The following is a 72,089-nucleotide window of genomic DNA, read 5'->3' on the forward strand; positions in this document are numbered from 1 at the left end:
CATACAGTAGTGTCCCCCACACTGCCCCCACACAGTAGTGTCCCCCACACTGCCCCCCACACAGTAGTGTCCCCCACGCTGCCCCCACACTGCCCCCATACAGTAGTGTCCCCCACACTTCCCCCGTACAGTAGTGTCCCCCACACAGTAGTGTCCCCCACACAGTAGTGTCCCCCACGCTGCCCCCACACAGTAGTGTCCCCCACACTGCCCCTATACAATAGTGTCCCCCACACTGCCCCCATACAGTAGTGTCCCACACACAGTAGTGCCCCCCACACAGTAGTGTCCCCCACACTGCCCGCACACAGTAGTGTCCCCCACACTGCCCCCACACAGTAGTGACCCCCCACACTGCCCCCCACACAGTAGTGTCCCCCACGCTGCCCCCCACACAGTAGTGTCCCCCATGCTCCCCCCAACACAGTAGTGTTCCCCACGCTGCCCCCCACACAGTAGTTTCCTTAACGCTGCCCCCACACAGTAGTGTCCCGCACGCTGCCCCCACACAGTAGTGTCCCCCACAATGCCCCTCACACAGTAGTGTCCCCCACGCTGCCCTCACACAGTAGTGCCCCCACACAGTAGTGTCCCCCACGCTGCCCCCCACACAATAGTGTCCCCCACGCTGTCCCCCACACAGTAGTGTTCCCCACGCTGCCCCCACACAGTAGTGTCCCCCACACTGCCCTCACACAGTAGCGCCCCCACACAGTAGTGCCCCATACACAGTAGTGTCCCCCACACAGTAGTGTCCCCCACACTGCCCCCCACACAGTAGTGTCTCCATCGCTGCCTCCACACAGTAGTGTCCCCCACACCATACAGTAGTGTCCCCCACACTGCCCCGATACAGTAGTGTCCCCCACACAGTAGTGTCCCCCACACAGTAGTGCCCCCCACACAGTAGTGTCCCCCACGCTGCCCCCCACACAGTAGTGTCCCCCACACTGCCCCCACACAGTAGTGTCCCCCACGCTGCCCCCCACACAGTAGTGTCCCCCACGCTGCCCCCACACAGTAGTGTCCCCCACACAGTAGTGTCCCCCACACTGCCCCCCACACAGTAGTGTCCCCACGCTGCCCCCACACAGTAGTGTCCCCCACGCTGCCCCCACACAGTAGTGTCCCCCACACTGCCCCCCACACAGTAGTGTCCCCCACACTGCCCCTACACAGTAGTGTCCCCCACACTGCCCCCACACAGTAATGTCCCCCACACAGTAATGTCCCCCACACTTCCCCCCACACAGTAGTGTCCCCCACGCTGCCCCCCCACAGTAGTGTCCCCCACACTTCCCCCCACACAGTAGTGTCCCCCACATTGTCCATATAGTAATTTTTCCCCCACATAGTAATCCCTCCCATAATAATTTGCCCCCCACTGTGCCACACAGTATCCCACCAATACCTCCTGTGTGCACCCCCCTCATGTCCCCCAGAGTTGGCACATAAAATAAAATAAAAAAATTTGCCCACACACAATATCCCACCATATTTTCCCCCCACACATCCACTGTCCTGTGTGCACCCCGGGCCCCTCATGTCCCCCAAAGTTGGCACATAAAAGAAAATAAATAAATAAAAAATAAATAAAAGCGAAATACTTACTTGCGCTTGTTGGCAGAGTCCCGTCACTGTGCTGCTGAGTCCCTGCACAGGCGCGCGCGATGGCGTCATCACGCGCGCCTGCACCGGGATTTTACTACCGCATAGGCTTCAGACCTACTATGCCTAAAGCCTATGGCGGTGATTGGCGGCGGGGCAGGGAACTATGCGCTCCGCTCCCTGCCCCGCTGCAGTATGTGGGTGTCAGCGCTTCAGTAATGAGCTCTTCCATCTGTAGCGCTCATTGCTTCTGGGCCTGCTGGCACCCCTGTGAGAGCCGGCACAAACCCCATTCACTTGCATCTTAAAAAATGCCCCACGGAAATACAATAAGTGGCCTGTAACTTATTTTGGGTGGAGTAGCCCCATAGTCATGTAATTCTCAAGACCATCTGGTCTGAGGCAGAAACACCTCAGATTTAACTCCAACGTATGAACATTACCATTACCTAAATATCACAAACTTAAAAACTGTGCGAATGAAAAAAATCCTACATTCCCATTACTTTGTTCATCATACAAGTCTCTAAAATACCAGAACTTCACTTTAATATTATATGAAATGCATCCTACTGTACGCAGTTTTTCCTCTTCTATGCTGCAGGTATTTACCCATAAGCAAAATACTCTTATTCAAGAGTATTTACATCTAGTAAAGTTTGATACAATGAAAAACACAATGTATACCATACAAGTTCATACAATTAATGAACCACCATGAAAACCAATGGCTTGATATTTACAAATTATTTTGTGCGTATTTTATCTTGTCTTACATCTTTTGATACACACCTATAGTAGTTAGGAGTCAGTAACATTTCTAATGCTTCATGTCTATTTTCTATGAAGAGCTAATAAACAGACCAAACGTTGAGACGTTGGATATTGATTGCGTATATGTATGCTGTATGCAAATGATCTGTAAGCTCATGCCACCATTGACTACAATGGTATTAACAAATCAATTAATTTATTGAACCAGGATGTAAAATGGGAGGACTGCAGTCAGTCCTCAACATTCAGGCAGATTATGCAGCTCCTAAAGGGCCCCAGCTCTGTGTAGCCCCATTACTATATTTTAATGGGTGGGAAGAATACCACAGGGAGTATATAATTCTTATTTTGTTGTTATTATTTATTTATTTATTTTCATTTTTCACATATGAGGGAAAAACATTTTTAACTCCCCTTAGGGGTCTTGAACATATGATCGTCTGATGGCGTCTCCCTATAGACTGCAATGAATTACCATTGCCACCTATGGGAGATTCATCTTTTTCCTGTCACAGGCACGCCTCCACAGAAATATCTCTATGGCAGGCCTTGGATGCTTCAGAAGGCTGCCACAGCAACTGAGCAGCTCCCTCAATCTCAGTGCAGGATAACTATTCAGGCCTCAGGGGCACAGCGCTGCCAGGGTTTCACCGTTGAGATACCATAGAATCTGAGGGGTTAAATGTACGCGATCTGTATTATTGCCGATCAGGTACATTGCTTCCGGGTGTCTGCTGTGAAAAATAGTAGGCAATTGGCATATGGGAGCTTTCAGCTGATTGTTACGAATAAGTAACGAAAAACCGCGCATACGGAGGTTGGTACCGCCCCCGATAAAACATAAGAACTGTAACCAAGTCAACCGAAGAAGCTGTAGATCACGTGGTTCCTCTGACGTCCTAAGTACGGGACACGCTGGTGACACGTGATACGCCTGCAACACGTGGGATACCAAGCGGAAAGTCTGAAGGAGTCTCTAGATCACTGCAACGGCATCTTGGAGATACACTACTGGCAGCCACACGGCATTGACCAAAAGAAGTTGGGTGAGTGCACAGACTTGTGGTGGGATGCTGCCACAGTCAGAAATAGAAAACTGGACAACAAGCAGTGAGTACATTATAACGCACGAAAACCCACTAGTGCACCATAAGACCGCGATTGTGGATTTAATTATCTATCAGTGAGCTATAATATTGAGACTTTTGAAACTGAAGTGCAATAACGGGACATCCTTTAGGTTTATGGAATATTTTTTATGAATTTTAAACTGTTTGAATCTATGAATATTACCTCCTTTTGAAAAATGCAAGTAATTTCCATGAATTTTCAGGCACTATAATAGAAATAAGTGAGAATATAATCTGAATGTGTATAGTATTTGTCATATTGCATTTTCCATATTGATTGATTTTGAATAAATGTGTTGTATCTGCTATGTAGTATACCTGATATATAGCACCAGATATTGAGTGCCCACTATATATACTATACAATTGGCATAGCGCCCGCTTAGCTTCTGGACTTCCGCCGTATATGTATGATGGTAGTCCTTAAGGGGTTAAAACAAGCTTTTTGTTACCATTGTCTACCAGGTGTTTACCCCTAGCTATATGTACAAATTTTAAAACTTAAAAGGAGCCCAATGAAATCCCAGAGTCAGGGGCGTACATAGAAATCATTGGGCCCCATAGCAAGAATCTTAATGGGGCCCCACTAACTCCGTCCACTGGCCCATCCCACCACCTGCCCTGGCTTCTCCCCTGCCATACCCCCAGCAGTTGCAGCCGTGTAGACATTAGGAGCTACTTTCACACTTGCGTTTCTATTTTCCGGTATTGAGATCCGTCATAGGGTCTCAATACCGGGAAAAAACCCGCTTTTGATTGTCCCCATTCATTGTCTGAGGGCACTGTCCACTATAAGCAGCACACAGGGGGTGCTATGGTGGTGCTGGCATAATAGTATACCAGTGCCACCACAGCCCCCCTTGCCTTATGAACTGTCAGAACCTCCTAATGCATACCTCAGCTGCTGCAGAACATATAAAGCTTCGTTCACATCTGTGTTGGGGCCTCATTCGTGGATCAGGTCATAAATGCTGGACACAATTTTATAGCCTGGAAGATGGAAACCTGACAGATCTCATCATAGTCAGCGGGATCCGTCAGGTGTTGTCGTCCATGAAGTGCCAGATCCGGAACTGCAGTGATTTTCGTTGTTGTGCTCCTATGACGGTAGAACAGCGACCGTCACCAGCACAGAAGTGAACAAGTAATACACACCTCAGCTGCTGCAGAACATTATAGAAACATAGAAACATAGAAACATAGAATGTGTCGGCAGATAAGAACCATTTGGCCCATCTAGTCTGCCCAATATACTGAATACTATGGATAGCCCCCGGCCCTATCTTATATGAAGGATGGCCTTATGCCTATCCCATGCATGCTTAAACCCCTTCACTGTATTTGCAGCTACCACTTCTGCAGGAAGGCTATTCCATGCATCCACTACTCTCTCAGTAAAGTAATACTTCCTTATATTACTTTTAAACCTTTGCCCCTCTAATTTAAAACTGTGTCCTCTTTCTCAATGTAATTTAAGGGACAAGGGAACTACAAGTCTCATCATCACCAGATTATTATTGGAAATTAGGGAGCAACACAGGGAGAGGTGAAAGTGGAGAGAACTACAATTTCCAGCATGTCCAGGCTGTTATGATCAGATACAAGTAGATATTACACAGAGTATAAAGCCGGGTTCATATCACCGTTTAGTTTTCAGTTCTTCTGATCCGTCAGATAAACAGAAAAATAAAGGAAAAAAAAATGATCCTGTATTTCAAGCATCAGTTCTGCACATTTGGCATCTGTTTATGCCATTTCTGTCGGAGATCCGTTATTTTAGACAGAAAAAAGTCCTGCATGCAAAAAGGAAAACTAAACTGTGATGAGAATCCAGCCTAAGAAAAGAGAACTACAACTCTCAGCATGTCCAGATTATAGGACATCATCTAGTTGTACCAGGTAAGAGCTTTAAAAAGAAATAACTATAACCCCCAGTATGGCCAGACTTATTATGGGTCATCAGTATACATTCCAAAGAGAGGGTACAAGAGGAGAGAACTACAACTCCCAGCATTACCAGCCTGTACTAGGGCATACATTTAAATTACATTGAGAAACATATAATACGACAAAACTACAACTCCCAGCTTTTCTAGGATGTTATGTTATCCCAGAACACCACTAACCTCTCCTTCAGGCACCACATAGAAGCTCTGCCCCCTCACAGTGATATGCCACAGGTCTTTCACCAGTCCTCTGCACTGGTCACATGATGATGACATCACCAAAGGTCCTTTAGACTTCTGCTGCTCTGCTATTCATTGGCTTCCTGCACTGGTCACATGGTTGATGACATCACCAAAGGTCCTTCTCCACCTCTTACTTTCTCAGGTAGCCATACAAGTGTAATTAGTGGGCGGGCCTATCCTCCACTGCGGGCCCCCTTCCCCCAGGGGCCCCATAGCAGCTGCGTGGTCTGCCTCTATTGGAGGTACGCCACTGCCCAGAGTGTCATACACAACTTTTCAGGGCAATTTAAGAACTTTTGATTTCGGTCAAATTTATTCATAACCAAATTTCAAGAAATTCACTCATCTCTAATTATGACCATTGGGATTTAAAGGGATTGGCCATCTTTTGGGTGGGTTTTGGCAAACACCCTTCCCAGAGGACAGACCTGCAAAAGGGAGGCCTACTTACATGCTCACCTTGCTTCAGGTTAATTGGTCATGTGACGCAAGGAGAACAGGTCACCGCTGCGGCCAGTGATTGGCTGCAGCAGCGTTACATCAGAGAATGACAGCAGGGAACCTGAACTAGGCAGTGGAGGCCGGGGAGCGAAGGAGCAGGGACCCAGCAATGGGGGCAAGTAAGCACGCTTCCTTTTTTCAGATGTTAAAGTCACCTACTGTACAGCTACTTCAAAGAAATATTTGATTCTCTTCCTTTAGTTTTGATTATTCCAGTCATGTGAAATAATAATATATTTTATTAATATTATCATCAATAACAAAAAATAAAGTTCTTTGTATTATGTGGTAAAATATTATGTGGCATGTAAAGATCACTCAGTAGACACGTGGCCATGAAATAGAATACCGTATACCTTGGAGGATTGTCATTAAATGATCTTTAATGACTCGCTAACCATAACCATTCTATATTATGTTGTCACATTAGTCAGAAGCTTCAGTTAATAAAAAAGGAAATAATTTCACACATTTATACCCCGATTGATTTCCATGTGAAAAAGCATGATGTTTATATACCACTTATCTTGCTGAGTTGTCATGTAGATGGAACAGTTGCTTTGTCGATCGTTTTTGTGCTACTTAGAGAGAATTACGTTTTTAAATAGAGACCTGAGAAGTTTTGAACAAGCACCACAGAAGAAAAGGTTTCCTCTTAAAGCCTTAATGAAGTGGCGAATTCTTCCTCCAACATCAACGTAGTCTTGTGTAGTTTGTTTTCACTGTGCTTAATCACTGACCAAAGCTTCAGTGCGGACCGCCAGTTCCCAATAAACCATAAAAGGCAGATCAGAAGCCATTGTTCTTTTCATAGGGCTTAGCGTACAACAGCTGAATAAACCTGTTCAGTCAGAACAGTCTGAGGAGTTTCCTACAATCGGATGGTCAAGCCCTGGATAGAGCAGGAAAGACTAAATTAGACCTACAGATATTATATTTTTATTTCCTTGCAGCTGGAATTCAGGTTCTACATTTACAAAAGGGGAAATAAAAATATTACATTATGCAGAAGAAGATAGTTATTGCAAGTATATTTATGATTCAATTATATACATTTTGGTAATAGATATTAAAATAATAATGGCAGTTGTTGAGGATTTAGCTATAGGGGATGCAGTCATAGTTTGTAGCCTGGGCCTGGTTTTGGGCCTGTCACATATTTTGTATTTGAGCCCAGAATCTTTAAAGGGTTGTCCCATTAGGGCTTTTAGAACATATCCACAGGATATACAGTATCCCAGACAGACCTGGGGTTATTTGCAATAGTTTGTTATATTATACATGATATTCTTTTATGCAATTTTCTGCTGTGTACTTTAGCAGCGGAGGTATAGTTGACAATGGCTAGCAGGAACAGAGCTAACCACCATGTTCCTAACCTCTTGGTAGGAGTGGGCTGGTCCTACTTCCTGCCAGGAGGGAGAGTTCAGACAGAAAGGAGATAGGAAGAACATGCGAGAGCTCCTTCTCCAAGGGACCATATCCAGTTATCCTGTGAGACCTCCACTCCAGGAAGACTGTCATGGTCAAGAACAAAGCTTGCAAAAAACTTTAGTGTGCTTAGAAAGCATAGTTATCAGGAAAACCATAGCATTTCAGATCCTACTGTAGATGAGGGAGCATGACTTAGACACCCATCACCTAGACCTCTTCAAGTTCAGTCTAACACCAGGCCCGTATCACATTGTGGACACCTACTGTATATCCACAAGTGCCTGCAGGTGCCATTTAATTACCACCCAACCAGCCACCATACCTCATCACCTGACAGAGACTGCACCTACTACTGCTGGTTATACAACGTTATATTTTGCGCTAAGTAAAGAGAGACTTTTAAAAAATTTTACTTCTGGCCTGCCTTATCAAACCACTTTTCCACTGCACTGATCCCCAGGAAATAACGACCGGAGGGAGTATACTGTGACACAACACCTTATCAGGGCCACTACCACTCTCCTTCTCTGCACCGGTTCCTCAGGGGCTCACTGCAGATATATGATAAATGTCCAATAGGTACCGGGCCCACCTTAGGGATATGCTGCTATCTCAAGAGCGGGGCCTCATTACGTGCCATGAAGAATATGGAAGAGGCCATGCTTGCACTGCTTCCTCCATTTACTCCATTTACTGCTATTGGACTTCCAAAAATAGGCAAGGGTACTTACTTGGCTATTTTCAGAAGTCCCACAGCAGTGAATGGAGAAATTCACGCATGGGCGTCCTTTCTATTTCCATTAGGTGCAACAGGGCTATGTTCTTCACATAGGAGAAAGTCCCAGAGGTCAAAGTGACACTTTGGAACATTTATGTTTAAATTGAACAACCTCTTTAAATTACAATGCATTCGGAAAGTCTTCAGGCCCATTCAGTTTTTCCACATTTTTTTTATGTCTGTGAAGGTTCTCATTTATCCAGGTCATGGTATATCTGTAAAGAATAAATCAAGGCAACTGGACTTACTGTAGATTTCTTGAAAACGTTTTACTCGTTCTTCCAACGAGCTTTCTCAATTCTGAATGACTGTACAAGATTCTCTGGGAATAAATATGTAACTGAATCAACATCTGGTAATTATACCCAGCAAGGGGTCAGAGGTCATTATACACAGCATGGGGTCAAATGTGTTGATTCCATTATCCTAATTGGAGTCAGTAGGTGACAATGACCTCCCAGAAAAAGGTGTCAAGACAGCATTGTATGTGGCAGACAATAGATGTCTAACCCCCCCGCCTCTATTCAAGCCTGGCTTCTCCATTTTTACGTAGATGGCCTCCTTCACACCTAGTTTGTACCAATCGGCCTCCTTATCCAAAAAGACGTACTTTTTTTTTTGTTTAATTTCTCTTTATTTTCATTTCGTAAAAAAACATATTTATTCCAAACATAACAAGTCAACAATCTCCATTTTATCAACCGCAACTCATTTTGCTATGCATAAAAAAGAAAATTATTTTTTCCTTTTACCCTCCCACCACCCATATGGGGGGGGAGAGGCAGGATGTATATAAAAAAAAAAATAATAATAATAATCTTAGTCAATCCAACCCTAAAGTAACCAGTTTTTCCAAAGTACATCAATTTTTTTTGCTTTTTTATTATGGCCCTCCATCGCCCATTCTTCCTTAATCAGGTTATCAACTGCTTTTCTCCACTGTCCCACTGTCGGAGGATCTACCCCTACCCATTTCTTAAGTATAAGAAGTCTAGCTTGAAATAACACTTTACAGAGAACCACACGTGTATCTCTGTTTAAGTTCAGATGTTCAGTTGCCCCTAATATACAAATCACAGGATCTTCAGATATTTGGACCTTCAAAATTAGATGTACAGTCTCTATTATTTCTCTCCAATAGCTAAACAGTCTTGGGCATCTCCAAAAGCAATGTATTAAGTCGGCATTCTCTCTCCCACATTTTGTATTTATCCGAGGCTCTCACACCCATTATTTTCAACATCCGTGGGGATCGATGCAGCCTATGGACTACAAAAAACTGTGAAATCTTATGTGAGCCCCTATTAGAGACCCCCGAATAGCTTCTGAGGGCATCTTTCCATTTATCTTCCGTAAAAGATTGAAGTTCATTCTCCCATTTTTTTCTGGCGAGTATTATAATCCGTTTCTTTTTGCCCTCCATCAATATCCTATATCTTTTTGCGGTTATTCCTCCTCTTTCGCCCTCATTAGTAAATTTGTGTATTATATCTGATTTTTCTATTCTATATTTGTCATCCTGCACAACTGTTCGCAGCGCATTCCTAAGCTGAAAATATTTATACATATCTTTTTGGGGAATCCCAAACTCTCTAACCATTGTATTAAAATCTTTCAGTTTACCCTGTTCAAATATCTGGCTAAGGTATTTCATCCCTTTTTTCTCCCAGTCTATATAGATCTTAATCGTTTGCAATACCTTAGGTTTATATTTTTCCAGATGGGTGTGTAGTACAAAAACCCTTTAATCTCTAATATTTTTTAAATCTCCACCCATATGTAATCCAGTAAATTTAATATTCTATTTCCTGTGCTCTTTTTCCCCAGTGTACCTGATTCCAACACCTCTAAGTGATTCCATTCCTCTTTCCACCCCAATCTATTTATAACCTGTCTACCCACTAAACCATTTAAAGTACCTTTTATATGACCATATTGTGATATTAAATAATAAAAGAACCAATTCGGAACAGCTAATCCCCCCTCTCTTACTGGGAGCTGAAGCACTTCTTTCTTTATCCTGGGGATAGCACCTTTCCAGAGAAAATCCCCCATTAAACTATCCAGTAACTTAAAAATACTCTGCGATAACCTCAATGGGGCGTTTTGGAGGACGTAGAGTATTTTGGGGAGAAAAATCATTTTTATTAGATTTACTCGGCCCTGTATTGACATTGGTAATCTCCGCCAAATGTGTACTTTGGTCCTAAGTTCTTTTAGTAAGGGGAGTACATTTAATTTTTCGTATTCTGCTATATTTCCAGAGATTTGTATACCTAAGTATTTAAAATTCTCGTGTTTCTCTAGCACATGCACCCTTAAATCTCCCTGTGGTTGTGCATCGCCTAACATCAACAAATGTGACTTCCCCCAATTAATATTTAATCCCGAAAAGGAACCATACTTATCTATTATATCAATAACTCTATTAAACTGATCTCCAGTATTGTGCATAAATAATAAAATATCATCCGCGTACATTAATAGTTTTTCTTCTCCACCCTCGTATTGAAAACCTTTAATCTCCCTGTAATTTCTTATTATACATGCCAGGGGCTCAATCGCAATAGCGAATAGTAATGGTGAGAGAGGGCATCCCTGCCTAGAGCCCCGATAAAGGGCAAGGGGCAGGGACAAGCTCCCATCCACCATCACTCTAGCCCTAGGATTATAATATATTACCTGAATCCAATTTATAAATCCCTCCCCTATACCAATCCTTTTTAATACTGCCCATAAGTACTCCCATTCAATACAGTCAAATGCCTTTTGGGCGTCGAGTGAAAGTACCGCTTTGTCCCTCGATTCTAATCTTTTGGCTTCGATATTTAGGAACAACCTTCTTATGTTTGAATATATCGTTCTCCCAGGTACTTGACTGTCTTCAAAGGTGTGACCTGTTTCTTTTAAATGTAAGTACACGGCTGAATCTTGACCAGAGGTTTTGGCTCTTCTATGCTGAGCCATACGCTGATGTAGTTGTTGTTTTGTTTCGCCGATATACACCTTTTTCTGGGAGGTCAGTATCACCTACTGACTCCAATTAGGATAATGGAATCAATGCCTTTGACCCCGTTCTGGGTATAATGACCTCTGACCCCTTGCTGGATATAATTACCAGATATTGATTCAGTTACATATTTATTCCCAGAGAATCTTGTACAGTCACTCAGAATTGAGAAGCCTCGTTGGAAGAACGAGTGAAACGCTTTCAAGAAATCTACAGTACGTCCAGTTGCCTTGACACATATTTTTTTATATTGTGGCTTTGTGGTTATATAAAAAAATTAAATTTTTCTCAATCATTCTGCACTCTATACCCCATAATGACAAATTGAAAACAGAATATTCAAAATGTTTGCTAATTAATTGACAAGGAAAAACTAAAAGATTTCAGTGACATAAGTATTCAGACCCTTTGCTCAGGACTTAGTTAAAGCACCTTTGGCAGCGATTACAGTCTCTAGTCTTCTTAGGCATGATGCCACAAGGTTTGCACACCTGCCATTCTTCTTTGCAGATCCTCTCAAGCTCTGTCAGGTTGGATGAGAAACATTGGTGAACAGCCAATTTCATCTCTCTCCAGAGATGTCTGATTGGGTTCAAGTCTTGGCCCTGGCTGGGCCACTGAAGGATATTCACAGAGTTGTCCCTAAGCCACTTCTGTGTCTTGTTGGAAGGTGAACCTCAGGTCCAGTCTGCGTCCCAGAGCACTATGTATCAGGTTTTCATTAAGAATATCTCTGTACTTTGCTCAATTCAGCTTTCCCTCAACTCTTACCAGTCTCCCTGTCTCAGCTGCTGAAAAACACCCCACAGCATAATGCTGCCAACACCATGCTTCACTCTAGGGATGGTATTTGGCCGGTAAAGAGCAGTATCTGATTTCTTCCAGACATGATGCTTGGAATTGAGGCCAAACAGTTCGATCTTTAGGTGCTTTTTTGCAAACTCTAGGCAGGCTTTTGTGTGTCTTTTACTGAGGAAAGGCTTCTTTTGGCCACTCTGCCATAAAGCCCATATTGGTGAAGTGCTTGAGTGATGGTTGGCCTTCTTGAAGTCTCTAACATCGGCACACAGAATCTTTGGACCATTAGGCTCTTGGTTACCTCTTTTACCAAGGCCCTTTTCCCCTGATTACTTAGTTTGGTGGAGTGGCCAGTTCTAGGAATAGTCTTGGTTGTTCCAAACTTCTTCCATTTAAGAATTATGGAAGCCACTGTGCTATTGGGAATTTTCAGTGCAGCTGTAATGTTTCATATCCCTTTCTGGATCTGTGCTTCCACACAATCCTGTCTCTGGGCTCTACAGGCTCCACTTTGATTCTCATTGCTTGGATTTTTCTCGGATATGTATTGTCAGTTGTGAGACTATATATAAACAGGGGTGTGCCTTTCCAAATCATGTCCAATCAACTGAATTTACCACATGTGGACTTCAATCAAGGTGTAGAAACAAGGCAAATGGAAGGTCCCCAGAACTAAATTGATAGTCTCATAGCAAAGGGCCTGAATACTTATGACCATGCAAAACTGTAGTTTTTCCTTTTTAATAAATTAGCAAAAATGTCTAAAATTCTTTTTTTACTTTCCCAGTATGGTTTATTACGTGCAGATTGATAAGGAAAACCTATTTGTTTTTTGTTTGTTTTTTTAGCTCAAGGCTGTAACATAGCAAAATGTGAAAAAATTTAAAGGGCCTCTACATATCATGATTAAAAACATAGGGGGTTATTTAGTAAGACCGGCGTTTTAGACACCAGTCTTAATAAGCCCCTGTGCTGGCTATGGATACGCCGAAGTTATGAAGAGGCACTGGCCTCTACATCACTTTGGCGTATGCAGCACAGGTCTAAATGTAAGACAGCTTCCTTGCTGGGTTACATTTAGACCATTTTCTACACCTAAAACAGACGTAGGAAATAATGCATGAGACAGGCCTGCAGGGCTATCCCCTTACCCGCCCATGCCACGCCAACTTTTTTAGACAAGGTGTGAGTGGGGAAAATTTACAGATTTTTTTTGTGCCGCAATATGCACCAGAACTATGCTTATTTAATAAAGCATATTTTTTATCGTAACTGACCCCCATAACTTTATTTTATTTTCTTTCTCCAAATAAAATGTATTTTCCTCTAATAATACAAAAACTGGTACAGACTGGTAAGTATTTCAGCAGAGGTAGCAATCACCCATGGTAACTAGTTCTAGGACTAGTACTAGGACAGCTCAAGGGTGCCTCCATCACATAAAAATAAACCAGTATTGTAAATGTCCTTGTTATAGATTTAGCATTTTTGCCCAGGAGCCGGTATTCTTTATTGGTGGACAGTATTTCTTCTCTCAAATATGATAATTGTAAATCATTCCTATATATCATAGGCAATATGTTCTATATATGCAGACCAGGCAAACAAACACCTATGATGAGAATTTTAGGTATGATAACAACAGAAATCTATTCATTTAATTATTTTAAAACATATCTAGTTGGATATGTTAAGTATATAGGTATATTCCAACCATACTATGATGTAATAAACAGATGTAGTTGGGAATCTGAACAGAAGCATGGTGGGAGAAGTGAAGAATTTTTAGGGTAAGTATATTACCTAAGAATGTAATTATTTTAAAATATTGACTTCCAAAGCATACATGTTTTTGAGTCAAGAGAAGGATTGATTTGGCCGATTATTGCTGCAAACTACCATGAGCAATGACTGCTGGCAGACATTTGTACATTTAGACATAGGAAATTATTGGTCACTTTGCTCAAGGACCAGGGTGTCAGTTTTTTTTTAAAACTAACTCCCTGTTCGTCCAGTTTAGTCTGCATGTTGATAGTGAAAACAATCTCCCGGGCAAATAATCGGCCCACAATGTAGCCAATTGCTGTCTTATATGTATGACTAAGTTTAGTTTATGTGTGGTGATGCAGAAGAGCCTTGACACTGATAAATCGACATTGATAGTGACCTGGTGTGTGATGCTTTTGGATCAAAAATGTTACACAACGTTAGATAGATAGATAGAATAAGACTTATCACAAATCATTCATAATAAGTATAGTTTTGTATATTCCATTTGGTGTCCAGACACTAATCACAATCATAAGGGGGTGGTGATGATAAAGGTGGGAAACATTTGTTTAAGATTTGTATTCTTCTGGAATACAAATTTTTGGGAAGTTCAAGACAAATTTGATTTGTTTATAATCGATTTGCTTATCTTTACTCATAATATCTATTTTCTGCAAACAACCTAGCAGCTCATGGAAGCTACTATAAGAGTTACAGCAGGAGCTCAAGGCCACCACTGACCTACTTGCCAGTCCCGGGTCTCAGCCTCCCTGTGGCCTATTTTCCACTCTTCTTCCCCTTCCCTGCAGGGCCAGCCGCCAGGGTGGTTCCATTCCTCCACATAGGCTGAAGCCAGCTCGCAGGCTCAGCCTCTCTATCTGATCCATAGGGCGGGCAGAGACACCCTTGCTAGCTCTTTAAGGGCTAGTGTGCACCTACCTTAGTTCTCACTAGCCAATGGCTGGTTACCTGTGGGTACTTAAGGCACTTTCCCGTGGTGGATAGTGCCTGAGTAAAAAGGTCTCTATCCTTTCTGCCTGTGCACCGACCTGTGCCTGTTTACCCATATTGACCCTCCACTGCATGACCTTACCTGTGCCTGTATACCAATGTGGTCCTAAGTTGTCCTGCCCTGAGCTCAGACCTGTTAATTGCACAAACTCCACCTTGTCTGGCCTTGGCCTGTCTCTGACCACAATTGCAGCAAGCCAGTAGCGCAGGGGCAACACGTGAGGTGCACGGTGGACCGATGAGGGGCCAAATAATAACACACAGTTCATCAGTTTACTCACGGTTAGCAGAAAGCCTCCCTGGGCTGGCAGCACAGTGTTGAGGTGGACAGCACGAAATCCTCCGGGGCACGCTCTGTGGTAGGGAAGCATCAGCCAAGATGGTGGTTGAGGTGCCCTTGATGTTAGGGGTGCTTAGGGTGCTTGTTGCGTCTGAGTCCCTTGATGGTTTTTGTCGTGATGCCAGTACCGTTAATGGTGGTACAACCAATAGTGGTAATAATGAGGTAGACAGTGCTAAGATCAACTTTTACTGTTGATGACTTTGGTTGCAGCAGTACAAAAATGCAGTCTCTTGATGTTAACAGAGTTGATTCTGCAAATCCACTGTTTCTAGGCTTTTTAGGTTTGACTTGGAGCTGTTGGTTAGGTGTACCTTGTTCCTGTAGATGTGCTCAGTCCTATTCCTTGTCCTTTCCCTACAAGCTGAACATTTGGACAGGAAAACTCATCTGTCTCTCATAAGTATGGTGTGGCTGCCAGAAGCTATAAATCCTCCACCATGCAAAGGTGTCTGTGGCCCTCAATAATGGCTCTTATCACCGATGATTCCTTAGGAAGCTTGTTTCTATTCCAGGGAGGCAAAATCTCTCCTACTGGTCAGGAATGCAAGTCTATAGTCCGGCCACAGAAGGAAAACGCTCTTCTGCGCCTCACATCTTAGTATCACCTCCTAGCGAAGTTGGCTCCACTCACTAATCTGTGTCATGGAGTCTTCACTCTACATTTTCTCCCACTAATCTAATCTGACTTCCTCAGATCTGCTCTCATCTCTGACATACATTTTTAATCTGCCTAATCTCAAGTCAATCCTGGTCTCAACTGACTAAACTAGGCCTGAACTAGGTATATATAAGACCTAAGCTATATCCCCATCTAGTGGTGGGATGTATAAATTACACCTAATCTGCCTGGTAACAGGGAGTTTACAGATACATTAATACAAAGTACCACAATACAACATAATGCAATTGACAAGGTAAAAAGTGCTTTTGAGCAGTGCCCACACACACGTAGTGGGAGGCTGCACAATCCCTGCAGTAAAGTCCAGATACCTGTACAGGGGTTAAAGGATGAAATCCAGGGGACTGCCAGAATAACGCCTTTAGGATTAGACCAAAGTCAAATCTGTTGATTGGCTCAGTGGTTCCATACCAACTTATGTAGCATAGATAACATATATTAGCCTTTGAATTTAAATAAAACAGTTTGTCATAAACATTATGTGCAAAAACTTATGGACACAGTAGAAACCTTATTCCTATGGGAAATACATGAAGATTTATTACGCTACATTTGATGATAGAGGTTTCCCCACACTTTGCTGTTAGTGGCATAGTGACCTAGTGGCTAGAGGTTTTCCATTTGAGTAGTGAAGGCTCTAGATTATAACTATACCCATCAAGTCAATATAATTGCATGCTGTTTAGCTAACAGCTATCATTTCCAACTTCCCCATCAACATCTACGCTTAGATTGGCCAAGCCTGCATCTTTATTTCAATAGCTTGAAGAGCTAAGAATCGAGCATGCATACCTTCAATATAGTCATGCTGCCCTGATATACATTAGCTCATTGCCCAAAAATGTATCTAATGTATATAAACAGTTTAAAGCTGAGCATATGCATTAGACTAACACCAGTAATGTGGATTAGATGTTTGGCCGACATTCATTCGATAGCTGTTGGGAACATTTCAGCCATGTTCAGTTTCAACATGCCTGATCCTTTGTTCTCAAGGGAGAAAAGCAGCCATCAGAGGTGTCTAGAAGCAGTTTATTTTCCTCTCCCCATTGAGAACACATGCACATTTGGCCAAAGAGCATGCATGTGTATAGGGAGATCAAGAAAAACAGATGTTAGTCAAACAAGGGTTCATTCATGCAATAACTATTGAAGGTGTAGGTCACCTTTGTTTTTGTTTTTTATACTTCAGTGTCCTCCCATACTTCAAAAGTATACTTATAGGTCATTTGGCATGCAGTGAAATGTCCATTTTAGATAGGAAAATTGTGTTCTAAATCCCACTGGGGACAAACAGGGAAATGACATTCTAATTCCCACTGGGGACAGGCACTGGCTTGATTCAGGGCTGTGGAATATGTTGATGTTAGAACATTATCCCGTTTATATCTACTAGGATGGTGTTAAATTCAGAAAATATACATAATGATATGCTCCATTCTCAGTCCAGCAGCATTATATATGAGGCGGCACAGAGAGACAAGAGCTGCAAGCTCAGTCTCCCGCTGATTGTTAAATTGAAGGGGTCACAGCGTCCTACAGAACTTCCAAAATGAATGAAATGTTCTAAATGTAAAATGCATTGCAAACCAGTTGAGTAAAAAATTCATATATTTGAAGCATAGACATTATATAACTTCATGTGCCCATGTACAGTATGGAAAAGGCTATCAAGAAAAATGTTGTAATAATTTGGACCCTTAAAAGGGTTGTCTAGCTTTTTACAAGCCTTTAAATTCTCCCCCCCCCCCCCTCTCTGACAGACCTATGTAGTCAAGCATACTTTCCTGCTCAGCACCGCTTGGGTCTGTCCTTTCCGTCCAACGTTCTCTTAAATATACAGTACTCTGGTCCCCATGTGTAAACTTCAAGCATGGAAGGGGCTTACATGCACTGCAGCAATGAAGATGACTCCAGCAATATGTATACATCTTATACTGATGTCCTTATACATATTAACATGTATCTATCAATATGTCTTGGACATAATGGACACTTAATTTTAAAATCAATGTTTAGAATCTCCCAGTGTCCCTACCAACATATATGAGCTAACACTGGTCTCATCCCAAGCGTTCTATTATGTACGTGTTTGCAACTTTGGTCACAGTCACAGGTTCTATACCTTATCATTTTATTCACAAATAACCTATTAGACCTTTCTGATGGTATGATCTTCATGTGCAATAATAACAACAAAGTGGACAATGCACCATGTTCTGTAAAAATGAAGAGTTATTGTCACAATATGTGTTCCACTTGTTGAGGCAGGTTTAGTGACACACCATGAGGGAGATTTCACAAACTGGTGTAAAGTAGAACTGGCTTAGTTGCCCATAGCCCAAAGGAGCTGTGAAAAATAAAAGGTGGAATCTGATTGGTTGCTATGGGCAACTAAGCCAGTTCTACTTTACACCAGTTTGATAAATCTCCTCCCATGTGTTTAAATGTGTGTACATATAGTGAGTCATTTATTATACTGATATACGGCTATATTAGGTGTATTTCAGGAGCAGAGGGCAGTGCAATGGTTAGTTGTGCAGGTATCTGTGACTTCGCCCAACTCATGCCAGGTCTAAAAATGTTGGTGTGACGTGGGCGGGGAAGGGAAAATGGCATAGAAAATGGTCTAAATGCAAGACAGCTCGGAAGCTGTCTTACATTTAGAACTGGCACTGGATGTACCGAAGTTATGGAGAGGCCTGCACCTCTTCATAACTTTGACGGATCCACCGCCAGCTTAGGGCTTTATTAAGACCGGCATCTAAAATGCCGGCCTTCAAGGGGGCTATCTGAGATTAAAAAATGTCCCCCATATGCCCAGGCCCCTCACACTAAATCTACTTACCTGCTCCTTGCATCGCTCCTGGTCCCCGCACTGCTGCAGCTGCTTCTCCCCATGCGAGGAGGAAAACATCCGGTGTCAGAGGGGAGCAGCCAATGGCGAGTGGTGACGGGGACGAGCCTCCCTAGCATCGCGGGTGACGCTATCATGGTCTGACCCAAGTGGTCATGGAGGGTAGGCTGGAGAACAACCTAAGAAGTCTTGAAGAAGCTGGTGATTTGTTGCCATCGCCGAGGAGTTTAGCACGAGGTAATTAAAAGTGGGTAGAGGACACAGGCTCCCTGAGACTTAGCCACAGTGAGGGAGATTTTGAGAAGGGCGAAGGGTTCTGATGCAGCCACCACTATCAGAAACAACCAGTAAAGGAAAGCAAGTAACTGTTTTGCATTCTGCTCTGTGCCTCCTGCCTTCCTTATGCTGCATGGCATGTACCACTGACATCCCTCACCTTCTGCTCAGTAACTCACCTTGACCAATTTATACATTTTTACAATTTCAACAATATTATAATGGAGATTATTTACAACTGGATTTAATTTATAAAGCTCCACATACATTACAAGTAGAGATGAGCGGAATATTTCGAAAAAATTTGGTTTGATACAAATTTATTTGTAGTGAATCGATTAAAAAAAAACAGCTATTTCCTGGCTGCAGAGAGCCTTTATAGTGGTGTAGAACACTGTGCCTTGCAGTAACACGCATAGGGAGTCTGCTGTGGTAGTGAAACAATACTGTGAGTCAGTATGACATGCAGATGACAGGCGTCGCTCTTAGAATCACTGCACACTTCACTTCACATTTGGGCAGTTCATGGGCCAAAACTGACTAAATAACTCAAGTGTGAACCTTACAGGTCAATGTTAGCGTCAAGAGGAAGCGCACTCCTTTTACACCGTCGGCAGCTAATTCCACATAGATGTCTACAGAACCTGTTCTATTAAACGCTTATACAAGTAGAGCACCCCCGACAGAGTGGAGAGGGTGTCAGCAGTAAGTTTGTGTTGACGTCACTGATTATTTTACCCTTCCTCTGATCCGTCAGAACAATAACCCCCAAAAAACGGATCCTGTCTGTGGAGCATCCGCCTTCACTCGGTCAGCATTTGGTCAGTAATCCTTCAGTATTGCTAAAGCCAAATACTGTGAATGGAATATTTACATGTCTTCTGTGCTTTACACCCACTCCTTCTTCACCAATTCTGATGCAAAATAGGGACCATGTCATGCAGGCCTTACAGCTGCTACACAGACAGGATCCATTGTGCATCTAATTTTTCCTTCCTTCTTCCAGATCAGGAGAAGGGTCAAATAAATAATGATGTCAGCCAGGCCGAAAGGCAAAATAGTGGCCCAGTCATGAAGTGGGGAGGGTGGGAACAGAATGAGAATTCCACAGAGTGGCCCTATGACATAGTGGTGAGGTGGAAGCAGCATGAGGAGACCACAGAGTGGCCCAATGACAGAGTCTGGAGGTGGCAGCAGCAGCATCAGAAGGAGTCCACAGAGTGACACAATGACAGTGTGGAGGTGGCAGCAGCAGCAGGAGGCCACAGAGTGTCACAATGACAGTGTGGAGGTGGCAGCAGCATCAGGAGGCCACAGACTGGCAAGGTGACATAGTGTGACGGTGGCAGCAGCATCAGGAGACCACAGAGTGGCAAGGTGACATAGTGTGGAGGTAGCAGCAGCATCAGGAGACCACAGAGTGGCAGGGTGACATAGTGTGGGGGTAGCAGCAGCATCAGGAGACCACAGACTGGCAGGGTGACATAGTGTGGGGGTAGCAGCAGCATCAGGAGACCACAGACTGGCAGGGTGACATAGTGTGGATGTGGCAGCAGCATCAGAAGACCACAGAGTGGCAATATGACATAGTGTGGAGGCAGCAGCATCTGGAGACCACAGAGTGGCAAGGTGACATAGTGTGGAGGTGGCAGCAGCATCAGGAGACCACAGAGTGGCACGGTGACATAGTGTGGAGGTGGCAGCAGCATCAGGAGACCACAGAGTGACCCAGTGACAGAGTGGGGAGGTGGGTGGCAATACCGGTACCAGTTGAAGATGGTGGGTAAAATAAGGAGCACTTGGCATCAGATGTGTGGCATCAGGCGGGTGGCAGCATCAGAATAGTAGCTGAGGCAGGTAGCCAGAAGAAACCGGTGTATTTCATCAAAGTGTTGGTGTGGCACCATGGATGATCTAGTCTGATGCATCAGGCATTGGTGGGTGGAAATCCTGGCTGATCAACGCCTGATTCATCTTGACAAAGGTCAATCTCTCCACATTTTTGGTGGACAAGCGAGTTCTTCTTGGGGTAACTATTGCCCCCGCCACACTAAACACCCGCTCTGATGCCACACTACTGGCCAGGCAGGACAGCTTTCCCATGGCAAACTCTGCCAGTTGCGGCCACAAATCCAGTTTGGTTGCCCAATAGTCCAGTGGGGTGGATCTTAAATGTGGGGTGGCAGGGTCCAAGTATGCCACCACCTGCTGTTTCAGGTCCTGCTCCAGGTCTAGCTGCTGCTGCTGGTGAGTAGTTGGGTGAAGAAAGCTAGGCGGGTGAAGAAAGCTGCTCATCAGTGACTCTAGACTCAAGTTGCTGCTAATGAAGCTAGAACTGCTCCTACCCCCCCCCCCCCACCCTGCCACAGCAGCCATGGCAGAGGAACGTGAGCGCAAAGGGCCTCCCAGTCAGACCTGCGAGAGGATGGATGACGGCGCAGATAGGGATCGGCCAACTCACTACATAGGATGTCTAAATAGTAGTTCAGTTTGTCCTCCCTCTCAGCGGGTGTAAAAAAGGCCCCCATTTTGGACGGGTAGCAAGGGTCCAACAAGGTGGAGAGCTAGACGTCATCCCTCTGCCGAATGGTGACAATTCGTTTGTCACTACACAAGCAAGTGAGCATGCATCTGGCCTTTGTACAAGTGATTCGGAGGGACTCCCTGTCTCCATCTCCACTGCATACTGCCACGGTGTGTCTGGGTCCTCAGCCTCGTCTTCCTCATCGCCCTGTAGCTCCCCTGGATGCTCCTGCTCCTCCTCTCCTGTCACCTGTGTAGAAAAAACACCCAGTTCGCTACACATTGCTTGTGCTCCAATGTCCTCCTTCTCCTCCAGTTCAGCCTCCACAGGGGATCATGTGGCCGTGAGATCTAGGCACCATGTCTCCGGTCCCCTGACCAGCCAGATTTACCAGCATCTGTTCCAGGACATGAAGCGGTGGAATGACGTTGTTCATCCCGTAGTCCTGGCGACTGACAAATAACATGGTCTCCTCAAAGGACCTGAGCAAACGGCAGGTGTCACGCATGAGCTGCCACTGGCTGACATCAAAGTTACACAGTGGAGTACTCCTGTCCGCTTGGATCATCAAGAAATTGTTTATGGCCTTTCCCTGTTTGTATAGTCGGTCCAACATATGGAGAGTGGAATTCCAACGGGTGAAAACGTTGCATATCAGCCTATGTTGGGGAATGCCGTTCTGCCACTGCAACTCAAGGAGGGTGTGCTTTGCGGTGTACGAGTGGCTGAAGTACATGCAAAGTTTCCTGGCCATTTTTAGGATGTCTTGCAGATGGATGGAAGACTTCAGGAACCACTTGACAACCAGATTGAACACGTGTGCCATGCAGGGCACATGGCTAAGCCCTCCTTGACGCAGCGCCGACGCCATGTTCTTCCTGTTGTTCCGATTTTGAGTTGTTGCGGAGAAAGTCAGGATTCGATTTCTTGATGAAGGACATGGAGCAGTTCCTCCCCTGTGTGACTCAGTTCGCACAGGCAAACGAGGTGCAGAACAGCCTGACACTGCCGTGCCCTGCACATGTAGTATGCTGGACGGGAACTGTGAATTGTCCCTGCAGTGGAGGCTGAGGACACAGTGGAGAATGAGGAGGCACAGGCGGACATTATCGCAGGACCTGGCCAAGTTGCTGGTGCGTCACCTGGCCAAGTTGCTGGTGTGGCTGTGCAGGAACCACATTCACCCAGTGGGCCCAGTGGACATGTATTGTAAATGACCGTAGTTACAGCTCCACACATCAGCGCTACCGTGCACTTGGGGTACTGTGTTTTTGGCAAAGAAATGACGGCTTGGGACTCTCCACCTCAGCTCGGCACAAGCCATCAGTTCTCTGAAAGGTCTAGAGTCCAACACTTGGAAAGGGAGGGACTGCAACACCAGCAACTTGGCCAGGAGCACATTCAGCCTCTGTGCCATTGGATGAGTGCACGCATAGTGTTGTCTCTTGGCAATCGCTTCAGTGATCGATTGCTGACAGAATGACTGACGAGGAGTAGGAGGAGGAGCAGGAGCTTCAGGACCAGCAGATGATGGGAAGGACAGACAGCTCCCTTCGGCTGAGGTGTCGGAGCCTTGACTGCCTGAAATCGGCTACGTGCCCCTGGGTGATGCAGCGGTTGCTGCGGCAGGCTGGACCACCACATTGGAGCCACGGTTCTCCCAGGCCACTTTATGGTGGCGCTGGATATGTTGACACAGGGCCGTGGGCCACGGTACACCTTCTGCCCACAGATTCTACAAATGGCCATGTTCACCTCCTCTGGTGGCTTAACAAAAAACTGCCACACCGCCGAGTAGGTGATTTTACCCCCAACACTACACACTGACTGACTGCTACTGCCGCTGCTTCCGTGAACCCCTGCACCACTACTTCCCGGGCAGGTAGGCTCCTGCGAAGCGGGTGGTCTACCCCGGCCACGTTTGGCTCCCGACCTCCCACTGCTGCCACCCTGCATAATACTTCTCTGGCTGATGGAACAGAAGAGGACAGAGGCAGGTTGAGGACAGGTGAGGGCACAGGGCCTGCTCCCGGGCCATGCCAACTAAGGGTTGTGTCTGAAGAACCCACCAACTCTTGGCTGGGGGTGTCTGATGTCTGATGGGACAAAATGGATGACCGAGTCAACCATTCAAGAACCGCTGGGATGCTGGTCAAGACATGACCGCTAGATGACACCGGGAGCTCAGGCCTCTAGCTGTGACTCCTGCTGCCACGCACTCTTACTCTGCTGCGACTTGTGCCTGCGCCAGAAACATTTAGGCCTCTGCCACTCACCTGGGTGGAGCCTGGTACTTTTCATCTCTGACATAGATCAAATAAATAAATAAAAAAGAAATTAAAACACCCCAAAAAAGTCTGTAATTTTCTCACTTCACCACACAACGGCTAATGAGCCCTTATTTTTCCACTAATACATGCCAAAATTGGCTTTAGAACATATAACTGCAACTCTGAACGGCAAATATATGTATATTATTTTGCCACTAATACTAGTGATGATTGAGCACCAAAGTATTCGGGTGTTCAGCCCGAACACATTGCTATATTCGTGTGCTCGGCTGAGCACCCGAGTTTAATGGAAGTCAATGGGAGACAACCAGGCACCCCCTGCTCTGAAAAGGGGAGGGTGCCTGGTCCATTGGAAAAAGACAGAAAGTGACAGAAACACCACCGAAATGGATCGGAAACAGCATGGGGACGATGTCTGGATGCATCTTTGACTCCCAGGTCGCTGCTGGGAACCATGTTGTCCGAGTTGTACGCCACTTTTACAGACTGGCAAAAATATGCACAAAACCCCCCCAAAAAATCAACTTTACAGAAAAAATTGTTAGCAAACATTCTTTCCAGTATATTCAATTGTATATAAAGTGCAAGTGCTTGAAAAAATTGCAAGCAAGAGGCACTCTGAAACATTGTGGTACAATTGTTCAGGTAGTGGGAGTCCTATACTCATAAAGCCTATGCACTAAGTGAAAGGGCTTCCAAAAATTTCAAGGAACCGGCACTCCAAAACATGTGTATGATGCCCACATAAAGGAGGGCATCATACACACCCTTACCTGTGCCTCGCCGGACTTGTGAAAAAAGATGGCAGCACGCATATGTTCGCGGGCGAACAATGCGAACTGGCCATCACTGCTTTTGATGTTCTTTTCTGCGACTACCATGGTCATCACGGGTAACAGGCAATCAGGGTTCGATGCTGGAGAGGGAGCTTGAGAAAGGGATACCACATCCAAGGGATATCAATGACTGAAATCTGATTGGCTGTTGTTGCCTTGCCCCTTTTGTTTCCCAATTGTGAACCACCCAGAGAGGGTGGATCAATGTCACGGCTGAGGATGGGGGAAATCCTCAGCCGTGTAAAACCAGGTGATGTTATGGCCTACTAGGCCAGGAGAACAGGATAGGGAGCAGGTCACCTCCTAAACGCATCCCTAACCTGACCCTGGCTCCTAGCTACATGAGCCAACCTTGATGGTAGGAGGGCTCATGCTCTGGAACCTAGAAGTCCCTGCTAGCCCTCAAGATGGCCCTAAGCTAGGAGCTGAGTAGACAACCCACTCCTCCTAGGCACGGAGGAGCAGGAGTCTCAACGGCCAAGCTGTTGGGAAAAAGGGGAAACACAAACAGACTAATGGAAATGGCAGGTGAACTCAGTAGCTCAACCAACCTGCCACAGCCTTGCTGACTGGATCCCTGACACAGAGAAACCAGAACCATTAGCTGCACAAACCAACATAGGAAAATCCCAACAGACCATCACCCAGACATGACACATACAGGTAAGCATAAACTTAATAAGACATAAAACCTGAACTTAAACCTATGACCACAGTGGTGGCTCTCACAGAGGAATGGAAAGCACAGGAGGCTACCTCAGCTAGCAAGACTGAAGCAACCTACTGAGCCCTGCTAGAGAGAGGGTATATATAGGCCAAAGTGGCCACACCCAAAGGTTGGACACACCCAGTGACATCACACCCACACTGGGAAGGAAGTTAACCCTTCCAATGCCACAGAAGGGAAACACACATACATAAGGGAAAGTGCACACAATAACATACAACACAGTGCACACAACACACACACCTAACAAAAAGGTTGCTAGGTGTGACCGCATGCCAGGGCAGCAAGCTGCCTAGCAACGCTCAGGCTGCTCTGCTGCTAAACCCCAACACTGGTTGCCCGCGGCAACCACAAGTGAGGCCACAGACAAGCGGCCCTCACCCGTGGTTGAAGACCCATGCAAAACCGCCGGCAACAGCATGCGGTAAGAAGTCACGGTCATGGGCCTGGCCGTGACAATCAAGTTATTAAAGCAGAAGAATCCAAGGAAGGCAGCAGGCGCGCGGCAATTACCCACTCCCGACTCGGGGAGGTAGTGACGATAAATAACAATACACCACTCCTAAGCGGCCCTGTTATTGGAATGAGTAATAAAAAATTACAGGGAATGTCACTGCAGTATTTTGGATGAGGAAACGTTATATAGGAGAGGCCCTGCTGCCGCTTTGTTGACTCTAGATAACTTCTGTCTGATTGCACGTTTGCGTGATGTCCACGATTCATTTTGATATCTTCCTTATCAACTTTCGATGTTCTTTTATGCGCCTAACATAGTGACCACCGGTAATGGGGAATCATTGTTCGATTTCGGAGAGGGAGCCTGATAAACGGCTACGGCTATTACTTCAAAGCAAGGCAGCATGAGTTTCGGGCCTGCAGGTGAGCTGACCTTGCAAAAGATTGTTGGTGAGGGCCTGCAGGTGAGCTGACCCTGTAAAACATTATATGTGAGGGCCTGCAGTTAAGCTGACCTTGTAAAACATTATTTGCGAGGGCCTTCAGGTGAGCTGACGCTCTAAAACATTATATGAGAGTGCCTTCAGGTGAGCTGACGCTCTAAAACATATGCGAGTGCATGCTGTTCAAATGACGCTCTAAAACATTATATGCGAGTGCATGCTGTACAGATTACACTCTAAAACATTATTTTCAAGTGCATGCTGTTCAGCTGTTGTTCAGCTGATGCTCTAAAACATTATTTGTGAGTGCCTTCAGGTGAGCTGACGCTTTAAAACATTATATGCGAGTGCATGCTGTTTAGCTGACCCTATTCAAAAAATTTAGTTGAGGGCCTGCAGTTGAGCTTACCCTATTAAAAAAATTAGAGTGGAGGGAATATATACAATCTGGATGAGGAGGAGGAGGAGGAGAAAACAATATTCAACCATATACTCTTTTTTTGTGGTGGAAAAGGTGCATGGGAATACACTACAGTATATTGAGTACATTATAAATGATAGATTGAAATTGCCTTTATGTTCATCATCAGCTCAGCTGTCCTCTGGTGGAGTTGAGAAGTCAGGGGCAATCCAGGCCTTGTTCATTTTTATCTGAGTCAACCTGTCAGCATTGCCAGTGCACAAGCGGATACGCTTATCTGTTATAATGCCACCAGCAGCACTAAATACACGCTCATACAAAACACTGGCGGCAGGGCAGGCCAGCACCTCCAAGGCGTAGAGCGCAAGTTTGTGCCACGTGCCCAGCTTGGACACCCAGTAGTTGTAAGGCACTGAGGCAGGGGCGTAGCTAGAAATGACTGGGCCCCATAGCAAAACATTTTTAAGGGCCCCCCTCCCGGATCTCCCATCCCCACATACCTCTCGGACCTCACCGCCACATCCGCAGCTCCTCATGCACTTGCGACGGTTACGCGTAGGACTGAGCACAGACAGTTGGTCACTGGCAACACATTTGTGCCAGTGTAGGAAATGTATGAATCCAAATGTCTGTGTATTAAAGTAGGACTAGTAAGAACTTCCACCCAGACTGCGGGACCACTCCACGGGTCAAGTCCTGGGAAAAAAAGTGTGGGAACTCACCCAAGATCCACTGCCACCCCAACCCCCCCCCCCTCCCCCCCCCCAAAAAAATATATATAAATATATATTTTGCAGAAAATTCAGTGCAACATAAAACTGGAATTTGCGCTATATGTCTGTTCAGACAAAATTCGTCTCTTTCATATTATAAGCTCCCCTTATATATAATTTACTTACAGTTCTATGGCCTCAGGGGTGCTGGCAGGCTTAGCCTCAGGGGTGCTGACAGGCTTGGCCTCAGGGGTGCTGACAGGCTTGGCCTCAGGGGTGCTGGCAGGCTTAGCCTCAGGGGTGCTGGCAGGCTTAGCCTCAGGGGTGCTGACAGGCTTGGCCTCAGGGGTGCTGGCAGGCTTGGCCTCAGGGGTGCTGACAGGCTTGGCCTAAGGGGTGCTGACAGGCTTGGCCAGGCAGAAGGAGTGTGGGAGACTGTGAGGCTTTTTTTCTCCAAGCTTCTCCGAAAAAAAAAAAATTCATTATACCTCAGGTCAGACCACTAATCAGACCCCCAATGTTAATCAGACCTCAGCTAACAGCCCCAATAATATCCCAAATGTTAATAAGACCCCAATAAGACCTCAGATAACACCTCATCTCAGACCCCAATATGAATGACCCCCAATCAGACCTTAGATAAGAGCCCCATGCCTCATAGAAGACCCTGTAGCCTCATAGCAGCCCCCAGTAGCCTCTCCATCAGCCCCCAGTAGCCTCTCACCAGCCCCCAGTACCTCTCACCAACCCCCAGTGCCTCTCACCAGCCCCAGTGAATCTCCATCAGCCCCCAGTGCCTCTCACCAGCCCCCAGTGCCTCTCCATCAGACCCCAGTGCCTCTCCATCTGCCCCAGTGTCTCTCCATCAGCCCCCAGTGCTTCTCACCAGCCCCCAGTGCCTCCCCATCAGCCCCCAGTGCTTCTCACCAGCCCCAAGTGCTTCTCACCACCCCCAGTGCCTCTCCATCAGCCCCCAGTGCCTCTCCACCAGCCCCCAGTGCCTTTCCATCAGCCCCCAGTGCCTCTCACCAGCCCCAGTGTCTCTCAATCAGCCCCCAGTGCCTCTCACCAGCCCCCAGTGCCTCTCACCAGCCCCCAGTGCCTCTCCACCAGCCCCCAGTGCCTCTCCATCAGCCCCCAGTACGCCCTCCTCAGTATTAAAATCATTGGTGGGCAGTGCGCCCTCCCCCCGGTATTAAAATCATTGGTTTAGTGCGCCCCCCCCGGTATTAAAATCATTGGTGGGCAGTGCACCCTCCCCCCCCTCCCCTGTATTAAAATCATTGGTGGGCAGTGCGCCCCCCCCCCAGTATTATAATCATTGGTGGGCAGTGCAAGCCCTCCCCCCCAGTATTATAATCATTGGTGGGCAGTGCAAGCCCCCCCAGTATTATATTTATTGGCGGGCAGTGCAAGCCCTCCCCCCCACCAGTATTATAATCATTGGTGGGAAGTACGGACTCTGCCGGCCGCATTGTCAGATGGAAAATTTTGGAGCAATCTCTGAACAAGTACCTTCTGGTATTGCACAGTTTTACTCGTCCTCTCCACCACAGGAATTAGATATGAGAAGGGTGAACACTCAGTAATCCGTGTTATCTAAAATGCGTATAAGACCAGGGTCGTGGGAAAGGCAGCCTAACATGAAGTCAGCCATGTGTGCCAGAGTACCAACAGGCAAGACGTCGATGTCGACATCAGGATGACTCTCCATCTGCTCATCCTCCTCCTCCTCTTCTGCCAATCCATGCTGAACAGATGAAATTAAAGTCCCATGGGTACTACCCTCTGTAGCAGAGGCAACTGTCTCCAGCTCCTCCTCTTCATAGTCCAATTTGCGCTGAGAAGACGAACTGAGGGCGGGCTGGCTATCACCCTGTGTAATGTCCTCCCCCATTTCCTCATCTGACACATTCAGACCGTCGTCCTTAATTTTGAGCAGCGATCGTTTGAGTAGACACAGCAGTGGGATGGTTACACTGATAATAGTGTTATCGCCACTAACCATCTGTGTGGATTCATCAAAGTTTTTTTGACATCAATGCCCACTCCTCACTTGTGAATAGTGGCAGTTGACTCGAAAGGCGAAGACCATGTTGCAGCTGGTATTCCACAACTGCACTCTGCTGCTCACAAAGCCTGGCCAACATGTGGAATGTAGAGTTCCAGCGCGTGCTCACGTCACACAACAGTCGGTGAGCTGGAAGCTGCAAGCGCTGCTTCAGCGTTGACAGACCGGCTGAAGCTGTGGACGACTTACGGAAATGGGCACACACGCGGCGTGCCTTCACTAGTAGCTCTGGCAAATTGGGGTAGGTTTTGATAAATCGCTGACCGACTAAGTTTAAGACGTGGGCTAGGCATGGGATGTGTGTCAGGTTGCCGAGCTCCAAAGCCGCCACCAAGTTATGGCCATTGTCAGACACAACCATGCCTGGTTGTAGGTTGAGTGGCGAGAGCCACAGCTCGGTCTGGTCCCTTATACCCTGCCACAGCTCTGCAGCAGTGTGCTGTTTGTCCCCTAAGCAGATCAACTTCAGCACGGCCTGTTGATGCTTACCCACAGCAGTGCTACACTGCTTCCAGCTAGCGAATTGTCAGGGAACCATGAACCAGACGTACAACAAGAGATAAGTGAAAATAGAAGGCTTTATTGAAAATAAAGCTGTAAAGCAAAAGTCCAAACGGATGGTGAAACCGAGCAGAGTCTTTGCGAAGCCAGAGGTCAGGAACCAGAAGGGTAGTCAGACGAAGCCAGGATCAGGAACCAGCAGGGTAGTCAGACGAAGCCAGGATCAGGAACCAGCAGGGTAGTCAGACGAAGCCAGGATCAGGAACCAGAAGCAGCAGCAGTCTTAGAAGCATGTGAACACAAGAGGACCAAGCAAGGAACTGAAGCCACAGATCTCCTATATATATGAGCTAGGCATCCAGCTCCTCCCAGGGGAAGGAGGAGCCGCAGGGTGGAAGGCTACAAGAAACCCAGGACCCAAGATGGCCGCCAGCACATGTCAAACGAAGGAGAGCAGCAAGCAGGTAAGACCATGACAGTACCTCCCCCTCAAGGGCCCCTCCTCCGCGGAGCACAAAACGGTTTCTGAGGGAAGCGTGCGTGGAAGGCTCGGAGCAAGGCAGGAGCATGGACATCTGCGGAGGGAACCCAGGAACGCTCCTCTGGACCATAACCACGCCAATGGACCAAAAACTGCAACCGACCGCGGACCAGGCGTGAGTCCAGGATATTGCTCACCTCATATTCCTCACGATTGCCCACTTGGACCGGACGAGGCCGAGGAACCGAGGAAGTGAAACGATTACACACCAGTGGCTTCAACAGGGAGACATGAAACACGTTGGAGATCCGCATGCCAGGAGGAAGCGCAAGGGCATAGGCTACCGGGTTTACCCTGCGAAGCACTCGGAAGGGACCAACAAAGCGAGGCGCCAGCTTGGGAGTGGGCACTCGAAGGTTGAGGTTGCGGGTGGACAACCATACACGGTCTCCGACCTGGTAGGAAGGAGCAGGCGCTCGTCTGCGATCAGCCTGGAATCTCTGGCGCTGCGCAGAGACCTCAAGGGACTTCTGGATCTGTACCCAAGAAGCACGTAGGACGGAAAGGTGATCCTCCACAGCCGGAATATCCTGGGGAGAGAATACCTCCGGTAACACGGCAGGTTGGAACCCATAATTGGCCATGAAGGGAGACGTCCCAGAGGAAGAGTTCACCGCCGTGTTCCTGGCAAACTCAGCCCAAGGCAGGAGGTCAACCCAATTGTCTTGGTGATCGGAGACATAGCAACGAAGGAATTGCTCCAAGGCCTGATTGGATCGTTCTGCGGCCCCATTGGACTGAGGGTGGTAGGCCGAGGAGAAGGAGAGATGAATCCCCAACTGGGAGCAAAAGGCGCGCCAGAACCTGGACACAAACTGACTCCCCCGATCCGACACAATCTCCTTAGGCAAACCGTGCAACCGGAAGACCTCCCTGGCAAAAATCGTGGCCAACTCTTGTGCAGAGGGTAACTTCTTGAGAGGAACACAGTGGCACATTTTGGAAAACCGATCCACAATCATGAGAATGACCGTATGGCCTCGGGATGCAGGGAGGTCCACAATGAAATCCATCCCCAGGTGTGACCATGGGCGCTCCCCGGTGGCTATGGGTTGCAGAAGGCCCAACGGAAGGTGCCGAGGGGACTTACTCTGGGCACAAACGGAGCATGCCGCTACATATGCGGCGATGTCGGAACGTAGGGAAGGCCACCAGAACAGACGTGAAACAGCCCAGGACAGCTGATTCTTTCCAGGATGCCCCGCGGTCTTGGAGTTATGGTAGGTTCGCAACAACCGAGTGCGCAACTCCTCAGGCACAAAACATCTGCCGTTGGGTCTCCCAGAGGGAGCACCAGATTGAGCCGCCAAAATCTGCTCACCCAGGGGAGAGGTCAGGCTGGTGCGAATGGCGGCCAGGATCTGATTCGGAGGTATGACCGAAGTCGGAATCGACTCCTCCCTGGACAGCTCGGAGTACTGCCGTGATAAGGCATCCGCCCTGATGTTCTTGGAACCGGGTAGGTAGGAGACCACGTAATTAAAACGTGACAAGAACAGAGCCCATCTGGCCTGACGTGGTGTCAATCTCTTGGCCTCAGAAAGGTAGGTCAGATTCTTGTGGTCCGTCAGGATGAGAACCGGAACCACCGAACCCTCGAGCAAGTGCCTCCATTCTTTAAGGGCCTGCACGATGGCCAATAACTCCCTGTCACCAATCTGATAGTTGCACTCCGCGGAAGACAGTTTCCGGGAGTAAAACCCACAAGGAAGCAGAGGACCCTCTGGTGTTCTACGCTGAGACAGAAGGGCGCCTACTCCCGTCTCAGACGCGTCCACCTCGAGGACAAAGGGCAACCCAGGGTTGGGATGCGACAGAATCGGAGCCGACACAAAGGCGGACTTTAGGGCCTCAAAAGCTCGGATGGCCTCGAGCGGCCAGACCTGGGAATTACTGCCCTTCCTGGTCAGATCCGTGAGAGGCTTGGCCAGCATGGAAAAGTCCCTGATGAACTTCCGATAATAATTGGCGAAGCCCAAAAAGCGCTGCAGGGAACGAAGACCACTGGGCTGGGGCCACTGTAAGACAGCCGAAACCTACTCAGGATCCATGGAGAACCCCTCAGCGGAAATGATGTAACCTAAGAAGGTTACCTGGGATCGGTGAAATTCGCATTTCTCAAGCTTACCGAACAGCTTGTTCTCTCGTAACCGTTGCAACACTCGTCTGACATCCAGAATGTGGGCCTCCATGGATTCAGAATATACCAAGATGTCATCCAAATAGACTACCACACACTGCTGCAACAGGTCACGGAAAACATCGTTGATGAATTCCTGAAAGACTGCGGGCGCATTGCACAACCCAAAGGGCATAACCAAGGATTCGTAATGACCGGTCCTGGTGTTAAACGCGGTCTTCCACTCATCGCCCGCCTTGATCCTTACCAGGTTATATGCCGCCCTCAGGTCGAGTTTGGTAAAGACCGTGGCCCCTTTAAGGCGATCGAACAGCTCGGAAATCAAGGGTATCGGGTAAGCGTTCTTGATCGTGATGCGATTGAGACCCCTGTAATCGATGCAAGGCCTCAACTCACCGCCCTTCTTTTTCACAAAGAAAAATCCAGCCCCTGCCGGGGACGAAGATTTGCGAATGTGTCCGCGTGAAAGCGCCTCCCTCACGTACTCCTCCATGGCCTCATTCTCCGCTACCGACAGTGGATAGACTTTGCCACGAGGAGGAACGGCACCAGATTGTAACTCTATGGCACAATCGTATGGGCGGTGCGGAGGTAGGGCAACCGCGCCCACCTTATCGAATACATCCCGGTACTCCTCGTATTCAGGAGGCAACAGAGAGTCCGAGGAAGTACACAGCAACTTGACAGACCCATGGATGCAACTAGCCCCACACTGCGGTGACCACGAGAGGATCTCGACCGATCTCCAATCGAAAGTCGGATTATGTTTCTGGAGCCAGGGGTACCCCAAGACCACCGAGTAGTGTGGAGACGAAATAACCTGGAGGCAGACCGACTCTCTGTGAACGGCACCAATGGCTATCCCCACTGGAAGGGTCTCATGAGTCACGTGTGGCGGCAGAAGGGGTCTGCCGTCTATCGCCTCAAGAGCCAGTGGGGAACCTCGAGCCTGCAGAGGAATGGAATTGGCGGCAGCGAACACACTATCAATGAACAAACCACCAGCACCAGAGTCCACCAACGCCTGGGTCGTCACCGAGCCCCCGACCCAGGAGAGGACAACAGTGATCAGTGGTTTGTCAACACGGGAAACCGGGGACGAGGAGACTCCACCCAAGATCTGCCCCCGACAGGATCTCAGGGTACGAGCGTTTCCCGGACGGTTCGGACATGCCAACTGAAAATGCCCACCGAGACCACAGTACATGCATCGGCCCTCGCGTCTCCGGAGTGCCCTCTCCCCCTCGGACAGGCGAGCAAACCCCAGCTGCATGGGTTCACCCCCAGACAAGTCATCCCCAGGAGGCGTGGGAGGAGAGGGAGGCACGGGTGGGACAGCAAACGTAGGCACCAATCTGTTAGAAGACCTCCGCAGGTTCTCCTTAAAGGAAGGTCTCTCCCTGAGTCTGGTGTCAATCAAAATCAGGAAAGAAATAAGAGACTCGAGCTCAACTGGTAGGTCCTTAGCTGCAACCTCATCCTTCAAGGCATCCGAGAGACCATGAGAGAAAGCAGCGACCAGAGCCTCATTATTCCAGCCCACCTCTGCTGCCAGGGTACGAAACTCAATGGCGTATTCAGCTACGGATCGTGAACCCTGTCTGATGGACATAAGGAGCTTCGCAGCAGAGGCAGCACGAGCCGGCACATCGAATACCTTCCGAAGAGAAGCAACAAAACCGGAAAACTCGGCAACCACCGGATTGTTGTTCTCCCATAAAGGGCTGGCCCAGGCCAAGGCCTTGTCCGAGAGCAGCGAGATCAAGAAGCCCACCTTTGATCTCTCAGTAGGAAAGGCATGTGGCAGCAACTCGAAATAAATGCCCACCTGGTTAAGGAAACCTCGGCACTGAGTTGGCTCTCCCCCAAAGCGCTGTGGAAGAGGGGCAGAACCGGTCATACCCCGAAACACCACAGGCGCAACAACAGGTGTCGGGGTAGACTCTGGCGCAACAACCGGAGCGGCAGTAGGAGCGAGCCCAGGAGCGACAACCGACCCATCGGCAACGGGAGCGAAATGAGCCGTGCGTTCAAGCAGGGTTTGCAACGCCACAGCGAACCGACCCAACAGGTGATCCTGCTGATCAAGTCTGGCAACCAGCGTGGGTAGCGAGGATGGCCCTGTACCGTCAGAATTCATGGCTTGGTCCTAATGTCAGGGAACCATGAACCAGACGTACAACAAGAGATAAGTGAAAATAGAAGGCTTTATTGAAAATAAAGCTGTAAAGCAAAAGTCCAAACGGATGGTGAAACCGAGCAGAGTCTTTGCGAAGCCAGAGGTCAGGAACCAGAAGGGTAGTCAGACGAAGCCAGGATCAGGAACCAGCAGGGTAGTCAGACGAAGCCAGGATCAGGAACCAGCAGGGTAGTCAGACGAAGCCAGGATCAGGAACCAGAAGCAGCAGCAGTCTTAGAAGCATGTGAACACAAGAGGACCAAGCAAGGAACTGAAGCCACAGATCTCCTATATATATGAGCTAGGCATCCAGCTCCTCCCAGGGGAAGGAGGAGCCGCAGGGTGGAAGGCTACAAGAAACCCAGGACCCAAGATGGCCGCCAGCACATGTCAAACGAAGGAGAGCAGCAAGCAGGTAAGACCATGACACGAATGATGACTGACTGCTGCTGGAGGTGGAAGTGGAGGAGGGGGTGGTGGAGGAGGAGAAGTGGGGGTTGGAGCCAGTAACATAGCTACTGGCGGAGACCCTGATGGACATAGGGCCCGCAATCCTGGTCATGGGTATCACCGGTGCCATCCCAAGGTACGACTCACTCCCGGACTCCACAACATTCACCCAGTGTACTGTCAGGGAAATGTAGCGTCCCTGGCCACTAGCACTTGTCCATGTGTCCGTGGTTAAGTGGACCTTCCCAGTAACTGCGTTGGTCAGGGCACGGGTGATGTTCTGGGACACATGCTGGTGTAAGACGGGCACGGCACTCCGTGAAAAATAGTGGCGGCTGGGGACTGCATACCGAGGGACGGCCGCCGACATCAGGCTGCGGAAGGCCTCAGTGTACAGTACACAAGCATAAATGGCAACATTTCAAGGGCCAGTGATTTGGAAAGTTGCACATTTAGTGCTATGGCCTGTGGGTGGGTGGGTATTTGCGCTTGCGTTCAAATGTGTTATGGACATTTGGATGCTGCTCTGGGACAGTTTAGTGGATGTTGTTGCTGATGGTTCATGAGAAAGTCCAGTCCACCTTCGATAGGGGATTGGCGTAACACAGGGGAAGAGGAGGCAGTGGTGTGACCCGCAGACCCAGATTGTGGACCCAGGCATTCGGCCCACTTATTAGGGTGCTTGTGTTCACGTCCCGGCTCATTTTGGTACGGCACAGGTTACAAACTACCACTATTTTGTCGTCTGCACTTTCCTCAAAAAAGCACCATACTGCGGAACACCTACCCCTTGGCAAGGCAGATTTATGCATAGAGGTGCTCGTTGTAATGATTTCGGGCCTGTTTGGTGTGGCCCGACTTCTCCCTTTTGCAACCCCACTCCCTCTTTTAGCCTGTTGTGGTGCTGCCGATCCCTCCCCCTCTGTACTGCTGTCCTCGCTCGGCTTTCACCTTCCCATGTTTGGTCAGTGGCCTCATCGTCAACCACCTCCTCTTCCACTTCCTCACTCTGCTCATCCTCCTGACTTGAACTAACCACAACTTTAGTGATTGACAACCGTGTCTCATCATCATCCACCTCGTGAACAAATGATTGCTGTTCACCACCATTATCCTGCGCCGCCCAGCTAAGTTGGACATGAAGCTGGGTATGGTGGATGTTGTTTTTTTTTCTGGTGCACTGGCAGCAGGCACAGTTTCATTGCGCTCAGGAACACGGCCTCTGCGTGTACCATCAGCATCACGCCCACTTCCCCGTCCCTTAGTGCTCGCCTTCTTCATATTAATTTATTTAAATTTACGCTAAATGAAACCGTTTTTGGATGGAGTACTGAATATGTCACAAATGTGTATTACACGCACATACTACAGAGACAGTAGATGAGGACTGGCCCCTGATTATTTAAACTTACGCAGAAGAAACTGTTTTCGAATGGTGTACTGTATATGTCACGGATGTGTATTAAACGCACACTATAGACAATAAATGTGGTGCTGATTATTTGAATTTACACAATAAGACACAGTCTGCGGATGATGTACATTATATGTCACTAATAGGTATTAAAGAAAAATATCTTGCTGCTGTCAAACACACACACAGTAGTCCTTAAAAGGACTTTGGGGTCTTTGAAAAGCTTTTGGTAGTAAAAACAGCAAATTTCTCTCCTTGCACTATCTGTCCCTTCCTCAGCACGGATGTCCCTGAGACTGATCAATTTAGCGCAGGTAAAAATATATTGCTGCTCTAAAACACACACACACAGTAGTCCTTAAAAGGATTTTTGGGTCTTTGAAAAGCTTTCTTCGAATAATAACTGTGAATTTCGCTCCCTACACTGCCTTTCCCTTCCTACCCTCTGCTCTCCCTGACTATGATGGATCCGAGCATTTGTCATCGGGTGCTATATAGCACCCGATGGCGCGTTCCAGCCAGCCAATCACTGTAATGCCAGCAGCCAACATGGCTACTGGCATTACAGTGATGGCAGTACTTACCTGCACGTTTATTGGCTGCTTAGCAGCCGCGAAACATGCGGGGAGGAGACTCAAGCATGGCGGTTGAGCACATGCGGTACTTGGCCGAGTACCGCCATGTGCCAAGCATAGCGATGCTCGAGCCGAACAGGTATTCGGCCAAGCATGCTCGCTCACCACTAACTAATATACGTCAAAAAGGGTTTTAGAACATATAACTGCACCGCTAAACGGCAAATATATATTTTTTTGCCACTAATACACGCCAAAAAAGGGCTGTAGTTTTCTCACTTCACCACACAACGGCAAATACTTTTTTTTGTGCCACTAATACACGCCAAAAAGGGCTTTAGAACATATACAGTCAGGTCCATGAATATTGGGACATGGACACAATTCTATCATTTTTGGCTCTATACACCACCACAATGGATTTTAAATGAAACAAACAAGATGTGCTTTACCTGCAGACTGTCAGCTTTAATTTAAGGGTATTTAAATCCAAATCAGGTGAACGGTGTAGGAATTACAACAGTTTGCATATGTGCCTCCCACTTGTTAAGGGACCAAAAGTAATGGGACAATTGGCTTATCAGCTATTCCATTGCCAGGTGTGTGTTATCCCCTCATTATCCCAATTACAATGGCCAGATAAAAGGTCCAGAGTTCATTTCAAGTGTGCTATTTGCATTTGGAATCTGTTGCTGTCAACTCTCAAGATGAGATCCAAAGCTGTCACCATCAGTGAAGCAAGCCATCATTATGCTGAAAAAACACAACAAACCCATCAGAGAGATAGCAAAAACATTAGTTGTGGCCAAAACAACTGTTTGGAACATTCTTAAAAAGAAGGAATGCAATGGTGAGCTCAGCAACACCAAAAGACCCGGAAGACCACAGAAAACAACTGTGGTGGATGACCGAAGAATTCTTTCTTTGGTGAAGAAAACACCACACAACAGTTGGCCAGATCAAGAACACTCTCCAGTAGGTAGGTGTATGTGTGTCGAAGTCAACAATCAAGAGAAGACTTCACCAGAGTGAATACAGAGGGTTCACTACAAGATGTAAACTATTGGTGAGCCTCAAAAACAGGAAGGCCAGATTAGAGTTTGCCAAACGACATCTAAAAAAGCCTTCACAGTTCTGGAGCAACATCCTATGGACAGATGAGACCAAGATCAACTTGTACCAGAGTGATGGGAAGAGAAGAGTATGGAGAAGGAAAGGAACTGCTCATGATCCTAAGCATACCACCTCATCAGTGAAGCATGGTGGTGGTAGTGTCATGGCGTGGGCATGTATGGCTGCCAATGGAACTGGTTCTCTTGTATTTATTGATGATGTGACTGCTGACAAAAGCAGCAGGATGAATTCTGAAGTGTTTCGGTCAATATTATCTGCTCATATTCAGCCAAATGCTTCAGAACTCATTTCACAGTGCAGATGGACAATGACCCAGAGCATACTGCAAAAGCCACCAAAGAGTTTTTTAAGGGAAAGAAGTGGAATGTTATGCAATGGCCAAGTCCATCACCTGACCTGAATCCGATTGAGCATGCATTTCACTTGCTGAAGACAAAACTGAAGGGAAAATGCCCCAAGAACAAGCAGGAACTGAAGACAGTTGCAGTAGAGGCCTGGCAGAGCATCACCAGGGATGAAACCCAGCGTCTGGTGATGTCTATGCGTTCCAGACTTCAGGCTGTAATTGACTGCAATGGATTTCCAACCAAGTATTAAAAAGTGAAAGTTTGATTTATGATTATTATTCTGTCCCATTACTTTTGGTTGCTTAACAAGTGGGAGGCACATATGCAAACTGTTGTAATTCCTACACTGTTCACCTGATTTGGATGTAAATACCCTCAAATTAAAGCTGACAGTCTGCAGTTAAAGCACATCTTGTTTGTTTCATTTCAAATCCATTGTAGTGGTGTATAGAGCCAAAAATGGTAGAATTGTGTCGATGTCCCAATATTTATGGACCTGACTGTAACTGCACCGCCGAACGGTAAACAATATATATTTTTTTGCCACTAATACACACCAAAAAGGACTTAAGAACACACAACTGCACTGCTAAACGGCAAATTGTCCCTTATTTTTCCACTTATACACGCCACAAAAGGCTTTAGAACATATAACTGCACCGCTGAATGGCAAATAATATATTTTTTTTTTGTCCACTAATACACGCCAAAAAGAGCTGTAAGTTTCTCACTTCACCACACACAGGGCCGGCGCCACCAGTAAAGCGACTTAGGCAGTAGCCTAGGGCGCCATTTAGCAGGGGGCGCCCGTTGCGGTGTAAAAAAAAAAAAGAAAAAAAGTTGGTTATATAAGTTCGGGCGGGCGGCCGGCCGGCCAGCCGGCCGGCAGCGCCCCTCGTGCTGCGCCAGCTGAGCGCTTGCCGCTCCAAAGAATCTCCGGCCGCCGGCTCAGTGCTGCACAGCCTGCCTGCTGTCATGCTGTGTCTGCTCTGTGCTGTTGTTAATGTAGCGTGACCGAGCTCTGTTCTGTCCGCGGTACAGGAGCTTTTGTTTCCTGTACCCGGCCGGACTTGTCACCTACACTAGAGGTGACAAGGAGGAGGGGGGGTAGAATGAAAGTGACAAGAGAGGGAGGGGGAGGGGGTAGAATGAAAGTGACAAGGGAGGGAGGGGGAGGGGGAGGGGGTAGAATGAGAGTGACAAGGGAGCGGGAGAGAGTGACAAAGGAGGGAGGGGGGGAGAGAGTGACAAAGGACGGAGGGGGGGAGAGAGTGACAAGGGAGGGGGGGTAGAATGAGTGACAAGGGAGGGGGGGAGTGACAAAGGAGGGAGGGGGGGAGAGAGTGACAAGGGAGGGGGGTTAGAATGAGAGTGAAAAGGGAGGGGGAGAGAGTGACAAAGGAGGGAGGGGGGGGGAGAGAGTGACAAAGGAGGGAGGGGGGAGAGAGTGACAAAGGAGGGAGGGGGGAGAGAGTGACAAGGGAGGGAGGGGGGAAGAGAGTGACAAGGGAGGGAGGGGGGAGAAGAGAGTGACAAGGGAAGGAGGGCGGGAGAGAGTGACAAGGGAGGGGGGGAGAGAAGAGAGTGACAAGGGAGTCCCCAGAGCCAGACCAAGAGCCAGACTGCAGCCAGAGACCAGATCATCTTATTGTCCTGGTGGTAAGTAGACAATGCAATATGTTTATTATGTAATTGTTTAGTTATTAATACTACATTGGAAACTAATTTACCTCACATTTAGGGTCCATTCACACATCCGGACGGCGAGCGGTGCGGCCGGGCACCCTGTATTAACGGACCTCCCCTTGGGCACCTTAAGTAAGTGATTGACAGGTTATAAAAACCTTTTTTGGGCAAATAGAGCCACAGTGAGGTTTAATAAGGCCAGCTTAGGATTCTTCGTATTAGGGTCCATTCACACATCCGTGTGTGTTTTGCGGATCCACAAAACACGGACAGCGGCAATGTGCGTTCCGCATTTTGCGGACCGGACATTGCCGGCACTAAGAGAATATGCCTATTCTTGTCCGCTATTGCAGACAAAAATAGGACATGTTCTATTTTTTTCAGGATCGGAATTGCGGATCCGGGTCCGTAATTCCGGATCGGGGCTGCACGTCGTGCGGCCCCATAGAAATGTATGGGTCCGCAATTCCGTTCCGCAAAAAGAAACAGCTACAAGAAGCTGGATTAACCGTAAGGGAAACATAGCAGTTCTTTTCATTTAAAAGCTGAGAAAGGGGTGGAACATATGTGATGTCATGATATGGGCAGATCATCTGATAAGGGGGGGGGGGGGGCAGTTTTTATCTTGCCTAGGGCGGCAAAAATCCTTGCACCAGCCCTGACCACACAACAGCTAATAAGCCCTTTTTTCCCACTAATAAAAGCCAAAATGCTTTAGAACATAAAACTGCACCGCACAAGGGCAAATAAGATGTAGAATTATTTCCTTAAACCCTGTTAATGGCTGTAACAAACAGCACTTGCACCCTAATAACAAGAACGATTTGCTGGAATTACAGAGCTGTATAATGGCAATTTGGATTCTCAGTCAGTGCAGCAAGGTGTAATAGGATTGTTCCTATTACCCAGGCTGTAAACTCCCCTACTGAACCCTGTTCTGCTTCAATACTGTGTAATGATTCCTCCCTAACCTTTCCCTGAACTTCTATACAGCAAAATAAGTTTTCAATGATTTTTTAGCACTCTCCCTAGCGCCTGCTGACATCTCTCACTGCACTAATTACACTCGAAAATGGCTGAATCCAAGATGGCTGAGGCTATTTATAGGGCTGTGACATCACAGGTCTGGCTGGCTGCTGATTGGCTGCATGCATGGCATTGTGCGTGATCCCTCGTTCCCAGAGTTTCTTGCTCTATGTCTATGTCTCTATGTCACATGAAGCAGCCAGTTTAGGAAAAAATGTGATTAGTTACCACGAAGCATGAGGAAATTCGGATCGAATTTCACTTCAACTTCGATTCGCTCATCTCTAATTACAAGATATTTTACGTTTCAGACAATCTTCTCACTGGAGGTCAATCCTTTATTTTACTACTATTTAATGTCTCAAGCATAACAGTAAAACATGATTAATGGCAATCCAAGACTGGAGTAGGTGATGGATCATCCAAAGAACAATGTCCGAGAATTTCAGCTATAACCTCTACTAAAGTTGGCTGTTTGCTTTGTCTCGCTCTTAAGACCCAATATTATTGATCATGAGATCTCTTTTTTTAATGGGCTGCTAATCATTGTGTGTAGTGTGACTTAGCCAGAGGTAATGCAAGTCTTTCCTCCAACTGAGTTTCGTCTCCACAGGTGGCATTACAATGTCATTTCTATTCTCCACACTCTTGAAGCATCTGACAGAAAAAGCTACTAGATAACTGATCACTCTAGACAAATATGAGATGCAGTATGTACTGAGGAAACTTTGAAGTAAATTTCATGAGCATTTTTAAACACATCCATATGCATTCTGTATCTTAAACTTCAACGTTCACATCAAAAGGACTCACAATCAATTACGGCATTATCTTTATTCACAATATGCCCTGATTTTGAGGATCCATGTGCACTTTTCATTTTCAATGAATTTGCACATAATTGAGGTCCATAAAATAGTATTTAAATGTCCTTGTTTTGGCCATCAGAGAGGAAATTTAATTTTGTCCTGAAGAAGCAATGGATGAAAGATTGGGAAGTACTGACGAAAAAAGTCCTTCAAACAATTTGCCAGTATGTGTGCAAAGACAAAAACTAAAGAGATATTTAAATCCTCCGCGGCATCTTAAAAAAGGAAGGAAATAAGGATCCACTTTTCTTGTCTTCAGAAATTAAATTACACATGAGAGATTAGATCAGCTATTGAATCAGATATCATTGCTTTATGTTTTTAGAACCTGAAACTTTGATGAACACTGTAAGAAGGTATGAGGCTTACACAGAGAGGTACAGGCTTCACTGGATGGAGGTCCAGTCATAATGACCATGATTATAGTTCTGACTCGACACTCTAAGATATCAGTAACGCATGAAAAACAAAAAGCCATTTTTTTATTTACCAAAATATTCCTACACCATAATATTTTTGCCCCATCAACATAGATGTATGAGGCTTGTTTTGTGTGGTATAAGTAGTATTTTTAAATGGCACTATTTTGGGGTATTTACAACTTATTGATTACCTTTTATTAACTTTTTCTGGTGTCTTGGAAAAAAATAAGAAATTGTACATTGTTTTCACCACGCAGTATAAAGGAAATGTTAAAACGGATGTGTCACCTCTCCTGACATGTCTGTTTCATAACTGCTTGCATTCCTCATGTAATCACAATTTGGAAGCATTTATTCTTATGGCTCTATGTTGTGCTATTCTTTTATTATTCCTGCTACAAAGCTATAAAAGAGTAGCCAGTAGTCTGCAATGGAGGTCCAGATGGTTGTTACCAGTTGGGGTGTGTCCCTGAAAAGTCTGACACTATCCAATCACTGATGCCAGTGTCAAACTGTGCAGGGACAGACACCCAACTGGAAACAAGTAGTAATTCATTCATAAACCTCTAATAACAAAAGTAAAGGAATGACGTAACACAAAAAAAAATTGTTATTACATGGAACTTGTTTTTTGGGTATCAAATTGAGGTAGATAAGACATTCTGAACAATTTGTATTCCTTTTTTTTTTTCATGTGATCCGTTCTGGTATTATTTTTTTAGGTTATTTAAATGGCATTTACTGTGTAGTATAATTGGCAACTTTATTTTGTGGGTCAGTATCATTATGACAATACCAAATCTATATCCTTTTTTTTTTTTTTTTTGCTACTTTTGATCAATAAAAACACTACAAAAAAATATGTTGTTGCATTCAAAGAGCAATAACATTTGCAAAGAGCAATACCATTTTTATTTTTTGCCCACAAAAGACCTTTGCAAGGGATTCTTTTTTTTTGTGTGTGGCAAGCTGTAGTTTTTATTGGGGCTACATATTACTTTTTTTATTGGTGTTTATCCAGATTTTTGAGATGTAAAATAAGCAAAAACAGCAATTCTAGTATAGTTTTTCATGATATTCACCATATAGGTTAAATAACATTAATGCACACAGTAATATACACAGTGATGTCACAGTATAGGAATAATGCAAATAACAATGTTACAGTTGTAGAATAATGTGGACATAGTGAAGTTTCTGCACAGTTATGTGGACATTGATGTCACAGTACCGGGATAGCACTTAGAGTGATTTCACATTACTGGGCTAATTTACTCTGTAATGTTATAACCCAGTAACTATTCCAAAAGTGATAATACTTACATATCATAGCTCAAGGATGATGCACACAAAAGAAAGGAGCCATGTATAATATGACTTCTCAGGATAGGAAAAATTCTTTTTTAGCACATTATAAAAAGACATAAGGTGGGGGTCACATTTAATTTTTCACCTCTTCCATAGTCCATAGTCATTAGTAACTGTAACCCAGGGCTGCAAAACTATAACTCCTAGCATACCTGTACAGCCTACAGATATGGTGGGAGTTGTAGTTTTACAACAGCTGGAGGGCCGCAGGTTGGGCATCCCGCTGTAACATATATATCTCAGTGGAAATGGGCCCCCTTTGTTGTTACCCCCCACCCCATAAAAGCTGCTATGTCTGCCACTCATGCATAAAGGTAAGTTCTGGAAGGTGAGTAAATAAACAATTTTTATATAATATTGTATATATAAATAGGAAAATATAAATATATTAAAATATTTATATAATATATGCTGTGTAAGTTTTTTTTTATATTCTTCATCAAAGTGTCTGATGTCTGAATTATACAGACTTAGGGCACACTTTGTAGTCTGGAAACCCAATCCCAGACAAGTATGAAAACATGAGTCGCAGTCAACAGGCATGTGTTGATTTCACAAGGTGAAAATAACATTTCAGTAAATTATGCCTCTGACCATTCTCCACTTTTTTTCTCCCTCACCTGCAGACCCCATGGGGAAATGCTGATTGCTTTAATTTTAACATTTGGAGTAAACCCATTCACTAAACTTTCTGGCTGTGTGATTCAAGCCTCACCCTCTCTTTCCTCTTTTTGTTCTCACACGAAAATCAATTCACTTGAAGAGCCTCTTAATCCCATTTTTGCAATCAACAATCGCCACTTGTATACCGCTCTAATAGATTAAGAACTGGGATGATGCGGTTGTCTAGTCTAATTCAAGCCTATTCAGGTAACTGCAGCCTTAGGCACTTTGTAGTACTAAGTGTAGAACTCTACAGGAAGACTTTTGCGATCATAATTTCCTGTGGAGCTATGCACTGCACCCACTGAGTAGTCTGAATTACTTTTAATTAGCCCCGACAACCACAGAGAGCAGAAACCTAGCAAGCAACAATAACCAACTCATTGAGCATGACTTGCATGAACTATATTTTTTGCATCAGGAGAGTGAACGGAATTGCAAGACGTACATTCATTTAGAATGATAGCTACCACCATAGATCAAGTGTGAGACAATAGTGTAAGTGAAGGAGAAGGTGAGGTGACCAACAAAGAAAAAATGTACAGTTTTTGAAAACTTCATGTCACTATGGCAACCATCGGGTGGAACGTGCTGACCTCTAATATCATCAAAGCTTTCTGGTGGCAAAAAAGTAGATGTGGTAGTAGCCTATGCCAAAAATATGAAGACTTCTCCTCTTCCCTAAACCTAAAAGTGCCTACAAGAATCCAGACACGATGGCTAAATTATACTAATATATCCATAGAGCCATTGGGTGGAGTTTGTCATTAGCTTCCAAAGTTCTCCTTCCTATTTTATATCTGTCATGTTTCGTTTGATGAGTATTATGCTAATAAAGGTTCTGAAGTCATCAGACTTGAAGAGGTTACTTTATTGATTTTTTATAACGCATGCTTTGCTTTCCTAATTATCACCATCTATATTCAATGTGTTGGAAAAAAAATCTAAGAAGATATAGGTTTTCTTCTTAAGAGTTTCAATCACCGCGCCTTCTCTTTTACCTTTCTGTGTTCAGAAAATAAAGAGAACAAAGCAGGAGTCCCACTGATTTGAAACTAGCAGAACAGACAAACAACACAGCACAACTGTTCCTTCATGCATGACTGGGATTAGGATAAAAGGGAAGAAAAAGACTTCTGAGAAAGAGAAAACAACAAAAGAAACAGGAGTGCTGACAAAACTTTGTTTCTTTCTATCGAGGCAAAAGAGAGAAGAAAGAGCCCTCTTATAAAGAAAAAAAAAGAAAAAAAATACAGATTAACAACCAGTAGTAGAGGACTTTCACCCTCTGCTTTATCTTACTGGTCTGATTTGTCTAGAAAGAAGGAGGGTCATGCAGTGCAGGTCTGGAGAATACTGACAGGACAACACTGGGGGTCACTCACCGAACTATATATATTTACCCAGCCAGCCCACAATTTCTTCATTTTTTTTCATGTATCTCCATTCTTGCCTGCTTTAAGAAATGAAGGCAGGGCAGCCTGAGCATTTGCGCTTTAGGGCAGGACCCAATGGCCCATGTCTAGACGTGGCTCATGGCCCACCGATAATTGCACAAAAAAAAGGAGATGCAAGTGATAACTTTTCCTCAAATTCATTATATTAAAACAAATTAAAGGAGTTATCCAAACCTGGAAAACCCACCAACAATGCCTGGGCCCCTCATACAGAGAATGCTTACCTGATCACTGACGCGTCCGGAAGGACACAGACGTCAGGGACCAGGTAAGTATTCTCTGGATGAGAGGCCCAGGGCATTGTGGGTAGGTTTTCAAGGTTTGGTTAACCCATTTAAAGAAGCCTGATGCCGCAGACGATTGTCGGGAGGGAAGCGTTGCCTCCCAGAATTCGTCAGATAGCTAGTAGAGGGCACCCTTACTATTACATGCAGCGATGTCCTCCGTGGCATGGGGAGGAGCGATCACTATGCCATCGCTCGTCCCCATGCAGGGCAGCGGTGGGCTGGCGGCAGATCACTATTACACAATGCAATCTGCCTGCCGGCACCATTGTGATTTTTAAAGGGAACCTGTCATCAACTTTATGCTGCCCAGTAGAGACTGGTGAGTTGATTTCAGCGGTCTGTCATTTATAAGTTAAAAGTAGTAGTTGCTGAGAACCAACATCACAATCATTGCAGACTAGGCCCGGAAAAGAGTCCCGGCCACCTGAGAAGGGTCCTGGTTATTCATGAATTCCTGCTCTCCCTGCCTACCTGCTCATGACTGTCAGTCTTCTAAATGCCAATCATCACCAGAAGGGTGAGAGAGCAGGAGATTATGAATAACCATGACTCTTCTCAAGTAGATTTGACTCTTTTCAAGGCCTGGGCTGCAATGATTATGATGTTGGTTCTCAGCAACCACCTACTTTTAGCTCATGAATGACACACCGCTGATATCAGCATTTCTGTCACTACTTTATGCTGCCCTCAGTGAGGTCGGCATAAAGTTCATGACAGGTTCCCTTTAAGCATGATTAAAAATCACAATTGCCCAAAGAACATGCGGATGCTCGTTCATCGGGCATTTGGAGGCAGTATTAGACTGCCAAATGATCGCTAACGAGCATTCATAGGAATGCTCATTAACTTTTCATCAGAAAAAAGTGTGTGCAATTCTTATACTACCTTATTGGGCTGCTGCCACTGATGTCCGGATACTTTTTTTTTTTTCAAAAGGACGCCCCGTTCGCCTACTGTGCTCCCCGTTTGTTTCGTCGCCTCATATGCAAATGAGGCGACTCAGTTATAGTAGGCCTTGACATTTTAGTTCTGCTTGGCGCGATTATACTCTCCCTGGCAGCGAGTGCATCCAATCACAGCGCCCCGCTCTTAGCCAGGGAGAAGGAGCTCAAGTTCTCACGAGAATCGCGAGAATTTGAGCTTGTAGATATATGGACCGAGCGCCATCTTGGAGTCACATACTTATTAGCATCTGTCTGCTCGTTGCCTTAGGGGATTATTGGAGGTAAATAGACAATACAACCATCATGTTCGTTCGCCTAGGGGTGATTTTTACACTTACCCACAGGATGCTGATGCTGCTGCTGCCGCCTTCGTCCTCTCCGATGCTCTTCGTTGGGGACACCAAGATGGCGCTCGGTCCAGATGTCTACAAGCTCAAGTTCTCGCGATTCTCGCGAGAACTTGAGCTCTTTCTCCCTGGCTAAGAGGGGAGTGCTGCGATTGGATGCGCTCGCTGCCAGGGAGAAGATAATCGCGCCCAGCAGAACTAAAATGTCAACACCTACTATAACCAAGTTGCCTCATTTGCATATGCATTTGCATACATTTTTGTATCCTGCAGTCCATAAAAAAAATGCATACGTTAACGTAACATGGAACTGTATGGTGAACGGACACCATCAGTCTGAGGCATCTGTTAACGCATACATTATTGGTATGCATTAAATGGATGGCAAAAATAGGATGTGAACCCAGCCCTAGTGTCAGAATAAGCACCAATACACAGCGGAGCAGCGTGGCGGAGAGGGGAGGCCGCCATGTACTGACAGAGTGCTACTGTCACGAGAAGGGGGATAGGGAAGGTGCAAACTGACTATACCCATGCCCCTGTCCCTGCCAACTAGCACTTACCCATTCTAGGCAACAGAGTGCAACTGGGCGGCGATCCCTAACCTGAGTAAGTGCGGAGAGACAAACAAAAGAGATAAACACAGAGAGGTCGAACTAGCAAGGTCGAAATCAGGAGGTCATGGCGGTAACAGGGAGTATGCAGAGGCAGCATCAATATACAACCCAGAGTCAATACCAGGAGAAGCAAGTAAGACACAGGGAGCAGACGAGGACAAGTCAAAGTCAAGCAGCAGTCAAATACCAGGAGAAGCAGCAATACAAAAAGAGCAAGCGAGGGACAAAGTCAAATAACGAGCCGAAATACAAGTACCAAGTAGACTGTCAAGCAAATATACACAGGGTATAGGACCTTAATCACAAGCAACCTGTGGCCAGCAGGCTGCCTGTTAAATAGGGGAGAGAAGGAGTCATGAGACGTGGCCAGCATCACATGACTCATCCCCCTGCATACTGCTGAGCGCCGAGAGTCCAGTTTGGCACTCAGACTTTTTGCCGAAACTGTGGGAGCGAAGGACTCCGACCACGCTAAGGAGGTGTGCGCGGCCGGGTCCTCTCCGCCTCCCGTTGCCCTGGAGACGAGGATGCAGAGCATGTCCTTGCTCTGAAGTTGTCGCAGTGCGCCGGTGGCACAGATGGGAAGGAGCGCGAAGCCGGCACCCTGTGACAGTACCCCTTCTACAAGGGGCCACCAGACCCAAAGTCGCTGGAGAAGGTTTTTCTGTATGAGCGAGATGAAATTTTTTAATCAACCTAGAAGCATGAATCTTATTCACTGGCACCCAGGACCTTTCCTGGGGTCCATAACCCTTCCAATAGAAAAAGTATTGAAACGAGCTACGAACTCTCTAACATCAATGATTTTAGAAGTAATAAATTCATTTTGACCATTCACTAGTACCGGGGAAGGGAAAGCCTGAGACGGAACTATGGGTGAAATATATTTTTTAAGCAAAGATTTATGAAATACATTGTGGATACAAAAAGAGTCTGGCAGCTTCAACCTAAATGATACGGGATTAATGATGTCGAGAATTTCATATGGTCCAACAAATCGCGGCGCAAATTTCCTAGAAGACACTTTTAAGGACAAATTTTTTGTGGACAACCAGACTTTCTCCCCAACCTGAAAATCTACCCCTTTAGAACGCTTCCTGTTCCTTTAATTTTATAAACTTCCTGAGCTTTTTCCAGGTTCGATTGAACCCGAGCCCAAACTGTGCACAGTTCTGAAGTTACGATATCAGCTTCAGGGTTAGGTGAGGAAATAGATGAACAAGAATTAAATCGAGGATGGAAACCAAAATTACAGAACGGCGAGACTCCAGTGGAAGAGTTCACACGGTTATTGATGGCGAACTCTGCCAAAGAAATATATTTCACCCATTATTGCTGATTATCAGAGATGTAAGATCTTAAAAATTGTTCCACAGCCTGATTCAATCGTTCAGTCTGTCCATTAGTCTCGGGATGAAAAGCTGCTGAAAAGGACAATGATATCTCACAGCTCTGACAAAATGCTCTCCAAAACTTAGAAACAAATTGAACACCCCTGTCAGATACAATGTTCTCCAGAACTCCATGCAATTGTTTGCTCAATAAAAACAGAAGCCAGAGTCTGGGCATTTGAGAGCTTGGCCAGAGGAACAAAATGTACCATCTTACTAAACCTACCGACCACTACCCAAACCACAGATTTACCCTCAGTGGGTGGCAAGTCAGTAATGAAATCCATAGAAATATGTGACCAGGATTTACTAGGAAGTGGTAATGGTCGTAATTCACCAGCAGGATGTATTCTAGGAGTCTTTGACCTGGCACATACCTCACAAGCAGAGACAAAAGACTAACATCCCTAAATAACATGGGCCACCAATAAGACCTGGACACCAGTTCCCTGGTGGCCTCAATGGCAGGATGACCACATAAAACAGAATCATGGCACTCACCCAGCAGCTGGAGACGGAAATGACAAGGAACAAATAACTTATCTGTCGGTGTCTGCTTCGGAGCTAGGTGTTGTGCCGCCTCAATATCAGAAGCAAGATCCGCGGATAAAGATGCCACAATGATGTTAGCCGGCAAGATAGGTTCAGGAGGAGTGTCAGGAGGTTGAAACGCACAAAATCTTTGAGACAAAGCATCAGCTTTCGCATTCTTACTTCCTGCCCTGAAAGTAATAGAGAAGTTAAAACGCGTGAAGAACAATGCCCATTTGGCCTGGCGAGGATTCAGGCGTTTCGCGGATTCTAGAAATAATACATTTTTGTGATCAGTAAGAACAGTGATGCAATGTTTGGCCCCCTCCAAAAAATGTCTCCACTCCTCAAATGCCCATTTAATGGCTAACAATTCACGATTACCAATATCGTAATTCCTCTCGTGGGAGAGAGAAAAAAATCACAAGGTCTTAGATTAGTGAGGTTAGAGGGTCCCTGAGAAAGAATAGCCCCCACCCCATCCTCAGAAGCATCGACCTCCACCACAAAAGGTTTGTCCTGATCCGGCTGAATCAAGACTGGGGCGGTCCCAAAAGATTTCTTAAGAGTTTTGAAGGCTCTGCAGGCCAGTTAACAAGATCCGCCCCCTTTTTGGTTAAGTCGGTTAAGGGTCTAGCAATTACTGAAATTTTTTAAATAAATTTACGATTATAATTAGAGAACTCAAGGAAGCGCTGTAATGCTTTTAAGGGAAGATGGCCTCACCCAGTCTTGAATAGTCTATACCTTACCAGGATCCATCTTAAACGAGTGTGGAGTAAGGATGTAACCTAGATACAAAATTTCTTATACCCCAAAAATATTTTTTTCTAACTTGGCAGATAATAGATTTTTTCTTAGAATTTCAAGCACTTGTTTGATATGAATAACATGGGAATGCCGAGTCAGGGAAAAAATCTAAATATCATCAAGATATACAATCATAAATTTACCGATAAATTCTCTGAATATGTCATTCATAACATTTTGAAAGACTGCAGGAGCAGTACTGAGCCCAAACGGCATGACAGTGTATTCATAGTGTCCCTCAGGAGTATTAAAAGCAGTCTTCCTTTCATCCCCTTCTTTGATACGGATCAAATAATATACCCCTCTCAAATCAAGTTTGGAAAACCATGATGCCCCTAGAACCTGATTGAACAGGTCGGGGATCAATGGAAGAGAGTATTGATTTTTAATGGTGATTTTTTTCAATTTACGATAATCAATACATGGTCTGAGGCCTTCTTTTTTACCAAAAAGAACCCCGCCCCCATAGGAGACACAGAGGGTCTGATGTGTCCTTTATTTAGACTCTCCTTAATATACTCCCTCACAGAATTGCGCTCTGGACCAGATACATTATATATCCGACCCTTAGGGAACCTGGAACCCATCACTAAATCAATAGCACATATGTCCAAAAGGTCGGTACTGCTCTTGGCGGTGCACGTGTCAGCAGGCAGGAATCCCAATAGACAATGTGTGAAGGAGAGACCGGCACTCGCACTGTTGATATATTGGATGCAAATTTATTCTGCCACATATTACAACATAGTGACGCGTTTCAGCACATAAGTGCTTTCATCAGACTATATACATACATCCTACCCTTGTACCTTATATAGACACAAATGGATACAAAGGAACTGACGTCACATCATTAGACTCCTCCCACAGCTGAGATTATGCAGGGTAGTCAAAAAAATGCCCCAAATGCAATATACATGTTCTGGAAAACAAATTCGGCTATAAAGAAAAAGAGGGGAACAAAATTTCAGACAACGTGTCATATAAAACCACATACATTATAATCTCGATTTAGACCTTTTGGATCCATCGTTTGCAATCGATGGATCCAATATGCCTCTCTTTTCAGCAACAATTTATTTCTATCACCACCGCGTCGAGGTAATGGAACACTCTCAATGACCTGATAGGGTAATTGTGATATTGTATGTCCCTTTTGGTGAAAGTGATACGGTATTGGGAGTAATAGATTCTCCTTTCTAATAATCGATTTGTGTTTGCTTATCGATCTTTAATTCTCATGGAGGTTTCCCCCACATACAGAAAACCACAGGGACATTTAAGAATGCATATTACAAATCTACTATCGCAGGTGAAGACTCCCCTTATTGGAATTTGTTCACCGGAATGGGGATGAGAAAAATGGCTACCTTTAATAACACTTGAGCAATTGACACAATTCAAACATTGGAATGTGCCTTGCCTGGGGGAGGATAGTATACTTTGTCTACCAGTTTTATTACTACCTATGTCCGCTCTGACTATTTTGTCGCGTATATTGTCTGCTCGTTTGAAGCATGTCATAGGAGGCCTCTGAAATTTATAAATTTTACCTCAATTCTATTTGGGAGGAATTACAGTTCACTATGCATTCAGACATTAGTAAAATCTCATTTTTGGACGCCTGGGTCCTGTTAGGGGAGAATGGGAAAATACATTCTGACCTTTTCACAAAAAGTACTGATCGCAACAGTCTACTCACCTTTGCTAGCAGTCATCCGGCATCCACAAAGAAATCGATTCCTTTTTCCCAATACCAGCGGGTGAAGTGGATTGTTAGCTATCCAGAAACCTGCGAAAAAAGATTGGAAGAAATGACCAATAAGTTTATAGAAAGGTGTAATCCCAGACGGTTGTTAGAGGAACAGAGAATTAGATGGGAGGGTCCACAAGAGGAAAAATCTGCGAAATTGCCACGGGTCCCGTTGGTGGTAAAATACCACCCCTGGATCCAGAGGGTTAGATGCATTGTCAACAAACACTGGCAGGTAGTCTCCAGGTCATATGCCGAAATTGATGAATTTCAGAGGCCTCCTAAAGAGCAGACAATATACGTGACAAAATAGTCAGAGAGGACATAGGTAATAATAAAACTGGCCTTAGACAAAGTATACTATCCTCCCCCAGGCAAGGCACATTCCCATGTTTGAATTGCGTCAATTGCTCAAGTGTTATTAAAGGTAGACATTTTTCTCATCTGCATTCCGGTGAACAAATTCCAATAAGTGGAGTCTTCACCTGCGATAGTAGATTTGTAATATACATTCTTAAATGTCCCTGTGGGTTTTCTGTATGTGGGGGAAACCTCCATGAGAATTAAAGATCGATTAAGCAAACACAAATCGACTATTAGAAAAGAGAATCTATTACTCCCAATACCGTATCACTTTCACCAAAAGGGACATACAATATCACAATTACGCTATCAGGTCATTGAGAGTGTTCCTTTACCTCGACGCGGTGGTGATAGAAATAAATTGTTGCTGAAAAGAGAGGCATATTGGATCCATCGATTGCAAATGATGGATCCAAAAGGTCTAAATCGAGATTATACAGTAATGGATGTGGTTTTATATGACACGTTGTCTGAAATTTTGTTCCCCTTTTTTTCTTTATAGCGGAATTAGTTTTCCAGAACATGTATATTGCATTTGGGACATTTTTTGGACTACCCTGCATAATCTCAGCTGTGGGAGGAGTCTAATGATGTGATGTCAGTTCCTTTGTATCCATTTGTGTCTATATAAGGTACAAGGGTAGGATGTATGTATATAGTCTGATGAAAGCACTTATGTGCGTCACTATGTTGTAATATGTGGCAGAATAAATTTGCATCCAATATATCAACAGTGCGAGTGCCGGTCTCTCCTTCCCACATAAATCAATAGCACAGTCATGAGATCTATGGGGGCGGGCAGACTCCCTGGGTCAAATGAGGATAACACATCAGCAAATTCCATTATATATGAAGGTAACGTCTTAGATTCTGCAGAGATACCTGCCTGTATAATGGGTAAACAAGAGTTACATTTAGGACCCCATTTCTCGACCTCACCTCTGGTCCAATTAATGACAAGGTTGTGTAATTGGAGCCAGGGCATACCTAAAACCATTTCAGCGGGCAAATTTTCTAAGATCAACAAGGAGCAATTCTCAGTGTGGGTTACCCCTACAGTCAGGGTTATTTCAGGTGTACAAAACTTAACAGTGCCCCCCAGGGAGGGGGTAGAGTCAATGACTATAATGTAAATAGGGCTGAGAAGGGCTGAAATAGGTATCCCCACCTGAAGAGCAAATTTAAGATCAATAAAGTTAGAGGCCGACCCAGAACCAATAAAGGCACTACCTGACCCCGTGTTTAATCCAAGTGAAATAGTAATAGGTACCAATAACTTCTGCTTTACTACCCCAGAGAGGATTCTTTAGATCCCTCAGGTTTAGGTGATCTTCCAGAAGGAGGGACCTTGGGACATTGCCTGATCCAATGGTCGGATTCACCACAGTAGAAACATGTACCACAGCGACGGCATTGGTCTCTTCTGGTCAAACCGAGCAGCATAGGTTCGTCAGTACAAGTCTCGGACTTGATCCCCACAAGATTGGTCTCTGATTTGGAGATAACCTGTGGAAAAAACTAATGTTCCCGCTGTCTCTCCCTAATGTGATGTCCAGTCTTACAGCAAGAGTCATGGTTTGTTCCAAGGTCCCAGGAGAAGGATAACTCACTAGCATGTCCTTGAGTGTCTCAGATAGGCCAGACCTGAACTGACTTTTAAGAGCAGGTTCATTCCAACCAGAGGGAATGCACCATTTACGAAATTGAGTACAGTAGTCTTCTACCGGTCGGTCACCCTGCACAAAAGATTTTAACTGACTTTCCACTACAGACACTCTGTCAGGTTCATCATACAAAACCCCAAGGGCTTGAAAAAATGCATCGACAGATATAAGACACAGAGAGTCGGGAGGTAACGAAAATGCCCAGTCCTGGGGGTCGCCTTGTAATAAGGACATAACAATTCCCACTCTTTGTTGAGCAGAACCGGAAGAGTGAGGGCGCAAATGGAAATACCGTTTACAGCCTTCCTTAAAGGCTACAAAACAATTACGATCCCCCGAGAACAGATCTGGAAGCTTAACATGCGGTTCCACTTGTAGTGCGGATGAAGAAGAAACAGAGAGGTTACGGGCAGCTTCTTGTACTTGGAACCTCTCCCCTAACTCCTCGACAATCTGGGCCAGGTTTTGGACAAGATCCGTGAGAGTTTGCAAAGGATCCATGATATGGTATTTAGGCCTGTAATTCTGTCACGAGAAGGTGGATAGTGCAATCTGACTCCACCCACACCCCTGTCCCTTCCTATTTGCACTTACCCATCCTAGGCAACGGAGTGCAACTGGGTGGCGATCTCTAACCTTAGTAAGTGCGGAGAGACAAACAAAACAGACAAACACAGAGAGGTCGAACTAGCAAGGTCAAAACCAGGAGGTCAAGGCGGTAACAGGGGACATGCAGAGGAGCGTCAATATACAATCGAGAGTCAATACCAGGAGAAGCAAGTAAGACACAGGGAGCAGGCAAGGACAAGTCAAAGTCAAGCATAAGTCAAATACCAGGAGAAGCAGCAATACAAAAGGAGCAAGTGAGGGACAAAGTCAAATAACAAGCCGAAATACAAGTACCAAGTAGAATGTCAAGCGAATATACACAGGGTATAGGACCTTAAACACAGGCAACCTGTGGCCAGCAGACTGCCTGTTAAATAGGGGAGAGAAGGAGTCATGTGACGTGGCCAGCATCACATGACTTATCCCCCTGTATACTGCTGAGCGCTGAGTGTCCAGTCCAAAACTGCGGGAGCGGAGGACTCCGACCACGCTAAGGAGGTGGGTTCACACCTGAGCGTATTCGATAAGTGCTGTTTACAGGCGTTTTTATCGGGCGTTTTTGAGGCGTATTTTGGGGCGTTTTTGTATTTTGGAAACGCGCGTCGTACGCGCGTTCTTGCTATTGACCACAGAGGTGTACAATGTAAAACAGAGGTGTTACGCGCGACAATACGCCCCAAAGAAGCTCCTGTACTTCTTAGGGCGTAGGGCGTTTTACAGCGCGTTCATACGCGCTGTAAAACGCTCAGGGGAGAACCATGCCCATAGGGAAACATTGGTTTTTGCCTGTTAAGCGTTTTACAGCGCGTAGGAACGAGCTGTAAAACGCTCAAGTATGAACCTAGCCTAAGGAGGCGTGCCCGGCCGGGTCCTCTCCGCACCCCTTTGCCCTGGAGACGAGGACGCAGAGCACCTTTGCTCTGAAGTTATCGCAGGGCGCCGGCGGCACAGAAGGGAAGGAGCGCAAAGCTGGCGCCCTGTGACAGCTACCTGGTCCTGGTGGTCAGGGATGAGGACTGCGTTTTCCAAAGATCATTTTCTACTGGGAAATACAGGGCACAGTATAATACACTAGAATCTATATAATATAAAGATATTAGCCCTACCCCCGAATAATAATACAATTAGGTGGTCATTTATTATATAGAAATACGTCTATGTTAGGCATATTTCTGACACTGATTGTGGCGCAAAGGTCCTTAGCGCCGCAATCTGCATATTTTTCCCGCTCATGCCAGGTCTAAAAAAGGATGGAGTGGGCAGAGAAATGGATACAGTTATGGCCATCCAGTTATTGGATACCACCGCCATAAATTGACTGGATAACACCTCTGTACAGTGTCCGGATAACACGGCCATACCGTGACAGGATAAAAGGGTATAAGAGGGCAGAGTACAGGGAAAAAGTAGGGGCACTGCACAGGGTGTGGTAAGAGGGCACAATGCAGGGTATAAGGGGGCACTGTACAGGGTGAGGGGCACAGTACAGGGTGGGGGGCACAGTCACATTACCCTGTGACTTTAGAAGGTCTTTATGGTGAATGCGGTTTATACGCCACCATAGAGAGTCGGAGGAGTGAGACAGGGGTGTGATAACTGTTGGCCAGTACAGGCCTCAAAAATTAGGCAATAGGCACAGGGCCGTCTTTAATATTGATTGGACCCTGGGCAAGAATTTACTTGGGCCCCCTGGATCCCGCCCCCCCACCCCCTCCTGCACTTTGCTGTACTTGCTATACAGCAGCACTTACCTGTCACGTCCAGGGCCTCCAGGTGACGTCTCCTCTCTGTCATCATCTTCTCTGTAGATCTTCTCTCTCATCATCTTCTCCACTCGGTCTGGACAACTTTTCTCAGCCGCCTTGTCTCTGCAGAGTGTGACACACAGACATCTTAGCTTCCTCACATTCTATCATTATCCACCAACTGGAGTCCCCACAGTGTTATCCTGCTGCTTGCTGTGCCCCCCCCCCCCCCCAGGGGTGTAGCTATAGGGGGTGCAGAGGTAGCAGTCGCTACCGGGCCCAGGAGCATGAAGGGGCCCAAAGACACTTGTGCCGCATAAGAAGACACACAAAGCACTGAGGGAGAGGGGGGCCCAAGCTGAACTCTTGCACCGGAGCCCATGAGCCTTTAGTTACGCCCCTCCCCCCCCCCCCTAATACCCCCAAATACTATCCTGAAGAAACATTACTGCCCCCATAGTAATAGTGCTCCTCATAGTCCCACCAATAGTAATTCCCTTCTAGAATGCCCTCATAAGTAACACTGCCCCAACCGTGATAATGCTCCTCAACAATACCCCCATTATTAGAAGAGCCCTCCCATATTAATAATACCCTCACAGAGTCCCCAGTAGAAATAAGGCCCCCTATTGTTCCCCTAGTGGTAATAAAGCTCCCTACAGACCCCTCAGTAGTAATAAGGCCCCCATAGTGCGCTTAGTAGAAAAAAGGCGGATCTATAAGACCCTTTTATAGAGCCCCATGTAGTAATAAGACCACCTATAATGTCCCCTGGATCTGCAGTGCCCCCTGCAGTTATAATCCTCCCTCCACCATACAGTCCCATGTAAATAACATCACCTCCTCCCCAGCCACCTCCAACGCACAATCCCATGTAAACATCACCCCCTAAGGCTACTTTCACACTTGCGTTCGTGCGGATCTGTCCTGTACTTGTACAGGACGGATCCACACCGATAATACAAACGAATGCATCCGTTCAGGACCGATTCGTTTGTATTAGATTTGAATTTCTAAGTCCCAATACGGATCCGTCCTGACTTACATTGAAAGTCAATGGGGGACGGATCCGTTGCACCATTTTGTGTCAATTGCACCATTTTGTGTCAATGCAAAGGGATCCATCCCCATTTACTTACATTGTAAGTCAGGACGGATCCGTTTGGCTCTGCAAGGCCATGCGGACACAAAAACACTGCTTGCAGCATTTTGGGGTCCGCCTCCAAAACGGAACGGGGGGCTGTACGGAGCCGAACGAATGCATTCTGAATGGATCCACATCCATTCATAATGCATTGGGGTTAAACTGATGCATTTAGGGCTGCTTGTGAGAGCCTTGAAACGGATCTCACAAGCGGATCCCCAAACCCAAGTGTGAACGTAGCCTAAACATTAAGTCCCATGTACATAAACATCATTCCCCCCCACCATCCACTTTCAACATACTGTCCCATGTAAATAACATCACTCCCTCCCCCAGCCACCTCAAGCACACAGTTCCATGTCAATAACATCCCTCCCTTCAGCCCAAACATACATCCTAGTTAAATAACTACAACTCCCAGCATTGCTCTGCCTCTCCCTTCACTTACCTCTCCAGTCCTTATATACAGACATCAGCATTAGGCTCCTTCTCCTCTTCACTCCAGTCCAATCCTGCACTGGTCACATGATGGTAACATTATCCAGGTCATCCTATCACAGCCTGTTTTGCTGATCGCATGACCTGTGATGTCACCACAGGTCCTTCACCTCTTCCCAGTGTATTAGATTTAATTGTATTGCCGTTCTGTGTACTGCAATACAGTTGTATCTAGCAGGCAGGCAGGACATTTAGGGCCTGGGACAAAACATCAGGGGCCCAGGCCCCGAATGTTTTAACCTAGCGACGCAGTCACTAGTGAATGGGAGTAGGGAAACGGAGCTCCCTTGGGCCCCCAGGAGCAACTGGGTCCGGGGCAGCTGCCCCTTTTGCCCTGCAGCAAAGACGGCCCTGAATAGGCATTCACCTGACAGCAAAGAACTTTTGATTCTGTGGCTGGAGGTACATTAGGGGGTCACAGGATAAATATTTAACTGTCGTCCAGTAAAGGCCCCAAAAATTAGCCAATAGGCATTCACCTGACAGCACAGAACTATGGATTCTGTGCCTGGAGCTGCATTAGGCAGTCACAGAATAAATATGTAACTGTCGGCCAGTACAGGCCCCCAAAAATTTGGCATTCACCTGACATAAAAGGCCTTTTATGCCGCTGTATATAGGCAAGGACCACTCTTTGTTCTCGGTGTGGTGGATATGTGTGGGCTGGCATGAAGAAATTCAATTACACGTGGTCATAACAGGACCTCAGAGATCAATGTCTCATTCAAATGTGAGGTAGTCCACACTGTCGTGAGCTAGGCGAGTGCACTTATCGGTCACGATCACCCCTGCTGCACTGAACGTCCTTTCGGACAGGACACTCGACAAGGGGCAAGCCAAGAGTTTAATGGCAAAATGCACCAGGTCAAGCCTGCACATCCAGTAGTCCAGGGGTTCTTCGCTTCTCAGAGCGTCCACTTCGGCCATTAACCCGATGTAGTCGGACACCTGTCGGTCTAGGTGTTCCCTGAGGTTGTATCCGGAGGGCAGCTGTCGATGGGTTGGCTGCAAGAATGATCTCATATCCGAAGTGAACAACACATCTTCAAACCGCCCTCTTCTTGCATGCGCTGTAGTATTGGTAATCGCAACTGTTTCTCTGTGGGTGGAAATTCCTCTGCAGCATCTTTCTCAGCAAGGCCTGGAAATGCTGCATTCTGACAGCCCTCTGTGATGCTGGTAACATGTCCGCCATTTTGTGTTTGTACCAGGGGTCTAAATACGATGCCACCCAGTACTGGTCCTTGACCTTTATGCTTTTTATACGGGGGGTCCCTCTTCAAACACTGGAGCCTGAAGGCCCCCATTTGCACTAAATTGGAAGCAGTGGAGCGCCCTGGCTCCTGCTCATCGCCCAGGAGAATGTTGTCCTCGGTCTCCTCCCCTACCCACGGACAACACCAGGGATCCAAGAAAAGTTTAAAGCCTGTTCTTCTTGCTCCTCCTCCCCCCAGCCACCATCCTCCTCTGACTCCTCTTTAGACTCCTGCTGACTTGTCTTAGATATAGTAGCCACCCCTGGGAATTCGTTCAGCATTGCGACTTCCTCATCTTCCAGTTCCCACTCCTCGACGGCTTGATCAATGACACGACGCAACGCACGCACCAGAAAGAAGGCGTAACGTACGATATCACTGATGGCGCCACTGGCGCAATGAAAAAAAACAAAGCTCCCAGAACCTGTCCTGCTGCAGGATTCGTACAGAGTTAGGCCTCATGCACACGACCGTTTTTTTTTGCGGTCCGCAAAACGGATTTCCGTTGTTCCGTGATCCGTGACCGTTTTTATTTCCGTGGGTCTTCCTTTATTTTTGGAGGATCCACGGACATGAAAAATGAAAAAAATCTAAGTCAAGTTTGCCATTGAAATGATAGGAAAAAACGGACACGGATCACGGACGCGGATGACAATCTTGTGTGCATCCGTGATTTTTCACGGACCCATTGACTTGAATGGGTCTGCGAACTGTTGACCGTGAAAAAAATAGGACAGGTCATATTTTTTTCCCGGCCAGGAAACGCGGATCACGGATGCGGCTGCCAAACGGTGCATTTACCGATTTTTCCATGGACCCATTGAAAGTCAATGGGTCCGCGAAAAAAAACGGAAAACGGAACCACGGACGCGGATGCACACAACGGTCGTGTGCATGAGGCCTTAACGGGATGTTTCTGCTGGAGCAGCCTATCAAATATATACAAGGTGGAGTTCCAGCGCATCAGGCTGTCACAAATCAGAAATCTGACGGGCAAGTGGTGTCACCTCTGAACATCAGCAAGGTGAGCCATGGCCTTGTAAGATCTTCTAAAATGGCCAGAGATTTTCCTGGCCTTCCGCAAGACATCCTGGACCCCGGAGTATTTGGCAGCGAATCGCTGCACAACTAAGTTCAGGACGTGTGCCATGCACAGCACGTGTGTCATTTTGCCCTGTTTCAGCACGTTTAGCAGATAGGCACCGCTGTCGCACACCACTTTAACAACTGTCAAATTGAGCGGAGTTAGCCACTGATTGGCCTGTGACCGCAGAGCTGAAAGCAGTGCAGGAGCGGTGTGGCTCTTGGCTTCCAGGCACAACAGCCGCAGCACAGCAAGGCAATGTCTCGCCTGGCACATCGAATAGGTTCTGGGGAGCTTGGGGGTGCAGCGGAAGTGACGGTAGCAGTGGAAAAGGAGGAGTCAGCCGAGGAGGAGACAGAGGATGGAGTAGGAGGAAGAGAAGAAGAAGCAGGCCTGCATGCAATCCGTGGCGGTAACACCCTATCCACACGAGTGCCACGGGTTACATGCTTGACGGCCGTCAGAAGGTTCACCCAGTGGGCAGTAAAAGAGCCAGTATCAAGTGCCTCTCTCCTCCCCCCCATGTGCCAATATCACCCACCCCCCAAAAGTGCCAGTATCAAGTGCCTCTCTCCTCCCCCCCATGTCCCACTATCATAGTGCCATCTCCTCCCCCCGCCCCAAAAAAGTGCCAGTATCAAGTGCCTGTCTCCTTCCCCCCATGTGCCAGTATCATAGTGCCAAGCCCCCCATATGCCAGTATCATAGTGCCATCTCCCCCCCCCCCCAAAAAAAAGTGCCAGTATCAAGTGCCTCTCTCCTCCCCCCCCCATGTGCCAGTATCACCCCCCCAAAAGTGCCAGTATCAAGTATCAAGTGCCAAACCCCCCCATGTGCCAGTATCAAGTGCCTCTCTCCTCCCAGTATCATAGTGCCATCTCCCCCCCCCCCCCCAAAAAAAGTGCCAGTATCAAGTGCCTCTCTCCTTCCCCCCATGTGCCAGTATCATAGTGCCAACCCCCCATGTGTCAGTATCATAGTGCCATCTCCCCTCCCCCAAAAAAAGTGCCAGTATCAAGTGCCTATCTCCTCCCACCCATGTGCCAGTATCACCCCCCCAAAAGTGCCAGTATCAAGTTCCAAACCCCCCCATATGCCAGTATCAAGTGCCTCTCTCCTCCCCCCCATGTCCCAGTATCATTGTGCCATCTCCCCCCCTAAAAAAAAGTGCCAGTATCAAGTGCCTCTCTCCTCCTCCCATATGCCAGTATCAAGTGCCTCTCTCCTTCCCCCCCATGTGCCAGAATCATAGTGCCAACCCCCCATGCGCCAGTATCAAGTGCCTCTCTCCTTCCCCCCCATGTGCCAGTATCATAGTGCCAACCCCCCATGTGCCAGTATCATAGTGCCATCTCCCCCCCCGCCCCAAAAAAGTGCCAGTATCAAGTGCCTCTCTCCTCCCCCCCCATGTGCCAGTATCACCCCCCCAAAAGTGCCAATATCAAGTGCCAAACCCCCCCATGTGCCAGTATCAAGTGCCTCTCTCCTCCCCCCCATTTCCCAGTATCATAGTGCCATCTCCCCCCCAAAAAAAGTGCCAGTATCAAGTGCTTCTCTCCTCCCCCCCATGTGCCAGTATCAAGTGCCTCTCTCCTCCCCCCATGTCCCAGTATCATAGTGCCATCTCCCCCCCCCCCCAAAAAAAAAGTGCCAGTATCAAGTGCCTCTCTCCTTCCCCCCATGTGCCAGTATCATAGTGCCAACCCCCCCATGTGCCAGTATCATAGTGCCATCTCCCCTCCCCCCCCAAAAAAGTGCCATTATCAAGTGCCTCTCTCCTCCCCCCCCATGTGCCAGTATCACCCCCCCCCCAAAGTGCTAGTATCAAGTGCCAACCCCCCCATGTGCCAGTATCAAGTGCCTCTCTCCTCCCCCCATGTCCCAGTATCATAGTGCCATCTCCCCCCCCCCCAAAAGTGCCAGTATCAAGTGCCTCTCTCCTTCCCCCCCATGTGCCAGTATCATAGTGCCAACCCCCCATGTGCCAGTATCATAGTGCCATCTCCCCCCCAAAGAAAAAAGTGCTAGTATCAAGTGCCTCTCTCCTCCCCCCATGTGCCAGTTTCACCCCCCCCCAAAAGTGCCAGTATCAAGTGCCAAACCCCCCCTATATGCCAGTATCAAGTGCCTCTCCTCCCCCCATGTCCCAGTATCATAGTGCCATCTCCCCCCCCCCCCCCCAAAAAAAAGTGCCAGTATCAAGTGCCTCTCTCCTCCCCCACATATGCCAGTATCAAGTGCCTCTCTCCTTCCCCCCCATATGCCAGAATCATAGTGCCAACCCCCCATGTGCCAGTATCAAGTGCCTCTCTCCTTCCCCTCCATGTGCCAGTATCATAGTGCCAACCCCCCCATGTGCCAGTATCATAGTGCCATCTCCCCCCCTCCCAAAAAAAGTGCCAGTATCAAGTGCCTCTCTCCTCCTCCCATATGCCAGTATCAAGTGCCTCTCTCCTTCCCCCCCATGTGCCAGAATCATAGTGCCAACCCCCCATGTGCCAGTATCAAGTGCCTCTCTCCTTCCCCCCCATGTGCCAGTATCATAGTGCCAACCCCCCATGTGCCAGTATCATAGTGCCATCTCCCCCCCCCCGCCCCAAAAAAGTGCCAGTATCAAGTGCCTCTCTCCTCCCCCCCCCATGTGCCAGTATCACCCCCCCAAAAGTGCCAATATCAAGTGCCAAACCCCCCCATGTGCCAGTATCAAGTGCCTCTCTCCTCCCCCCCATTTCCCAGTATCATAGTGCCATCTCCCCCCCCCAAAAAAGTGCCAGTATCAAGTGCTTCTCTCCTCCCCCCCATGTGCCAGTATCAAGTGCCTCTCTCCTCCCCCCATTTCCCAGTATCATAGTGCCATCTCCCCCCCCCCCCAAAAAAAAGTGCCAGTATCAAGTGCCTCTCTCCTTCCCCCCATGTGCCAGTATCATAGTGCCAACCCCCCATGTGCCAGTATCATAGTGCCATCTCCCCTCCCCCCCCCAAAAAAAGTGCTATTATCAAGTGCCTCTCTCCTCCCCCCATGTGCCAGTATCACCCCCCCCCCCCAAAGTGCTAGTATCAAGTGCCAACCCCCCCATGTGCCAGTATCAAGTGCCTCTCTCCTCCCCCCATGTCCCAGTATCATAGTGCCATCTCCCCCCCCCCCCCAAAAGTGCCAGTATCAAGTGCCTCTCTCCGTCCCCTCCATGTGCCAGTATCATAGTGCCAACCCCCCCATGTGCCAGTATCATAGTGCCATCTCCCCCCCGCCCAAAAAAAGTGCCAGTATCATAGTGCCAACCCCCCCATGTGCCAGTATCATAGTGCCATCTCCCCCCCGCCCAAAAAAAGTGCCAGTATCAAGTGCCTCTCTCCTCCCCCCCATGTGCCAGTATCAAGTGCCTCTCTCCTTCCCCCCATGTGCCAGTATCATAGTGCCAACCCCCCCAAGTGCCAGTATCAGGTGCCAACCCCCCTTCCCCCCCCATGTGCCAGTATCAGGTGCCAACCCCCCTCCCCCCATGTGCTAGTATCAAGTGCCTCCCGCTCCCCCATGTGGCAGTAACAGTCGGGTATTAAAAAAAAAAAAAAAAACACTTATACTTACATCCATGTCAGCGATGCGATGCAGCCTCTTCCTCTATGTGTCACGACTATGACTGATCCAGACAGGTCTGGGAGGAGAAGGTCGCAGCGACTTGCTACTCGCGATAGCTTGTGAGTTTGCTCTGTGGTTCAGGGTATGTCATCGGGGTTTTGCCTTGTGAACCTTTTTGTCCTGACTGGGAGTTTGTAGGCATCCTTCTCAGGTGAGTCCTGTCTGCCAATCCCAGCTACTATATTAGTTTCAGTTTCACTTGCAGTCATTGCCAGATATAGTCCTTACTTCCAGTGCTATTCTGACCTTTGAAGGAGATCGTTGGACGGTATTGCTGTGGAGCTCTTGTCTGGCGTGGACTGTCGTCATTAGGATCAACTTCTCTGTTTGTGACTGGATAAGTCTATCTCTGCTGTAGATTGTTTGTTTGTTGCTGTCTTCCCCTGTTGTTCTCCTAGACACGAGTGATGGTGACTAGTGCTCCCATCTGCCTTTCCCCAGTCTAGTCTTGTTAGGGTGACTAAGGGTTTAGGCATACTGCTCGCCGCATGGGTTCACACCCCGTCTAGGGTATCAGGGCAGACAGGTGCCAGCTTAGGGTTAGTCAGGGGTGGCCATTCTATTCCCCATCCGTAGATAGGGGTCCCCCTTCCCCTCCGTCTGGTGCGACACGAATGCTGCTGGGATAGCAGTCGTGACAGTATGTCCATATATGGAGTCAGTGCTTGTGTATTCTAATTTAGCCTGTGTTTCAGAAAAGTTTCTGCTGGGATTCGAACCCACGACCTTCTGTAACAGAGGCAAAACACTTACCCACAAGAGCTGCATTGCCACTGACTGAAAAAATATGAGACTTCTACTGTTATAGCTGGCTAAGTGTACATCTATACACATGACAGCTGCCCTAACACACCCAGCACTGCTATATCTCTATATGACAGCTGTCCCAGCACACTCAGCTCTGCTATATCTCTATATATGATAGCTGCCCCAGCACACCCAGCTCTGCTACATCTAATACACATGACAGCTGCACCAGCACACTCAGCTCTACTATATCTCTATATATGACAGCTGCCCCAGCACACCCAGCTCTGCTACATCTATACACATGACAGCTGCCATCTCCACACATGACAGCTGCACACTCAGCCCTGATATATCTATATATCTCTAAGTATTGCTATACAGTAGATAGATATATAGAGATATAGCAGAGCTGAGTGTGCTGGGGCAGCTGTAATGTGTATAGATGTAGCATGCTGCGTGTGCTTGGGCAGCTGTCATGTGTATAGATGTAGCAGAGCTGGGTTTGCTGGGGAAGCTGTCATATATAGAGATATAGTAGAGCTGAGTGTGCTGGTGCAGCTGTCATGTGTATTAGATGTAGCAGAGCTGGGTGTGGTGGGGCAGCTATCATATATAGAGATATAGCAGAGCTGAGTGGGCTGGGACAGCTGTCATATAGAGATATAGCAGTGTTGGGTGTGTTGGGGCAGCTGTCATGTGTATAGATGTACACTTAGCCAGCTATAACAGTAGAAGTCAGTGGCAATGCAACTCTTATGGCTGTGTGGGTAAGTGCTTTGCCTCTGATACAGAAGGTTGTGGGTTCGAATCCCAGACAAATCTCTCCCTCTCCTGAGGACGGCAATACAGATGACTATGCCTGGGATTCAGTGGCAATGCAGCTCTTATAGCTGTCTGGGTAAGTGCTTTGCCTCTGATACAGAAGGTCGTGGGTTCGAATCCCAGACACATCTCTCCTGAGGATGGCAATACAGATGACAATGCCTGGGATTTGTAAATGAGAAGAGGGCAAGTTGTGACACAGGCAGGGCGCTGCCGGCCGGCCCTGCTGGTGTCACCCGGTGCGACCCGCACCCTTCACACCCCCCTTGCCACTGCTTATGTGTCTATGTTTGATTTGGGATTTGGTTGTTATGTCTTGTGCATTGTTACATGTCTGGTCTGTTGATGTTGTGTCCAGCATGTCTTCTACCTCCGAAAGGGCGTCCCATTGGTTTCCCGGAGGGGTGAACCTAAAAGATTTTTGCAGCCTTGCTTTGGTGTCCGCATGGGAGTCCAGGTTGTTTTAGTGTTTTTCCATCTTTGCTGCGGCAGGTAAGTGATGTTCGGTTGTTACACTGTGTTCTTACCTGCCGTGCAGTTGCTGCATTGTCTTTCTCCCTGTCAGCTACTGGGCCGCTGGAGACACCTTTCATCCGTGGTGATGGATGAACAGGAGGTCTCTGCCCTGTCATGATGTTGAGAGTGATGCAGGGATTCCTAGACTTCTAGGTTCGTGGGTATGTGCCCCCTTACCATTAAAGGCGGCTCATACAGCCAGGAGACTAGGGCTATTTTAGGGAAGCATTAGGAGGTGACCAGCTCCCTTTTCCCTGCCTACGGCCTAGAACCTAGTGACATTGTACGGTGGGGAGTTTCCCCCACTCCCTACCGTGACAAAAGGAGAAGAGGCAGGACGTAAAGCGCCGAGAGTGTAGCTTTGTGGGTTCTGACGGTGTTGCTCCCACTGTGCTCGGTGATGGGAGACCAGATGTGACCATGCATGGTGGATTGTTCGCTCCAGATACAGTACATTTGGAGTCTGCTTTTTGCCTCCTGTGCACTGTGAGTTCTGCCTTGCCTACTTCTCCTTCTTCTCCTCCCTATCTGCAGCTCTGTCTCTCCCTCTGAACTCCCCTCCTCCTCCTCTCTTGTGGATGTCCATCAACACGTCATCATCGTCACCTTCACCAACACTGACAGTAGAGATCTGGGAGTAGGAAGCAACAGCGGGGACCAACCTCCTTGGGCTGATCTGGGTACTGTTGTCAGACTGCTGGGTGTCGGCCATTGCTACCTCCTCTTCTTCATCTTATGCCAAGAATGGCTGCGCATCGGTAAGGTCTGGGAATGGATGGGAAAATAATTCCTCTGACTCGAGTGGAGGGGCTATGGTGGTGGTGTCTTTGGGGTTGCACACAGCAGAGAGTGAGGAGGGTGCAGATACAGAGGATGAGGAGGGTGCAGAAGCGTTAGGCTGAGTGAGCAACTCAACCAACTCTGGTGCTCCATTTGAAGTTATCGCACGCGCCTTCTCCAACTTCCCACTTAGGCTCTGGCCTGGTGCACCTGCCCGACCCCTACCATCCCTGTGGAATGGTCTGTCTCTTCCTCTGCCTGTAATTTTCTAAATGACCCTCGGCCTAAGTCCGTAGAGAAGAGCAGTATTTGTGGAAGAAGGTATATCGAAGCTAAAGATGGCCTTGCGGTTCGCCCGGCGGTTGTTTTGTGGCAAACTTTGCTTGTTCGAGGTTCACCGAACAGTCGAACATATGGCGATGTCCACCGGCGCCATATTCTTTTGCATTGTGCCGAACTTTGACCCATGACACATCCATCAGGTGGGACAGGACAGCCAATTGAGACGTTTCAGCACATGGACACACCCTCTACCCTATAAATAAACCCGATCTGCCCGCCATTTTACATTCATTCTTTTGCCAGTGTAGGGAGAGGTTGCTGTGTGGAGCAGGGACAGACTGTTAGAGACACCAAACGCAAGCTAATAGGGCCACAAAAGTAATTTTAAGGACTGGCATAGGTGTGCTATCGATAGGTGTGACATACTGAGGGGTGTGATATACTTATAATATACTTTCTAAAATAGAAAGTATATTATAGTGCATTTGTATTGTGCAGCATTTGTGCGCGGTTCTGCTGAGATACCGCAGCTATACAGAGGGACAAACGCTACTGGAACAACTAATTTTAACTGGTGTGATAGACCAGTTGCCCCCCAAAAAAATTTATTGAGGCAGGGGTGTGATATACCTATAATATAATTTCTATATAGTGCATTTGTATTGTGCAGCATTTGTAGGGGGTTCTGCTGAGATACTGCAGCTATACAAAGGGACAAGCTACTGGAACAACTCATTTCAACAAGTGTGATATAACAGTTGTCCCCAAAAACTGATTGAGGCTGAAGTGTGATATACCTATAATATAATTTCTATATAGTGCATTTATATTGTGCAGAATTTGTGTGTGGTACTGCTGAGATACCACAGCTATACACAGGGACAAACACTATTGGAAGAGCTAATTGCAACTGGTGTGATAGACCAGTTGCCTCCCCAAAAAACTGATTGAAGCAGGGGTGTGATATACCTATATTATAATTTCTGTATAGTGCATTTATATTGTGCAGCATTTGTGTGCAGTTCTGCTGCGATACCGCAGCTATACAGAGGGACAAATGCTATTGGAACAACTAATTGCAACTGTTGTGATATACCAGTTGCCCCCTAAAAAACTGATTGAGGCAGGGGTGTGATATACCTATAATATAATATAATTTATATATACTGCATGTGCAGAATTTGTATGTGGTTCTGCTGAGATTTCGCAGCTATACAGAGGGACAAACGCTACTGGAACAACTAATTTAAACTAGTGTGATATACCAGTTGCACCCCAAAAAAACTGATTGAGGCAGGGGTGTGATATACCAATAATATAATTTATAAATAGTGCATATGCAGCATTTGTGTGCGGTTCTGCTGAGATACCGCAGGAATACAGAGGGACAAACGCTACTGGAACAACTAATTTCAACTGGTGTGATATACCAGTTGCCCCCAAAAAAACTGATTGAGGCAGGGGTATGATATACCTATAATATAATTTATATATAGTGCATGTGCAGCATTTGTGTGCGGTTCTGCTGAGATATCGCAGCTATACAGAGGGACAAACGCTACTGGAACAACTAATTTCAACTGGTGTGATATACCAGTTGCCCCCCAAAATAAACTGATTGACGCAGGGGTGTGAAAGACCTATAATATAATTTCTATATAGTGCATTTGTATTGTGCAGCATTTGTGTACAGTTCTGCTGAGTACCCGCAGCTATACAGAGGGACAAACGCTATTGGAACAACTAATTGCAACTGTTGTGATATACTAGTTGCCCCCCCAAAAATACTGATTGAGGCAGGGGTGTGATATACTTATAATATAATTTATATATAGTGTATGTGCAGCATTTGTGTGCCGCTCTGCTGAGATTCCGCAGCTATACAGAGGGACAAACGCTATTGGAACAACTAATTGCAACTGTTGTGATACACCAGTTGCCCCACAAAAAAACTGATAGAGGCAGGGGTGTGATATACCTATAATATAATTTATATATAGTGCATGTTCAGCATTTGTGTGCGGTTCTGCTGACATACCTCAGCTATACAGAGGAACAAACATTACTGGAACAACTAATTGCAACTAGTGTGATATACCAGTTGCCCCCAAAAATAAACTTATTCAGGCAGGGGTGTGATATACCTATATTATAATTTCTATATAGTGCATTTGTATTGTGCAGCATTTGTGTGCGGTTCTGCTGAGATACCGCAGCTATACAGAGGGACAAACGCTACTGGAATAACTAATTTCAACTGATGTTATATAACAATTGCCCCCCAAAAAAACTGATTGAGGCAGGGGTGTGATATACCTATAATATAATTTCTATATAGTCCATTTGTATTGTGCAGCATTGTGTGGCGGTTCTGCTGAGATACTGCAGCTATGCAGAGGGACAAAAGCTAATGGAACAACTAATTGCAACTGTTGTGATATACCAGTTGCCCCCCCAAAAAACTGATTGAGGCAGGGGTGTGAAATACCTATAATATAAATTCTTCATAGTGTATTAGTATTGTGCAGCATTTGTGTGCGGTTCTGCTGAGATACCGCAGCTATACAGAAGGACAAACACTATTGGAACAACTAATTGCAACTGGTGTGATATACCTGTTGTTGCCCCAAAATAAAACTGATTAAGGGATTTGAATTACCTGCTTCCAGCAAATACTTATTAAGGGGTTTGATATACCTGCTTCCACAAATGCTGCTCTTCTCTAGGGACTTTGGCACAGGGTCATTTTGAAAATGACAGGCAAGGGAAGAGGCAGGCCATTCCGCAGAGATGGTAGCTGTCAGGCCGGAGCCTAAGCGGGAAGTTGGAGAAGGTGCGTGCGATTACATCAAAGAACGCACCAGAGTTGGTTAAGTGGCTCACTCAGCCTTCCGCTTCTTCATCCTCCTCATCCTCCATATGGGTACCCTCCTTACTCTCTGCTGTGTGCACCCCAAAGACACCACCACCATAGCCCCTCCACTGGAGTCAGAGGGATTATTTTCCCATCAATTTCCAGACCTTACCGATGCGCAGCCATCCTTGGCATAAGATGAAGAAGAGGAGGTAGCAACGGCCGACACCCAGCAGTCTGACGACAGTACCCAGATCAGCCCAAGGAGGGTGGTCCCCGGTGTTGCTGCCTACTCCAAGATCTCTAAGTTCAGTGTTGGTGATGGTGACGATGATGACGTGTCAATGGACGTCACGTGGGTGCCCACAAGAGAGGAAGAGGAGGGAAGTTCAGAGAGAGACAGGGCAGCAGATAGGGAGGAGAAGTAGGAGAAGCAAGCAAAACTCGCAGTGCACAGGAGGCAAAAATCTGACTGAAAATGTATCTGTAGCGAGCCATCCACCATGCACGGTCACATTTGGCGCTCCCAGGACGCCGGCACATGGCTCCGCAATGTGGGCTTTTTTTAACGTGTCAGCTGCTGACAATAGTGTTGCCATCTGCAGCTCTGCTGTCAACGCATAAGTCGCGGTAAGCCCAACACTCACCTAGGGACGACCGCCTTAAGAAGGCACCTGTCCTCCCATCACCAAGCCCAGTGGGAGCAACAACATCAGAATCCACAAAGCCCGGCACTCCACGTCCTGCCTCTTCTCCTTCTCCTCTCTCCTCCCATTTGTCCTCCACTCCACCTTCCATCATGCTGTCGTCGCGTTCATCTGGCAAAAGGCTAACTGACTACTGCCATATAAACTGGTGGACTCGGAGGCCTTTATAAAATTTGTGGCCACTGGCACACCGCAATGGAAGGTACCTGGAAGGAAATATTTCTCCCAGAAGGTCATCCCAGAACTATATGGCCATGTACAGCGGCAAGTGAATGTTTCTCTGGCA

Source organism: Bufo bufo, chromosome 8, assembly GCF_905171765.1.
Source record: "Bufo bufo chromosome 8, aBufBuf1.1, whole genome shotgun sequence".
Taxonomy (NCBI): domain Eukaryota; kingdom Metazoa; phylum Chordata; class Amphibia; order Anura; family Bufonidae; genus Bufo; species Bufo bufo.